The sequence below is a fragment of the Anguilla rostrata genome, chromosome 5 (assembly GCF_018555375.3).
Source record: "Anguilla rostrata isolate EN2019 chromosome 5, ASM1855537v3, whole genome shotgun sequence".
Taxonomy (NCBI): domain Eukaryota; kingdom Metazoa; phylum Chordata; class Actinopteri; order Anguilliformes; family Anguillidae; genus Anguilla; species Anguilla rostrata.
Window position 1 is genome coordinate 1,434,465 of NC_057937.1, and position 72,089 is coordinate 1,506,553.

At 46.1% G+C, this 72,089-nt stretch overlaps 1 long non-coding RNA gene and 1 pseudogene across 1 annotated transcript; both read left to right on the plus strand.

Annotated features, from left to right (window-relative positions):
- The first annotated feature begins 37,077 nt into the window (after positions 1–37,077).
- Positions 37,078–41,267, plus strand: LOC135256021 (dynein heavy chain-like; annotated as a pseudogene).
- A 21-nt stretch (positions 41,268–41,288) lies between these two features.
- Positions 41,289–52,568, plus strand: LOC135254412 (uncharacterized). The gene is made up of 5 exons (XR_010329872.1): positions 41,289–41,947; positions 43,886–43,963; positions 49,415–49,559; positions 51,998–52,046; positions 52,342–52,568. It is a non-coding gene; the product is annotated as an uncharacterized LOC135254412 (long non-coding RNA).
- The last annotated feature ends 19,521 nt before the right edge of the window (positions 52,569–72,089 follow it).

The following is a 72,089-nucleotide window of genomic DNA, read 5'->3' on the forward strand; positions in this document are numbered from 1 at the left end:
TCTTTGAAAACATCTGATTAGTCATTTAAAATTGTTGAAATACAAAGTCAAGACTGTGAATTCAATAGTAGAAATGCTAAGTAATACGTTTGAGGCCATTAAAAAAAAAAATTTTCCCTGAAAAAAAATATGCATATATTCTGTATCGTTGTATGGTCATAGGTACCCATGCTACTATAGAAAAATTTTGGCTCCTCCAAAATCTAAAAAGAACCAATGTCCTAACCTTTCTTTAAGCTGCTGAACACAGCCGTAAACTTGCCTCGACCCTCAGACTTATCGTTCTCATAACCCTAACCCTAAGTTGAGCCCTAAAACCTAATTGAAGCCATAGGAATCTTTGAAAACATCAGATTAGTCATTTAAAATTCTTGAAATACAAAGTCAAGACTGTGAATTCAATAGTAGAAATGCTAAATAATACGTTTGAGGCCATAAAAAAAAAAATTTTTCCCTGAAATAAAATATGCATATATTCTGTATCGTTGTATGGTCATAGGTACCCATGCTACTATAGAAAAATTTTGGCTCCTCCAAAATCTAAAAAGAACCAATGTCCTAACCTTTCTTTAAGCTGCTGAACACAGCCGTAAACTTGCCTCGACCCTCAGACTTATCGTTTTCATAACCCTAACCCTAAGTTGAGCCCTAAAACCTAATTGAAGCCATAGGAATCTTTGAAAACATCTGATTAGTCATTTAAAATTGTTGAAATACAAAGTCAAGACTGTGAATTCAATAGTAGAAATGCTAAATAATACGTTTGAGGCCATAAAAAAAAAAATTTTCCCTGAAAAAAAATATGCATATATTCTGTATCGTTGTATGGTCATAGGTACCCATGCTACTATAGAAAAATTTTGGCTCCTCCAAAATCTAAAAAGAACCAATGTCCTAACCTTTCTTTAAGCTGCTGAACACAGCCGTAAACTTGCCTCGACCCTCAGACTTATCGTTTTCATAACCCTAACCCTAAGTTGAGCCCTAAAACCTAATTGAACCATAGGAATCTTTGAAAACATCTGATTAGTCATTTAAAATTGTTGAAATACAAAGTCAAGACTGTGAATTCAATAGTGAAATGCAAAATAACGTTTGAGGCCATAAAAAAAATTTTCCCTGAAAAAAAATGCATATATTCTGTATCGTTTATGGTCATAGGTACCCATGCTACTATAGAAAAATTTTGGCTCCTCCAAAATCTAAAAGAACCAATGTCCTAACCTTTCTTTAAGCTGCTGAACACAGCCGTAACTTGCCTCGACCCTCAGACTTATCGTTTCATAACCCTAACCCTAAGTTGAGCCTAAACCTAATTGAAGCCATAGGAATCTTTGAAAACATCGATTAGTCATTTAAAATTTTGAAATACAAAGTAGACTGTGATTCAATAGTGAAATGCAAAAATACTTTGAGGCCATAAAAAAAAATTTCCCTGAAAAAAAATGCATATATTCTGTATCGTTGTATGTCATAGGTACCCATGCTACTATAGAAAATTTTGGCTCCTCCAAAATCTAAAAGAACCAATGTCCTAACCTTTCTTTAAGCTGCTGAACACAGCCGTAAACTTGCCTCGACCCTCAGACTTATCGTTTTCATAACCCTAACCCTAAGTTGAGCCCTAAAACCTAATTGAACCATAGGAATCTTTGGAAACATCTGATTAGTCAATTAAAATTGTTGAAATACAAAGTGAAGACTGTGAATTCAATAGTAGAAATGCAAAATAATACATTTGAGGCCATTAAAAAAAAAAAATTTCCCTGAAAAAAATATGCATATATTCTGTATCGTTTTATGGTCATAGGTACCCATGCTACTATAGAAAATTTTTGGCTCCTCCAAAATCTAAAAAGAACCAATGTCCTAACCTTTCTTTAAGCTGCTGAACACAGCCGTAAACTTGCCTCGACCCTCAGACTTATCGTTTTCATAACCCTAACCCTAAGTTGAGCCCTAAAACCTAATTGAAGCCATAGGAATCTTTGAAAACATCTGATTAGTCATTTAAAATTGTTGAAATACAAAGTAAAGACTGTGAATTCAATAGTGGAAATGCAAAATAATACGTTTGAGGCCATAAAAAAAAAAATTTCCCTGAAAAAAAATAGCATATATCTGTATCGTTTTATGGTCATAGGTACCCATGCTACTATAGAAAAATTTTGGCTCCTCCAAATTCTAAAAAGAACCAATGTCCTAACCTTTCTTTAAGCTGCTGAACACAGCCGTAAACTTGCCTCGACCCTCAGACTTATCGTTTTCATAACCCTAACCCTAAGTTGAGCCCTAAAACCTAATTGAAGCCATAGGAATCTTTGAAAACATCTGATTAGTCATTTAAAATTGTTGAAATACAAAGTAAGACTGTGATTCAATAGTAGAAATGCAAAATAATACGTTTGAGGCATAAAAAAAAAAAAATTTCCCTGAAAAAAAATATGCATATATTCTTATCGTTTATGGTCATAGGTACCCATGCTACTATAGAAAATTTTGGCTCCTCCAAAATCTAAAAAGAACCAATGTCCTAACCTTTCTTTAAGCTGCTGAACACAGCCGTAAACTTGCCTCGACCCTCAGACTTATCGTTTTCATAACCCTAACCCTAAGTTGAGCCCTAAAACCTAATTGAAAGCCATAGGAATCTTTGAAAACATCTGATTAGTCATTTAAATTGTTGAATACAAAGTAAGACTGTGAATTCATAGTAGAAATGCAAAATAATCGTTGAGGCCATAAAAAAAAAATTCCTGAAAAAAAAATGCATATATTCTTAGTTTATGGTCATAGGTACCCATGCTACTATAAAAATTTTGGCTCCTCCAAAATCAAAAAGAACCAATGTCCTAACCTTTCTTTAAGCTGCTGAACACAGCCGTAAACTTGCCTCGACCTCAGACTTATCGTTTCATAACCCTAACCCTAAGTTGAGCCCTAAAACCTAATTGAACCATAGGAATCTTTGAAAACATCTGATAGTCATTTAAAATTGTTGAAATACAAAGTAAGACTGTGAATCAATAGTAGAAATGCAATAATACTTGAGGCATAAAAAAAAATTTCCCTGAAAAAAAAAGCATATCTTGTAGTTTATGGTCATAGGTACCCATGCTACTATAGAAAATTTTGGCTCCTCCAAAATCTAAAAAGAACCAATGTCCTAACCTTCTTTAAGCTGCTGAACACAGCCGTAAACTTGCCTCGACCTCAGACTTATCGTTTTCATAACCCTAACCCTAAGTTGAGCCTAAAACCTAATTGAAACATAGGAATCTTTGAAAACATCTGATTAGTCATTTAAAATTGTTGAAATACAAAGTAAAGACTGTGAATTCAATAGTAGAAATGCAAAATAATACGTTTGAGGCAATTAAAAAAAAAAAAAATTTCCCTGAAAAAAAATATGCATATATTCTGTATCGTTGTATGGTCATAGGTACCCATGCTACTATAGAAAAATTTTGGCTCCTCCAAAATCTAAAAAGAACCAATGTCCTAACCTTTCTTTAAGCTGCTGAACACAGCCGTAAACTTGCCTCGACCCTCAGACTTATCGTTTTCATAACCCTAACCCTAAGTTGAGCCCTAAAACCTAATTGAAGCCATAGGAATCTTTGAAAACATCTGATTAGTCATTTAAAATTCTTGAAATACAAAGTCAAGACTGTGAATTCAATAGTAGAAATGCTAAATAATACGTTTGAGGCCATAAAAAAAAAAAAATTTCCCTGAAAAAAAATATGCATATATTCTGTATCGTTGTATGGTCATAGGTACCCATGCTACTATAGAAAAATTTTGGCTCCTCCAAAATCTAAAAAGAACCAATGTCCCAACCTTTCTTTAAGCTGCTGAACACAGCCGTAAACTTGCCTCGACCCTCAGACTTATCGTTTTCATAACCCTAACCCTAAGTTGAGCCCTAAAACCTAATTGAAGCCATAGGAATCTTTGAAAACATCTGATTAGTCATTTTAAATTGTTGAAATACAAAGTGAAGACTCCGCCGGCGGAGCTCGACAAGATGAAATTTACTTTCGTTTCTATTTGGATGATTAGCTCCACGTGCTGTTATCATACAGACGCAACAAAAACATTGACAGAAACCTTAGAATCGCGATTTTCCAAAGTGCCCATTGGCAAATAATATGAATTGTTTTAAATGTTCTAAATTTGATTCATTAGATCATGTATGCTTCGTTAAACTTTACTCATTACTATGTGAATTTCGCTCAGCAGGAAGTCCACCCAAATCGCATTCACATGTTAACAACATTATAATTACTCTCCATAGAAGGAGACTAAAGGAGGGGCGATGCGAGATCCATGTGAGAAATGCCAAGTCTGCGAAAGCGGGATAGAATGTCAACGTGTCACCTAATTCACTTCTTTTGAGGTGAACATTTCGTTTAATTTTGGAAAATGGTCCGTCCGGAAGCCGACACTGATGAAGAGCGGTGTCATTTCGAACAGCGAACTGATCCAGCTGAGGATCAACTTCATGCATAAGTATATTTCTTATGATCATATTGGTAAATACGTGTACTGTATTGCAACGTATCTGTGTGTTTGTAGGAATATCCAGCAATATGCGCGTTTGTAAATTCCCACACTACGAACGATTCAAACTATTGCATCTCAAAATTATAGGCTAGGCTCTCTGCGTCTGGTTGTGTTAGAAGTATCAGGTAGATTGTATGTTTTTCGATCATATTGGTAATAAATAGCCCGTGGCGTGGCTAAGATTCTAAAACTGATGTCCTCGCACAATCGATATTAGCATACTGTAAGTAAATTTGGGAAATAGCAATATAATAACCACTTAGCTAAACAGACCTAGCCTACTTCAGATTGAGGCATTGTTATTGATGCGTTGCGTGTAGTTGAGCTGGAATATCAATGTTTATTTAGTTTAGCTAATGTTGTTTCGTTGATAGCTTGCATTATTTGTAAATGTGTGCTGTATTACATTCTCTGTGTGTTTGTAGGAATCATCACTAATATGCGCGCTTGTAAATTCCCACACTACGAACGATTCTAACCATTGCTTCTCAAAATTATAGGCTACCTCTCTGTGTCTGGTTGTGTTTGTTTGGTTCTTTGTTTGTATATGATGTAACCATGTCACATTTCCTAAGTTTTGTTTTCATTAGTTAGTGGTTTGCCCCTTTTTTGTAAAGCACATTTAATTTTCACCTGTTGAACGAAATGTGCTATATAAATAAAGTTTGATTTGATGTCACATTTCCTAACAATTTTGTTTTTATCATATTTACAGAGATGCTGATCAGGAAACACGGCCTAGTTCACCACTAGCTAAGAGGCCACGCAAGCGTTGCAAGAGTACACCAGTCTCATCTCATCTTCCATGCGTATAGTTTGCTTCAATAAAGGTTCTGAAAATCAAAAGATGTCTTTGTTTCTGTCTTCTAAATGGCTCACTGAGTCTTTGTCTTAGTGGTGGGGAGGCATGCGGCCAGGTGTGAATAGCCTACTTAGCTGGCAGGTCGTCCTACCCAATGCATATTCATTACAGAAAGGCCATTTGCCCTCCCATTCTCACCTGATGTTGAAAAATAGTAGTCACAACACTCACTTTTAGCAATGTATTTTATATTTCTCATTGGATTTGCTAAAATATTTTGTCATCTTTTGATACCCAAGACCTTGATGAACACATTTCAGTGACCAAAAGTCTTATTCACAATTGTTCAGTGTGCTTTATTACAACATTCCTGTGCATGTTCAAAACTACTGTTTACAGTTTGTGTGTTTTTAGAGCAGATTACAATCCACACATGATTATGACCTACTTACTGCTGCCATATTATTGTAGCTGAGTCTGTGCTGAAAACAAAGATATGAAACACTTTGGAATCACTGTATATAAAGTTGATGAAATTTACACAAATGTCAGAGCATCGCACAATCACCAGTGTGCCTCATTTTACCCTTAGACCCCAGAGGGTTAATAATCATTACAATAAAAGACTATAATGCATATAATTCTGTATACAATACAGAAAAAAGAACTTTCAACTTTAAAAGTTAATTTAACGCATAGCAACTGAAACCAACCTCTGGGCCTATAGTATAAAGGGCCTATAGTATAAAGGTACAAAAGAATGCAAATTAAAAGGTGATTCAAGATATTGCAAACAAACTGAACATGGTCAGGCTTTTAGGGCCTATGTGTACTGTAACAAAACCGTTTTAATCGTTGTGTGCAGTGCTGCCGTATAACTTCAAGAGTCATAAATTATTGGTTAATGGTTTCTACAGTTTCAGATCATTTATATTTCCAGCTGCAATCATGCAAATCACGTCCCACTGTTCCTCCTAGTGTAGACAGTGAATAACAATGCCAAACACTTCTGATGTCATTTTAATAAATATTTCTAATCTACTCAGACATTTTTCTACTTATTTCACAACAGAAATTATTCTGGCCATTATCACTTTCACTTTGAATGTTCATTTGAAGAAGTAATGCCGGCTTTTTTTCTGCTAGCTCAAGCTAGCAGCATTTTGTTTTTGTTGTTTTTTATTGTTTCATTGCCTGAGCCTGCTGTTTTCAAAGAGGCTGTTTTTTTTTCTTTTTATGAGCGGCAACAGAAAAATATCAGACCACCGTTTCTTCCAAACCTTCTCATTCTGCAGGTGCTACAGTGAAAAGGCAGGGAAAGCTCTCTAGTGTAGACAGAGGGCTATGTTTTATAAGCTTGGGGCTTTTACCATGTAGTATGTTCTCTCCAGAGGCTAAATCATGTTATTGTAACCGGGAATCATGACCTTACTTAGCGGTGGAGTCGGGAGAAAAGCACTCTCTGGAGGATCCTCACCGCAGAACCAGCACAGAGAGGCTAGCGTGAGGCTAATATTAGCACAGAGAGGCTAGTGTGAGGCTAATATTAGCACAGAGAGGCTAGCGTGAGGCTAATATTAGCACAGAGAGGCTAGTGTGAGGCTAATATTAGCACAGAGAGGCTAGCGTGAGGCTAATATTAGCACAGAGAGGCTAGCGTGAGGCTAATATTAGCACAGAGAGGCTAATGTGAGGCTAATATTTTCCCACTAATTAGTTGTGCTCAAAACTTGTAACCACTGCACACATTATGTTTTAGAAAGCCTGACAGTTTAGACAAGGAAAACTGCACTGCATTAACACAGCCCTAGAAGAACTAGATGAAGCGATAAAAACGTTTTTTTTTTTTTTAACTGGGTAAGCAACGCAGTAAGTGGAGCTCACCACAGAAAGAAAAAGGCTGTTTACTTGAAAGCCAGCACATCTAGCGCGGAGCTCATCTGACAGAGCGTGAATGGGAGAAAATGGTCCGCAATGAAAAGTCTTTTTTATTAGGCGACCTTAGGCCTCGCGGTGTAAACACATCACACGGCAGAGCGCGTTAGCCTAGCCGCTGTGCTCTGGCTTCCTCCAGCCGCTCAGTGCCCGCGGCTGTCGGTCCTCTGGGCGTTCGCTAAATAACCGAAACCACAAGCGCAATTTCTGAGGCTAATACTCTTTTTCATGCGTAAAGCACTAATTATACGTCTCGCTGATTAGAGGTAAACAAAGCTACCCGAGAGCTGTCAACGTGTGATTTACTCTAACGCTCCTTCCGTAATAATACCCACAGAAACTTTTTCTGTGATGTATTTGGATGCCCACGGTTATACAGAGCGGTAATTTGAACGCCTGTATTAAAGGAAATTCCATTAAAAGGGCTGAAAAATCTGAATTACATCTAATAGCTGTAATTTAGCATGTATGTGTAAATGCGGCTCAATGATGGACATTTAGCATGGCTGGTATCTCTCTGAATCCATGAAAAGGCAGGTAAATCAAAAAAAGTATGATAAGTATGATGAGAAACCGTTTAAATGTGGCCACACCAAGCACACGCCACATCGCACTTCCTATCTGTGGCCACGTTCATAGATGCACAGAATTGTGGGACTTTTGGAAACAGTCCAGGGCTGAATTTCCACCCTACTGTGGGCGCCTTTTAATGAAGCGTGCCTGGTGATCCATGCTCCTCGCCTGTAACCAAAAACAACACGGGCACCCGCCCCCCAATCCCCCTCCTCCCCAACCTTCACAGGTCATAAACTCAGCACACCGAAAGGAGCCCGGCGTTACTGGGGCGGATACATCACCCCCTGCCCCCCCCCCCCCCCCGCACCGCCGTGTCCTTCTGTCCTCTCCTGGTCCACCGCCTCCCAGGGAGGGGGGGTGGGGGGAGTGGGACAGGTGTAAACTGCAATGAGTGAGGTAAACTGTGGTTGCAGGTGAGCGGACACAGAGATGTGTCGAAGGCAGGAGCATCTCCACCCCCAGCCCATGTCTGTCCACGCACACACCCCCTCCCCGCCACCCCCCCGGGAGTAGATGTCCAGCCCATGATGAATGGGCCCTGCCAGTGCCCTGTCCCCAGGTGGCCTTGAATCAATCCGCCTATCTGTTACCTGCCAGCGGCCCCGGTGATTAACGGGGACCTGCGTCACTGCAGACATCCTTATTCATTACAGGAGTCAGCTGCCACGCCATCTCTCCCTCTCTCTCTCTCTTTCTCTCTCTCTCTATCCATATCCCGCTCCCTCTCTCTCTCTCTCTCTCTCTCTCTCCATCTCCCGCTCCCTCTCTCTCTCTCCCTCTCTCTCTCTCTCTCTCTATCTCCCGCTCCCTCTCTCTCTCTCTCTCCATCTCCCTCTCTCTCTCACCCTCTCCCTCTCTCTCCCCCCGCCCGCTCGCCCGCCCGCATGCCACCCAGCACTGCGTCACCACCAACATCCTTATTCATTACAGGAGACGTCAGCCGCTACAACACTGCTCTCCCTCTCTCTCTCTCTCTCTCTCTCTCTTTCGTTCTCTCCTCTCTCTCTCCCTCTCTCACCCGCCCTCCCACCGACTCGCTCGCCCTGGCCGCCACCCTCCGCTCCCTCCTCGCCCTCCCGTGTTTCTCAGCCCTGGTGGGGGGGAGGATGAGTTGGGGGGGGGGGATCCGGCCCGTCACCAGGAAAGGGAGTGACCTTAAGTCTTCCTCAGTGTGGGGGGCATCGGAGCGCGAAAAGCGAAGGTCACTAATGAGGTGCCTGATGAGGCCTCTCTTTCAGGGACAAGCCGAAGTGCTCCACTGATGACACCATAATATCCAAACACCTTTAGGGTTTCTTTTGGGCTGTAGACTCTTCTTCACGTTGCTAAGTAACCAAAAAAATACCATTGGCTCCGAACAGATATAAGCCTCTTTTCTCACATTAAATAATATATCCTTTAGAGAAACAAACTGACACAGTGATGAAGTCATTTAGCACGCACGCACGCTTTCGCAACTGCATCTGACCGGTACGTTTGTTCTTCGCATGGTCAAATTTTCAAGAAACCTTTTTGGTTTGAAGGACATTTGTTTTTTGTTCTTCAAATTGTGAACAACTCATTCGCCCCAAACATTGAACGATTTTTTTTCAAAGCAACCTGTACTAAAGACAGACTAGGTGGCGCTGTGCTCTAAATCACCCGTTCTTTATCACCATATTTATATATTTTATATATATTTCATCATGGCGGTGGACGGAGGACGGTTTGAAAGTTTCGCTGGATGTTTTTGTCTTGCCGCAGGACCAGAGCGTCAGCGGTACGCGGGCCGCCTGCGGATAAACAAACGAGGCGCGCGAGCCAACCGAGCGCCAGCTAAAGAGCCGGGAGCCGCGGCGGGGTTGCCATGTGACCGGTTGCCATGTGACGCTCTCCTTTGATCTGTGCCCTGGAGAGACTTGGCTTGGAGGCCAGAGAGGGAAGAGCTAGCAGACCGACCCCGGCTGCTGCAGGATGGCTCTCTCTGTCACACTCTCTCTTCCTCTCTCTCTCTCTCTTTCTCCCTCTCGCTCTCTCTTTCCCTCCCTCTCTCTGCCTCTCTCTCTCTCACTCTTTCAATTTTCAATTTCAAAGTGCTTTATTGGTATGACACACATAGGTACGTGTGTTGCCAAAGCAGAGTTTATAAAGGTAACAAAGGTATCTCACTCTTTCTCTCTCTTTGTCTCTCTCTCCCTATCTATTCCTCTCTGTCACTCTCTATCTCTCTCAACTTTTCTCTCTCTGGCTCTTTGTCTCTCTCTCTCAATTCAGTTTAATTCAAAATTCTTTATTGGCATTACATTGTTCAATATATAAAAATATTACATTAAACATAAAGTACAGTACAATATGACTTGAAATGATGAACATGAAGAAGAATAGTAATGACTCTCTGTTGCATAATATCTCTCACTCACTATCTTTCGCTTTACTTTTCTTTCTTTGTCTCACTACTTTCTGTCTTGTTCTCACTCTCTTGAGTCTGACTGGCAATGGGAGGTGTTTGACATTTACCCTGCAGAAAAACTGAAAAAAAAAGGGAATCACAAAAATCATGAAGTGAGAGAGAGTTCTGATTCCCAGGTGGGGCGAAGGCATCCACAGCAGACCGGTTCAGTCCGGATTCGTCCGCGCCACCCCTGGATAAATGAGCCTAATTTCCCCCGGACAGGAAGTGTCCAGATGGTCGAGAGAAACAACGCCGTGTGCTGACTGTGGTCCCGGGTTTGATTACCAGCCCGTCCCGCCGAGCCAAGCTCAGCTCAGGTCCAGGAAGAGGATGGATGTCCAGTCCCCGAATGTCTTCCACACAGCCGGCTGCCGGGGGAAAGGGGTTCAGCGGTGACGTAGTCCTACTGCTGAATTTAAGATTCTGGAAGCCTCCGCACTACGGCCCATACTGCAAGATATTAATTAAAGAGCTTTATATGGCTGCGTACATTGTTTTGCTCATTGCCTCTACGGCCTGGTTCAGTGCCCTTTGGATAGAGCCTGCCCAGTCTAGCTCTCCCAGTCTAATGAACCTGCTCACACCAAACCACACCAGGGCAACACAGATGCCCCCCGCTCCACCCCCCACCCTTCCCCAACCCCGACCACCACACAAACCCTGCCGCCTCCCCCCCCCACCAAGTCCACAGAAACAAGGTAAGTCACATGAGGACTGAGAGGCGCAGACACAAAATTAAGAAGGTGCTTATTTACAAGTGTCTCATCCGATCCAATTAAATGATCGTTTCAGGCTAGGAAGAGTTTCCGCTTCGCAGACTCCACGCGAACGCAACGCAGCTGCCACAAGAAAATATTCATTCATTAAGCAAAATAAATAAATAAATAAATAAATAAATAAATAAATAAATAAATAAATAAACGAACGGCGGCAACACCGAGCGAGAGGAAGGAGCTTTTTTTTTTCTCGTTCCATTTTCTGGCACATTGGAGGGTACAGCCTTTGCCCTCTGATCTGCGAGGAAATAATTAAGCCCTGTGTGAGAGGTGTTGGGAGCTGACAGGGGAATATTTTTCGGGATTTATTCTTTTTCATCATCCTCTGACAGTTCACTTTTCACTTTTCAGCATCTGACTTTGGTTTGTTGGAAACGTGGGGGAAAGAAATGCAAAAGCATGCACATCCCATAATGGTCTTAGATTTTGACTAAACGCCACCGAGAAGGAACTATTCGTGTCTGAGAAAGAACTACTTATGTTTGACACACTTTTGCACTTTCGCAAAAGCCAAAGATTTGTGGCGTACACAATTCTGAACTTCTGCATCAATGCTGCAGTGAGGTGTCACGAGAAGCTGTGTGGAAGTTCTTTCCAGTAAAAGCAGGAGAAAAACTGAAAGATATCTGCAAAGAGCAGGAGTGAGTAAAAGCATAAACTGCAAGACTGTGATGTATTGTGTTCATTAACACTTTGAAGAGTAGCTTTTTTTGGAATGTGTTCTAGAACTCCCATTGCTTTCAGTGACAAGAGGTGATTGTGACATCAGCATTAGAATGTTCAGTATAAGAACATTCTAATCACGTATTTTTGTGATTTTACACCTTAAATGGTTAATTTGAAGTGAAACCAAAAACAGAAAACAAACAAACAGGTGAGGAACAGCAGGTCAGTTGACTGCAAATTTAACAAGAGCCAACAGCTTCACCTAAAACGGTTATTGGTCATAACATTTCCTTTGTTCATTTGTATTTAATTGCATATTTAATGCTTTTTTTTTTTTTTTTATGGGTGCAGCCAAAGGCAAATTTCCACAGTCATGGACAATAAAATGTGTCTAATCTAATTTAACGTAATGTAATCTAATTTTATAGATCTCTAATCCCTGACACGGAGGCCCAAGCACCCGTATGTGGAAATAAAGTTGAGCACACGTTGGCAGCTGTTGACATTCTCTGTTCCAGCGGCTCAGGATACATTTCGTCCCGTGAAAGTCGTCTGTCGTTCCGGAAGTGTCGTATTTTACGGGGCCGTAAATCAGAGAAAGGACAAAAACATCGGATGAAGAAAGAGCGGTTTAATTCAGCGGCCGCGTACGAGACGACTTCGCGTATTTACCGGGAGTGCACTTGTGCTCGGGTAAGTACATACGCTACTGCAATCCTAAAGATTAAAGTACACAGTTTACACAGTATATATATATATGACATGGAAAATGCTCAGTGCTTAACAGAATAGTGCAGGGGTACCTAATAGGTTTTAAAATATGCACATAAGTAATGTAAGCAGTACGTAAGGACCCTATCTAATTACAATGAGCAGTTAGGGCTCCCCGTATGGTGGTTATGGTATGACAGGATATACTTAGACAGTGCTCACATAGAGATATATGTAGATACACAAGCAGGGGCCCATTGCAGCATGACCCTCGTCTGTTTATGAGGCACTCAGTCCTCCTGATTTGGGCCCAGGGGGGCTAAGGCAGTAGTCTAAAGGAGATTAAATCGTCGCGGCTTTTTCATTTCCCAAACAGTTTTCAGTCCACGTTTCGTAGCGGTGTTTTTAAGTCTCTGGAGGTATCATAGAAGCAGAGACTGTGTTCAAACCAAGCCAAGGGAGTGACCAGCTAGTGACCCAGGTGAGGAACAAATTATGTGGCAGAGATCTTGTCAGTCTAACTACTGTACACTCTCATACCTCGTCCTGTGAGATTATATCCTCTGTTAACTTTTATCCTTGGATAATTGTTTCTATTTTTAAGTACACAACCCTTGATCACAACCCTTGGGCGCACATATGCTGAAAAACAAAATATAATTACACAAGAACAAAATGTTCGAGTCTTTCTGCGAGCCTGTCTGCCCCTGGAGCTGATACGATTGCGTTCATTTGTGCTGGTCTGTTATGAATATGAAACCTTTTTGTTCGACACGGGTCTCGCATTAAGACTTTCTTGTCATTCACAGAGGCTTCAAAGCGTAACGCGCGACTCCAGTCCTACACGCGTACAGAAATGCGCATAACTGGAGAACCAAGTCGCCTGTGTAAATTGAATAAATTTGAAATAATTCGGAAAGCTTGCCAGAGAAGACTTGGAAGATGAATAATAAGAATGTAGAATTGTTGTTTGAATGTTTCCAACACGGTGGCACAAATATGAATTGTTTGATTGAATGAATATGCGAGCAAGTCGCAGGCGATTAAATAAAAACGATACAGCAGCAGAACAGTGGGAGTAATTAATCCCTCAACCCGCTAGCCGGAAGGTTATTGTTCCTGCTGACATAATTACTTTTAGTAGCATAGGGGAAAACATACAAATGAGCATTCCATTGTAAAAGATTTTTTATTTATTTAATATATATATATATATATATATATATATATATTACAGCAGCTTTGCACACGCTCTTTCTCTTTCTGGAAGATGTTGAGCGAGAGTTGGCAGCAATTACACAATTATTCTAGCAGCCATTAAGACACTCTCCTTTGTCTGGTTTGGCATGCGCTGTTTCTGCACAGGCATATTAATATCCCACAGGAAGGCACGGGAGTGTTATTACCCAGAGGAGCAGTATGAGACCACATTGGAAGAGTAAACTGTAAACCAAACAAGGTGTGTGTGTGTGTGAGTGTGTGTGTGTGTGTGTGTATGCGTGAGTGTGTCCCCACCCATACTCTCAAAGGCATGTGTCCTCACTATGTAGCAAAAACCTGTGTGTGTGTGTGTGTGTGTGTAAATATATGACAAGCATAAAAAGCTCAAGACAAAGTAAATTATGTAAGTGAATTATATGAGTATTATATATGTATCCCATTGCTACTTATAATCAGCTATTCTCATTTGAGTTTTAATTCCCATTTCAATGTCTGGCTTGATAGCCAGCACATTGCTCACACAGCTTGGGGTGAGAATTCGCCAAGTGTATATTTTAGCACTACTTTTAAAACTCCTTATAACTTAAAGAGATGCATAACCAAAAACATATATTCTCTGAAATTGCTATGAACATAAATCCCAAAGTTTAATGGTCAGATGCTAGTGGAAGATATAAAAAACTATATAGCGAGGGAACAAAATTTACAAGCAAGCAATATTCATTTACAATATGGTCCAGTAATGTTCAGCGTCATATTGCTGCCAAGATTTGTCTAGTTGTAGTGCTGTACATTGTGGATAAAGTTGCCAGGGTAGTAAGTCGTCAGAGGGTTTGACATTTTATACTTTCTACCGGACTGTAAGTGTGTCATATCCCTCACTGTTATTGCTCCCAGAGATCCAGCTGGTAAAATCTACACATACTAACAGAGGGTGGGTAGGGTACCTACACAGTAAAATGTTTCAGTGTTAAGTCATGTCCACCCTCCATAACAAATTGTATTATCAAAACAGTACTTGTCAGCTACCTACCAGGTTACATTTACAGTTTTGTTTTCAAATTTGCGAGCTGTCGTTTGTCTCAGGTGCACTACAGCGTTCTCTAAAAAATCTGAATAAAAGCACAAGAGAAAAAAGAGGTAATATTAACATTGGGCTATGTGTGTGGGGACAGAAGGAGAGTGCGCAAGCACGTGTGCCCGGAGGTCAGGACACAAGCAAGGCCTTGCAAAGATCCACTCAAACACATCCCGTATTAAAAAGAGCCACATTCTTCTTCTGTGGTATGCAGCGCGGCGGGCAGAGACGCCTCACAGCTCCAGCGCGAGTAGCTCGATAGCACGATAGCACGATACCGTCTCAGAGGAAAATGGAAAGCTTTCATCACCAGGAATCCGAAAGTGCAGTCTGGAGGAAGGTCGTTAATGTGGAATAATTTAAGGAATTCCTCGGTGCGGAATTTCTTCACAGAAAGAGCTGGTGGCACTTAAAAAAGAGAGAGAGAGAGATCGGTGCGCAAAATAACTCCGCACGCCCTTCATAGCGACTGGCTGTCAGAGCACTTGCTCACATGCAGTCCAGGCCGCTCCGACATCCGCAGGTGGGACGGTGGCGTTAAAACGTACACGCCAGACGACAAAACTGAGCGTCGATACAAACCGTGGAACCGGATCATGGGAAAACGTTTACAAAAAATAAACAACAGTTGCTCCAGCAGTGAATAGTAGTTGGATTAGCAATTCATACCTTATGAATTTCAACATTTGCACAGCACTTAGTGGACCGGTGCTACTCAGCAGATAAGCCAGGCTCAATTAGTGGTCTGTGATGAATGTGTTAAATGTGCTCCAATGCTGTAAACAAGCCTTTCAGGATGGAGGGCGACCCAGCTGTGCTGAACGTTTCCAGCCCAGAAAATGTCATGGCGTCTGTGAGCCCAGAAAGTGTCATGGCGTCTGTGAGCCCAGAAAGTGTCATGGCGTCTGTGAGCCCAGAAAGTGTCATGGCGTCTGTGAGCCCAGAAAGTGTCATGGCGTCTGAGAGCCCAGAAAGTGTCATGGCGTCTGAGAGCCCAGAAAGTGTCATGGCGTCTGAGAGCCCAGAAAGTGTCATGGCCGCTGTGGTATGATGAAGCAGCCGGAGTATGCCTCCGCCACAGCCGCTGGATCTCCTGAGCGAAGCTGACAGAGGGGGCGTGGAGGTGCCTAACCTGGGCGGCACCACACGGACGTGCCTAACCTGGGGGTCCCGCGCAGAATCTTAAATCCGCTAGCGGCCTCGCAGGGGCACCTCAAGTCTGCGCTCCTCTCTCAGACCGCGCTGGCGGTGCGCTAGGCCGGAGCGGGACGGCGGACGGCGGGTCACACGGGGGGGCGGGGGGGCGGGTCACACGGGGGGGTCCAGCTTAACCGGAGCTCATACAGAGAGAAATGCTAATCAACCCCCGGGCGTTACGGACCCATTCAGGGGTCGCGAGCGTCAGACAGCGCCTGAGAGTCCAGTCCAGCGAGCGCTGCAGGGGCCGGGGAGTGTTACAGGGGGCGGGGAGCGCTGCAGGGGGCGGGGAGCGCTGCAGGGGGCGGGGAGCGTTACAGGGGGCGGGGAGCGTTACAGGGGACGGGGAGTGTTACAGGGGACGGGGAGCGCTCGGGCTGGTCATTAGGGGATAATGGGCGTGCGTGCCTCGCTTGCTCAGCAGCACAGGTGTCAAACTCCAGCCATAGTGGGGGCCCGCTGCCTGCTGGCTGTCACCAGTGGTTCACGGGAGGCGTCTGATTGGCTGAAAAAATCCGACCACGTTTTTTTTTTTTTTTTCACAAAGCCTTAATTAGCAGCTGGTTTAGACAAAACCACATACACATAATATCCTGTTTACTAACCTGAGTGACCTTTGCCACAAAGGCAGCAATAATTCACAACGTATATATTATCATGATGAAATAAAAAACGAAAAACAAATTGTCATTGGCAGAGTAGCTTCTATTCTCGTTCGGCAAAAACAGTTAGTTTGCCGTTCCAAACAACAACAGATTAATAGAAGGCTCTGGAAGGACAGAACAGAAGACTAGAAGTCCAGAGGTCACCTCACATGCTCGTTACTGCCATTTCACAGACATAATTATGCAGAGGAACTTACAACTTTTAGCATTTTATTACAAAGCCTCCATTTATACAGCTGGATATACTGTATACTGAATGCAGGTTAGCTACCTTGCTCAAGGGGACAACAGCATCCTACCCAGGATCTGAAACTGCAACCTTTAGGTTACAAGACCAGCTCCTTACCCATAATGCCACACTGCCACCCAGGCACACAGTCATCATCAGTCTCAGTCACTGGCACTCCACAGCCTTTTACAAACCCACCAATTACAACCCCCGCTTGTCAAAGACGTTATCTCTGACTAAGTACCCCTTATCAAAACGCTTTTTGTTTTTCTTTTTAAAAAAGGGTACTTCTGTCACCTTCCAACCACTGATTGATTTGTCAGAACGCACCTCCTCTCCAATCAGTGTCAAAAAAACACCCCGTTCAGACACGAGCGGAGCGTTTACGCAAACCGCCCAATCAGCACCAGCGTGGCCCGCTCAGAGAGCTCCACCGCTAAGGTCTGAGTCGCCCTCTCCAACCCAACGGAAAATAACACAAAGTTATTCAGCTCCAGCCAAGAGCCACAGGGCGCTGACTGCATTCTGAGAGGAGAGCTAAGGGAAGAGAAATCAGCACATGCAGAACAAAATAATCTGAAGGAGGGGGATGGGGACGGGGGAGAGTGAGGGGGAGGGGCAGGGAGACGGGGAAGGGAAGGGTTTTTTTTCAACCAATTGCGTATTCATATATTGTGAGCCAATAAGAGTGAGAGTAATGTCTGTTATCTAAAAATAAAAAAGAAGATGGAATAATATTTGTATAAGTTCATAGGTAGTTGAGCAACAGGCACTCCACAGAGAAATTAATTAAATCACATTAAGATACCCGTCGCACTCTGGAATCCGCAGCAGAAGACAGCAGGCCCCCTTCCAGCGAGGGCCAGAGGAGACGGTCCTGTGTTAGCGTGTCCTGCGGCTGCAGAGTGAGTTTCCCCATCGGGAGGCCATCACACAGACTATCTAATTAAGCCTTTCATTAAAACAACTTGTTGGCCATACATGTTCAGGGCCGAAGCCAGAGGGAGCGCTACGGAACCGGCAGGAAGAGAAAGCCTGAGTACATACAGGCTTCTGCTGATAGAGGGAACACACAAACACTCACACACGCGCACACACACTCACATACAGTACAGAGTCACACATACACACACGCACACACACATACACACGCACACACATGCAAATGACTAATTTATTAGTGGACAATGATAATGGCACAAACCATCAACCTACACCTGGACATAATTCAGAGGACTGCATTTCCCAGAGTGCTCCAGCATGTCAGTTCCATAATCCTCGTCCACTTCTCACAGATAACAGCGCCGTTTTTCACTCCCCCTTATGGGTAAATAACCGGTACGGAAAATAGCAGGCATGGTGCGGGCCTGTGTGCCCAAAACGCTGAGGCGGGTTAGAGCTGTCCTGGCGGGACCAGGCCTGCCAATCAATCCCGCCGCCTTCGCTCCCCGCCCTCCCAGCAGCGGCTCCGCGTATCCCAGGACAACGGGAGAAAAAAAACACCGAGCGGCTTTCCGTCCGAGGCAATCAGGGAGGAGACGGGCCGCATCCCAGAGACGGGCTCGTCTGGCCGCCGCTCAGTTTGAGCAAATTCCACGTTTTATTGCCGAAAATTAGGAGGCCCCGACGCCCCGCGCCTCCACGGCGGCTGGATACCGGCGTTCCCGGGGGTGTGACGGCGCCAGTCACGGTACAGCTGCCGCCGACGGCCGGGCTGCCGAACAGAGCCGCACCTGCGCGGCCAGACGCTCTGTGGCATTTAGATAAGAGCCCTCCCGCTCCCCTCCCGCGCCCCTCCCGCTCCCCTCCCCTCCTGCTCCTCTCCACTCATTAATTACAGGCGGAGTTATTTGCAGACCCCGGGCTTCGCGCAAACGCTCCCCGCTAACCGTTCACTCGCGAGTCGAGAGCGACATTCCTCACAGACCGTTGACATGGAGACGCAGACATGGTCCAATGGCCTTGAGTTAAAGATGAGGAGAGAGAGATGGACGTGCCTGATACGTATATTTCAGCGGAGATAATTCTCTTTCTTTTGCGTTTGTTGTGCTGTTTGTGTGTCAGCTAAACCTGAGCAGTCGTGCTGCCATCACCACAACTAGACTAAACGGTCAGCAGAAAAATTAGTTGTCCAATCTAACTTTGCATTGATGGGGGGGAAATGAATGTGTCAGCAACAAGCATTTGGGGCTTTGAGTTAAAGCCCAGAACTTTTCTTCAGCTAAAGAAAAACAACCAGCAATAAAAAAAGTACAGAATATGTTAAATCACAAACTTTGTAACATTCCTGGCCAGGGCCAAATGTTGCAAATACGCCAACAAAAGTTAGAAGAGTTTTATTTTCAAGTGATGAGTTATGATTAAAGCTAGTTAACTAAATGAACTGGTTTGATTTAATCAGCCGCAAGCTGTTTTTTTGTTTTGCTTCATTTCTGTTTTTTATCTGTGTGATGCCAGATGCCAAACTCAGTAGATGTTCTTTACTTTTCAAAGAGTGAGTAGAAGTTTCCATCTTCTCAACCTTGTGTACATTTAGAATGTGCTCATTAATTCCAACCACTGCCCTGAATGGTCCGGCTGGATGGTTTTGGTAACTGCAAACGAACGCGATCAATGTGTCTTTATTACTGCTCCATTGTTGGCTTAAGTGCCGGGACAGAAGGTAAGATTGTACCAGCGCATAAACAGGAAGAACTGTAGAGAGCAATAATGAATATTGATGTACTGATCATTAAAAGAAACTTTATGCATGCACAGTGATTTTGAATATCGACTGAGTGCTCCTGGTGCCAGTTTGATTGATTGATCGTTCGTGACAAACCTCAAACTGTAACCCAAGGACTAACACAACGTCTCCTTGTCGGTGAGAGAAGTTGCAGGAACCACAAGTGAAGAGGTTATTTAACCCTTCAAGGTGTGACAACACAAATAAGTGATTATAATGTGCTTAACGGAACATTAACGCTGATGTAGCAATCGCTGCTGGTAACTGAGAGCAATGTTCCAGAGAGTTCCAGAACACTGACTTAGAAGAAGAAAGAAAAAAACATTCCAAAAAAGCTATTGTTCAAAGGATTAATATGTTTGATATCAAGCCATGCAGTGCATAATGTGAAGAAATGTCCAGAAGGTTTTTCCTTTAATATATTTGTCAATTTTTTTTATTTACCGTTCAGAATTTGGTACAACGGCCGGCTGTGTCCCCCCAGCCCCCATATTCGCCAGCTTGCGTTACATCCATGATTTAATGGAGACGGTGGAAAGGGACCTAGTCAGGGACGGGGATATGAGCAGACCGCATCAAATGAAGCGCAGAGAGGCTGAAATCCTTCCAGGCAGGCCAGGCAGCAGAGACCGGGCGGGATGAGCCAGGCCTCCCCTATGAAGAATGCATGAGCCCGGCAGCGGGGGCCAGCGCATTTCCCACAGCGCTCGCCAGCGGTGTCCCTGTTCGCCGGCTGGGCGGTTGCTGGTAAAGCGTGACCCGCCAGGCCGCTCTATTAGATTACGCCGTGTAGCGCTCGCTGCGCACCGGTCTGGAAGCCGCGCGCAACTCACTCTGCTTCCCAGATGAAAGCTGGGCGCACGCGATCAGGGCTGAGTGATGGATGTGACGCCAGGCGTCGCGCGGACGCCGCTGCCGATCGCTCCTGGGCGCCGCTGTAATTACAGCTACCTGCTCCGGCTGCCACGGGGCCCAGAGATCAATTTTAATATTCAACAGAGGAAACGTAAAGAACCACGCTCGCCGAGATCGATCGCTACACCGCTTTTATTACGCCGTCGTAATCATCTCCTAATACCTTCTTGATGAAACATTAAAGACCAGCACTTGGCTAGCACTCTGCGGCTAATGGTTTAATTCTAAGGCCGCACGCTCGCGGTATGGAATGTTTAATGTGCTGGGGTTATGGTGCCTTTGAAAAAAAAAAAGGGAACAAATTGCCAACATGTTGAAATAAGGGCCTCTCTCAAATATGGAGAGAACCAGAGTGTATACACAAGTGTTTTTGGTCAGATCTTGTATAATACGGGGAGAGCAGGCAAATGACAGCTCCTGATTGTAATTAGCAGAAGCGTGGATGGGCAAAGATGCGTTAGTTTTTAATGATGCGCTTCGACAACCTGAAACAAAATGCCCCCGGTCAAAAGAAATCTGAACCCCGGCCAGCCTGCTAATCACCCGGCTGCAGACCTGGCTCTGCGGGTCACTCTCGAGGAACAAAGACACCTTCGGCGATTTAAAAAGGTCACCTCATTATTTATAATTACTATTATTCCAGGCGGAGCAACTTACAGGTAGCTTGCATTTCGCGGACTGTCCAATTAAATATTTTCATAAATCATCCACAGCAGACACTGCATAACCTGTCTACTGCCCACCACTTAATTTTAGACGGTGTCCAAGAGAAGCCATTTTTCCACATTACAAATAAAGGGCATGGCACCATGTGCAAACAGCTTTATTACCTGAGCCTGTTCTTTACCTGCAGCGGCTTGGCTGCGATCATTTCCATTTCTTCCAAGCAGCCGAGTGAAAGTCACATAACAGAATTATCGCGGCTTTTTTTGTTATGCATTTAGGTACAGTATGAGCTCACATAAAAGTAGCAGTCGTTCCCTTTTCATGTTAAGAGTTACACCTGGGCGTTGTGAGAAGGACTGACAGCAGGTAAACGTGCGGTTACAGATGGGCAATATATCGTGACGATAATTATCGAACGCAATAGCGGCCGTAGCCACCATATGGTGTGTTACCTATCCTTCCGTCTTTTTCTTTTTAATTACACCTGAAGCGGTTAGTACACTACCAAACTAAAGAGGTCTAGTGAAATCGTATCTCTAACCACTGTTATCTATTGGAGGTTGATAGGACAGCCAATCAGCAGCAAGGCTGTGCAGCTTCCATGTGATCATGTGATGTATTTTTGACAATCACATGGAGCTTCAAGGCCTTGCTGCTGATTGGCTGCTCATGGTCACCCAGTAGATAACAGTGGTGACGTTTTTTTTTCCCCATGTGGCCTCTACCGCATCACATCTCACAGCAACATCAATTAATGAGAAAAGGCTTAAAAGAACGGCAAGATGCCACACTGTGGCTGCGACCGGTATTGCATTCGATAAATAACGTTGCGACATATCGCCCATCCCCACGTGCAGTGGATACTTCCTGAAGCAACCTCTGAGCCTAAGAACTTTAGTTGAGGATACAACCACAACACTGTGTCGCCCAGATAAAATCCGGTAACATCCGTGGTTCCATGTTCCTGGCCATTGTAGCAACAGATTCATCCGTAGCTATTTCCCTCATACAGTAGAGTGCATGTCTGTCTGCATGCGGTGTATCAGAGAGTAAGGCCCGAAGCATACCCTACGTAAGTACGCGAACGCAGCCGCACGCAGTGTGTCAGACAGCAAGTCGCTGTGCGGGGACGGGTCTGTGGTTCACACCTGTGACTGTGACCGTCGGCCAAAAGCCCCGCTGCAGTGGACAGAGCTCCGCAGTCACAGTCATTATTTTCTGCTGAGCCGGCACATTCATAATTTTATCCGTTATGTTTTGCAAACGCAGGAATTTCTCGCCGCATCACGAGATCAAACGGTAATTATTTTAATGGGATCACTGAACACAATGCAGGGGGTGCGGAGGTGCTATTATCTGAGTGTGTATAATGTGATAATTAAATCTACGAACAGAATCTATAATCAGGAGTGAGCACAAAATATGAAGCACACAGAACCTTGTTCTTTTGGCAGGAAGGGGGCAGTTGGAGGGTGGTGGAACACTGAATTAATAATGTAATGATTAAACAATATTATTATGAATGATATTGCACGTGTCATTTACAGTACTATAATCTCTTACCAAATGCATAGGAAAATTAAACAGACGCCAAGACTATAACCGTGAGTCTTCTCCGCAGTTCATTGAAATAACTCTCCATCTTTTTCATAATCCTGTAGAAATCTTATCTGGGTATGTTAATCACACACAGACCATTCTTTAATGGTTAACTGCGAAAATAGTTCATAAAATCTAAGGGTGGATATGTAGAACTACTATGGATTTATGAAGCAAAAACTAAGCAGTGTACCCAGCGTCTCCAAATCTATCCAAAATGTCTAAATTATGCATTGCTGTAAATCACAACATATTCACGTATTTCACTGCAAATCAACAGCTTTGTCTCAAGAAACTCACTGTTCACTGCATCATTTTCAAGTGGGAATTACAAGCTTTCCATCAGTACGGTGGTCTAAAATATCCAGGGGTCCAGAAACATATCTAAAATCTCTCCAAAAATTAATAAAATGTTTTTTTGTACATTATAAAGCATATAAACGAGCCCCTTATTAAGTTTTAAAATGGAACATTGCTATCAGGTTAAAAAATAATGCAAAAATAGTGTCACACAATGCGGTACAGTACCTAAATGTGTAATAATTAACTCTTGTTTCTAGTTCTATACTTTGTACTCTAGTATGTTTTCTTGTATGGGGATGGAACGACATGAAAACAATTTTCAACCGTCCACCACGTTTTGGCAATGCTCCAACTCTCACGACATCACTGTTGTATGCTTCACAAAAACTATTACACTACTAACTAATGCTTACATTACAGTGTGAAATATCCACATTATATAATACCACTAACCTATTTAAAGACACTCAGTTTCAAAAATAACGTATATAACCGAAGTATTTTGAGCAGTAATACTTACATAGCAACGATGATATCTCCTGTTTTCAGTAGATAGAGACAGAGACAGGAAATCAATGATATAGTTCTATTCGCTCCTGTCTTACACCAGAAAACGATGTCAGCTAGGTCTATCAGCAAACATATGGCTTAGCTATGCCCAGAAGTCCTCAATAAGAATAGTATTTTCCAAGAAATTCCGAAAAATAGTTGACAACGTTTCGTTAGCAGCGTCTTTGTTTTACTGCTACTACAGAGTGAATGCGTAATCGAATGAGATGATAAGAAAATACGCTGACCTATAAAACGCTATTCCAAAAGCAAAATTAGACATGTTATACATCGTTAGAAAGCTTATACTCTCACCTCCGGAATAAATGAATTGTTAATCAAGCCAGACTGTACTGAAAAGGGCGACAAAGCCGTAAACAACACGTGTGGTATTAGGCACAGCTATTTTGGAAGATACCCAGGCATCACACATGCGCGTATATTTCACAAAGGGATTGTCCAAGACAATGTATGACCACTCAGTCTCAAAAGGGACATCTCTACGCGTAAAACCAACGGTAAGGTTGTATATTTATTCAAGATGTAGTCCCAGATATTGACTGTAGATTGACATGGTATCATCGTTTTCTCGTTTATTTCGTTATGTGAGCAGCGTTTTCACTGCTGTATTGGCATATCTTAGGGCTATTGTCGAGTTTATCTTGTTGCTATGAAGGAATACGATTTTTTAGTGGTGAAATAATATTTTTTTGAATGCCAAGATAGACAATATTGTCCATTATGTCATGGGTGGGGGGTGTAGTTGTAGATGAGACTGCAGGGAGGGAGGCGTGTTAAATGAACAACCAGAGCGACAATGGTGGCGCTGCGAAACTCCGTATTCGGCATAGTTGTAGTGTATCGCATACTTATGAAACTAAAACAACGCGTTTCTGTTTTTAACTCGTACTTCGGTTGCAGTAGCACGGAATGTCTGAGTTCAGTAATCTCGGCACGCCAGCGTGCTGACCACTAGGGGCTTTGTGATAATAGGTTAAGCTCTGTCCTCATGGGGCTCACTCCTCCTGCATCATCAGTGTGTCTGTTGTCATGTTTTCTTTTTGGGGGGTTTCAGAGCTAATTGTGCAAAATTCATTCTAAGCAGAAATGAGCCGGTTGTCTTGTTTGTCAGGTAAGAAGGTCTCAGGTAGAGACGTGCGAGACAACTGAATGAGCAGCGTGATGCCATCCGTCCCGGCGATGGCGGGACGTCGGGTACAGTGCGAGAGGGGCGCGGAGGTCAAAGCCGCATGCTCGACTGACTGAAGACGTCGCGCGTCCTCCTCTCCGTTCGTCACGGGAACGCACGCCTCGCCCGTCGGCCGATTTGTCATCCCGCGAAGCCGTCGCCGGACGTCCCGACAGCTCCCCGGGGGGCGCCGGGGCGCAGACGTCCTTCACGGCCGTAACTCCTTCCTCCCTCCGCTCCCCGAAAAAAGCTGCGGGAACGAGGACGCGCCTGTGACAGACAGGAAGCGCGAGCGGAGGAGTCACATCCTCCCACGCACGCCGTCCTCTCATCCTCCTCCATCCCGGTAATGAGGGGGAAGGGGACAGAAGGGGAGTTTTGGGACCTTTACTGCACGTCTCCATTTCTTTTGAAAGGAATTTCATTTTCGTATTTTTTGGGTGACATGATTTGGGGGGAATGCGGTGGATGTTCGGAAATCAAAGAACCGACTGCATAATGCCCCAGAAAGTGATGAAATGGCACCGTTTTCGAGCGGGAAACTGAGTTTAATGTCGTTCTTTACAGGTAAAAATCTGGAGCGAGAGAGTCACTCACTTTCATCACGATTCTCCAAAATTATTTCAGATCCCGCAAAATATCTCCAGCGCTTTTTCCCCGTGACAGTAGTCATAGCGATTCGCAGGATTGTCAGCTTAAGCAGATTCGCAAATTGGCTTTTTTGCATCTACATCACACCTCAGTCATTTTAATGCGTCTCCTGCGTGATTTCAGGATGTCCCACAGACGTGTTTTTTTCATCTCAAATAACATTTGGTTTGAAGAACGATCAGAGTGGCGCCCAAATAGCATCAGATTAGAGAAAGGGCAGCCCGAAGCCTCTGAGATGCCTCCGATCGGGACTAATCTCTCTGGCATGTATGGCTGTTTGAAAGGGCAAACACTTCCCCAAAGTGATAGAGAGGTGGTTTATTTCTCACTCAACTGTACATTTCAAATGTTTAGTCCTCTGATGATGCTACATAAAATTTATTTAGAGTGAAAATGAAAGTTGCTTTTTGTTTTAAAATACGCAACTTTAATTTTCAGCAGTCATAATTTTGTAATAATAACAGCTTTTGCGGTAGTTTTACATACTTGCAACCAAAAAAAGAAAATATTACAGATATTTGCATAGCTGAATGTTTTGGTGTTAACTCCTCCAGTCAACATGTGATCCCTATTCCCTGTTAGACTCATATAAACTCTGTTAGAGTTGACTCAACTCTGGATATGTTACTGCGTGTGTGTGTGTGTGTGTGTGTGTGTGTGGTTCACATTCAGCATACGGCATTGATTCTCCTGGACGGTCTTTCCACGCGATTTTATGCTTCGCCGCTGAAGCAGAACGGAGGCGAGAGCTTTGTCCTTAAACTTTTTCCAAATAAGAGCTCCAGCTGACCAATTAAAATGGTCTTTGACTTGTTCCCGTGGATACGGCCTATGCCCTGATAAGTGTGTGAATAAATAAGATAATAGCGGCCGTGTGAGGGAGCGTGGCGTTTGGGCCGGCCCACATCTGAGGCGAGGCCTCTTCGAAAATACATCATCGCCAATTATCAGCAGGTCCAAAAGTGAGGTGCGGTTGATATCGCCACGGCAACACAGTTTTGTGAATTTACAGTTGGTGGATTTGAGCAGAGGTAAATGAATGGCTTCTTGCGATGTGTCTCCACTCGAGTGCGCCACCTGCAGGCTGGATTCAGAGCCAGACGAGGCCGTGTTTCCATTAACATTTTCATTAAGGGCTCAGGAGGCGCGCGGGGGGGGAAGAGGTGGGGCTATAATCGGGGGAGCTGGGGGCGGGCTCCTGCTGCTAGGAGACGGCGAGGGGGTTACCCCCCGCCAGCAGACCGCTGTCCCGCGGCTCGTACGACACGCAGGGCTCTCTGCGGGTTTGCGAGCGGCTTTTTACCCCCCAGGTGATCTCATTGCTTACTTTCCCCGGGGAAATGAAGAGGCTGCACATGCTAATGCAGGTGAGGTTCTGCTAGCTTCAGTCCAAGGCCCGAAAGGGTTTGCTGCATGTAATGTGCAGTTTTTCCCCCGTTTGGTGTTATGAAAGAGATGATTTTCAATAAACCGTCACTTTCACTATGCCCGGCCCCTGGATAATGTCTGTACGCTGAGCCTTGTGTTCGTTCTCTCCAGGGAAGTACTGAGACTACATTTAGGTTGTCTTAAACGTGGCACATAAAACAAAAACATTCGGTCATCAGGGTGTGGCTCACTCAGGTCTGATTCCATCATGCTGTTAAGAGCAGAGTGCCTTTCCGTATTTTGAGTGCAGTATTCATTTCATACCTTTTTCGGGTGAACTAAAACTTTGTCGGTGGGAAATGCCGCTCTCCCTGTTATCATTCCATCGATTTAACCCTGCGGATGTAAATTTCTGCTCATGTGAACGATTCAGTTTAAAATTACAGGGGGTTGTTCGAGTTTCACAGATTCTGTCCTATAGGTCACTGTGAACCATCGACCAATTATGGGAATTATCCACTTTTCAGGTGCTCAGATCATCCTAAGGAGGCTGCCAGCCTGTGGGGATTGCTGCTAAATGTCAGAAGCCTTAGCTGGGGCTAATTGCCACCCGTGTTTAACTAGTTTAAACCAAAAGCTGTCACAGGTACCTGCCAAAGACACAGATCCTGTATCGTGTTCCATCAAGGCCCCGCCCACCTTTCACACGTCGAATGAGCCCAGCTGGAATATCTCCAAGGCGATCTCCATGGCGATCTCCACGACGATCTCCATGGCGATCTCCACGGCGATCTCCACAGCGATCTCCACGGTAGTCTCCACAGCGATCTCCACGGCGATCTCCACGGCGATCTCCACGGGAGTCTCCGCGGCGGTCTCCACGGTAGTCTCCACGCGATCTCCACAGCGATCTCCGCGGCGATCTCCATGGCGATCTCCACGGCGATCTCCACGGCGATCTCCGCGGCGATCTCCGCGGCCCTCTGAGGAGCAGCAGGTCTCTCTGAGGAGCAGCAGGTCTCTGAGGCAAAGCCGCGGCTGAGAGAGCGCTCAGCTCCGTTTAGCGTTAATCAGTGTTGGGGTCAAAGTTCGCCCGAGCGCCGCCACTCGACCCAGGGACCCCCAGCCTGTCGCTCCACCCCAGCCCAAGGGGGGGGGGGGCTGAGACCAGGGTCAGGGCCAAGAGATCTGGGGGGGTGCAGGGGGGGCAGGGGGGTGATTACAACAAATCGAAACGAGAGGTCTATTTACTCCTCCAGTCAGAGGCGACTGCACACGGTGTGAGGCGTGTCCACTGAAGAGCTGAAGGCCAGCACTTCAGAACACGGCTCCAGTAATTAGGAGCCAGCGCATCCCGTAACCTTATTCTGGAGTGCTTTCCCTGAGACTGCCGGTGTAAACGGAGTGTATTCCGCGCCTGTGTCTTGCACCACGCGTGCGTTTGACTCACACGCACATAAATTAAATGCCTAGCTCTGATGAGAGACCTGACCTTTCTCAGTGTCTCAGCAGAGCGAGCATGTGCATCACGCGCAGCTGCTTGTGAAGAATGTGTTGCCACGCTTGCCTGTGACAGCGCAGTCCTGTGCAAACATATGCATGCATTATTGTCACTTGAAATTAATTTCCAGAATACGATCCCTCTGTGCGTCCCGGTACAATCCTTTTTTTTTTTAAAGAAAATAAATCCCCTTGTCTTTTCCCCTCCTTTTTTCAGACGTCTTTAAATTCTTCAACTGCATTGCCCCCACGGATTTTTTCAGGCCCAGAACCCCTCATCAGTCAAACTCCCCCCCCCCTACGCCCCCAGAGATTGCCCTTCCATCATGCAGTCCTGCCCCCCCTGCCCGCCTCCTCCCCGCAGCCTCAGTCTATTTTCACACACATCATAGTTTCACCCACCGCTGCCCCTGTCACCCTGAGACGGGAAGGAATCTGGAAAAGCAGGCACCTTCGCCAGAGAGCCAAACGCAACATTACAGGGAAAAGGGCCAGTCCCCCCTCCCCACGGGACCAACCCCCCTTCCCGTGGGCCAGCCCCCCCCCCCCCCGTGGGGATCACAGAAACGGCCGCTGTCAGTCAGCAGCGACGCCGAGATTCAGCGTTCTGCCTAAGAGGGACTGGGGGTGAGGAACGGGGTGGGGGGATTGTCGGGGTGGGTTTGCAGGTGATTGAGGTTTGGGGGGGGTGTTGTTGTCGGGGTGGGTTGTGGGTAATTGAGGGTTGGGGGATTGTCGGGGTGGGTTTGCGGGTGATTGAGGGTTGGGGGGTTGTCCGGTGGGTTTGCGGTGATTGAGGGTTGGGTGTTGTCGGTGGGTTGGGGTGATGAGGGTTGGGGGTTGTCGGGTGGGTTTGCGGGTGATTGAGGTTGGGGGGGGTGTTGTCCCGGGTGGGTTGTGGGTAATTGAGGGTTGGGGGTGTGTTGTCGGGGTGGCGCACAAAACTGACTCAGAGCCGCAGTGAGGCGGCAGCGAAGGCCTCCCAGAACATTCAGGACGATCAGGGGCCTGATTCGCTATCACATGACTAATGAAGTCATATCCCAGTGAATGACGTCTCCAGAGTTTATACCTCTATTCAGGGACCTTCTAGACCAGTTGTACAGTCTATGAATGTCATCTGCTACGGAATAAAATACAACTGTGTTATTACGAAAAGAAATAACATCCTGAGATCCCGAGACATTAATAGATAGGGTGGGCACAACCGACCTCTCTCCAATATGAATGCAGTATTAAGTATGACAGATTCAGTGCACTGCATTCATCCACACACTAGCAATGTTCTTCTAAACCGGCTGTGCGATTAAAAGTATCCGTTTGAAGGGCCTTACTGTCCTGCGATTCGTCCTTATCTCAGTAAGCCATAAAGACTCCGTTACCTGTGGCATTAACCACCTGCCCACCACCCCCCCTCCCCCCGGGCTTCTCTCCAGCCTGCTCTCCTTTCATCTCACCCGGGGAGGTCACCGTCCTCATCCTCATCACCTGAGAACGGAGTCATAAACACGCTGAGACTCAGCCAATTACAGAGAGCGTAAAACTCCCGCGACCGTAACTCACAGAACCCGCGGGTCGTTTTGCCGAACCCAGAGACCAGGGCCTGCGTTCACTCAACGCCTCTCACTCACAAATTTACTTTTACATACAAATAAATACAAATGGTACTTTTTTTCTTTTTCCTTCACAAACAGTTCGGTAAGTAATTCTGGCAGTTGCTGAGCTCGTCTAACAGTGTTTTTGAGAAAAAGACACGTTTATGCTTTTAGCTGAGAGCTATGGGCCCATTCTGATTGAATTCGATGAACGTTTCATTCAAAATACAGTCTCCTGTAAACAGTGAAATGTGCAGGCAGAAACTTCAATATCACATTACCTGAAGCAATTGATTTACTTCTTTTTAAATAACTTTTTTTCTTGTGTAAAAAAGAAGCTTGTTTTCAGATAGTTACATTTTAAAATATATTTCCTTGTACTGTTGTACTGTGTATGTGTGTGAGAGTGTGTGTGTGTGTGTGTGTGTTTATATTAAATCTGTACAAAGACATAAAACAAATATACTATAAAGGAGCTAGGCTAGATATTAAGTATCAACATAAAAGGAGACTCATTTAAAATGTGAAGTCAATAGCAGGGTTTGGTATTACTATGTCAGAATGAGGTCGTGAAGCCTGGCTACCAAAGTGTGAAAGGGCTTCTCATTTAGCCTGCAGCCAGAGCACCCTGTACTCTGCTCCTGCTGAATGGGAAGAAGCTAAGCAGGTGTGGGCTGGGTTAGCACTTAGATGGGAGCTACTTCTGGGACTGGTACTGGTGGGCCAGTAGGAGACAGTCTCCCCCCCCCCCCCCCCAGTAAACATCATAATATGGGGACACTGTGCTGTAGGAGGTTCCATCTTTCAGATGATCCTGACTCTCTGTGGTCATTAAAGATCCCATGACACTCTTCTCAAAGAGTACGAGCTTCCCCTGGTTAAATTCCTAAGCTTGCTATATGAACGTGACACCTAAGCATCTCATGGTTTAATTGGTTAAAAATTGTTCTGTCCACCTCAGCTGATGTGGGGTGAGCGTTCAGGTGCAAAATGGCTGCCGTGCATCGCCCAGGTGGGCGCTGCACATCACTGTAAAGTGCTTTGAGTGTGAGAAAAGTACAATAGAAATGGAAGGTATTATTATTTTTTTATCATAACGTGTTAATGAGATGTGGGATTTTATGCGAGCTTCACGTGGATTTCACATGTAATCACATGGGTTTTCACATACACAGTATTGGGTTTCATATGGGAATTTACATGGACTTCACCCAATTAAACCATGAAAATGTTCTAAAACCACGTTTCCCAAGTGCAAAGCTCTTGTGTTCCACATAATGCTCATGTCATTTTATCTTGTTAAATTGCACGTGGTTCTTTTTACATGGGAATCACATGTTTTTTTTCCATAAGGTTGGAATCTTTGTGGCTGAACCTGACTCCAGATACGAGTCTGCTCTTGCTTACTGGTTATGATATCTGACACATCCCTGTTTCTGTCTCTTTCTGATCACCTTCATGAACATACCCGCTATCGTAACACCCAATCTTTACATACATACATGACAAGCGGCTCTGTGGGCAATCGAGCTTGTCACTCTGGCAGCTGTCCAATGGCGTTTGAGCGTGCTGGCTGGTTCCGCTGGGGAAACTTCAAACGTATAAAAAAAAAAAAAGGCGGCTGACTTTTCTGGAGATCCTCTCTTGAAGCCGCTGAAGCCTCACTCTCGCGCGCGGTAACCATGCCGCCCGACGCCCTTTAGGATCCTGTCACAAGCGCGTGGCAGCCAACGCGTGCATGATGGCGCCATACGCATCCCGCCTGAGACGCGCGTAATTACCGCACCGCGCATTGTGTTCGCCTGTCACCAGAAAGGAACGCCTGCGTGCTTTTCCTTCCGCGCGCGGAGAGAGGAAATGTAAATGGGGATATAAAGAGCGTGGGCACAGCGGCCTTGTTATCGTCCCTGTCTTTATTCTCCCGTGATGCTGCCCATCATTTTAATCTCCTTTCTCTGCCGTTTAAGGCGAGCATTCTGCTGCTTGACAAGCATGGCATCATTGATTAGGCAAGTGACAGCTTCCATGTAAACATAAACTGCCGCACTGTTCACTTATTACATCAAAAAAGGAGTTGGACCCAGCCCAGCGAGACCAGCGCTGTTCGGTGTTTCTTCATAACGCACAAGAACACGGCAGCAGCCTCCATACGCACAGCGTCTCAAACTTACCGCCAGCACCCAGCCAGAGAAAAAGAAACTTTTAATTAAATTCCCATTCCCTCGGTGTGTAATTTAACCGTGCGTCCAGTATAAACCACTGCACCTGCCACCTGATGCAGTTTCCTCTGTCTTGCAAAAAAAAACAATTTCGTCTCCATAGCCGACGCAGAGAATTAATTTGGACTCAGAAACGGGCCTTCACGCTAACTGTGATGTCACAGCCTGGATTTGTTTTCCGTGGGATTAGTTCAGATGTTCGGAGCTGATCACACGTTACGTTTCGCTTTGTTGTGACAAATTGTGACACGAAAGACGACTCCACCAGCGATTTTGTTGACAGCGTTATTAATGTGTTTACTGACGGGGGGCAAACTGAGCGTGCAGCACATCAATCAATACTCATCACATCTCACATCATTGCGTTTTTAATGTGCATATCGCCAGCATTGTGAGAGAGAAAAAAAATCCATGCGTTTATGACTTTTATTTTAAAATAGACTCGTGAGTGTATATCTGTGTTGCTCTCTGGGGTGAAGCCAGCAGAAGGGTATTGCAGAAGCTCTAATGGGATTGCTGGAAAAATACCAAGATATTACAGTAAATCAAACCACTTTCAGCCTTTGCAAGTAATAGATTCAAACTGTCTGCACGGATTACTGTATATGAACATGCAATGAAAGAAACAGGGAGGAGAGTTCACGTATTTATCATCTGGAGGCTTTCACTTCAAAAAGCAGCACTGGTAAATTTAATTATTTGCGAGTTGTATATCTGACCTTTCTTCATTACTTCTAATGAAACTCTCCATTGAGAATATACTACCTTTCAGTGCAAAGCTGCAGTTAATTATCACCCAGGGTCATCAGCAAAAAAAAAAAAAACTGTCAATACTTTTCCATTTCCATACAAATGTATTTACTTGTGGCAAATCATTCCTTTTTTATAGTATTTGTGAAATAACATTAAGGACAGTGCGCATTAAAAAACAGTGTGCACACTACCAAGTGGTGGGCTCTTATGGAAGTATTATAGTGAATGAAAAGGGTCTGATACATCCATCCAAACACTAATCTTTAAAAGCAAAGAAGGTTGTTGTGTATCTCAACTCAACTTTTATTTCAGTGTGAGTACTGTAGCTGAGGGGGGTCACAAATGAACATTCCAGATCGTGACTCCATTCGCTTATGTTTATAAATGCTAAATGATGTCACTTCCTGTATTTGTCTCCATGTGACGTCTTACAGAGTGTATGATATCCCAGCTGCTCCACTGACTGCTTTACGATGCCCAATCTGGAGCCACATGGGTGAACGCTCTGAATAAACGCAGCTCATAACTTCTCCTTTGGAACCGAAGTCTCAGCTCACCTTGTGCAGCGGGGTCAACATCAATCGCTCGCCTGATCAAAAGACGTCCTGGAAGCCAGCCTGCAATGCAGCTGCAGTCCCATTCTGGACCTGGGTAATTAAGCAGGCAGATATGGTACAGCGGGTTATGCCAGTGCTCATGGGATATGTATGCATTCTAATCAACTGCTAATTACAAAAAACGTATGCAGATACTGAAAATTTTTCATTTTTGCAAATACTGTAGAAATAAATATATTATTATTTGGAATTAACTTTAATGCTTCCCCCTGGATTGTGCTCACCTACAATCTGCGCAGTGAATATTTTCCACCTGAGATCCCCACATGCACGTGGCAGCTCACATAACTTTTAACTTTTCTGTTCTGTTTTTCTGAGAGAAAAGAGAGAGAGAGAGAAAAAAAAGATTCAGCTGTAAGGTGATTGTCATGTTTATGGGTAATTCCGTGCTCTTCCTGTTTCGTGATGCAGCAGTCTGGAAACGGTTTCATACGGTCGCCGCAAAGACGAAAACATCTGCGGGTCGTCTTTTCCATCATAAATATTCCGTTAGTTTGGACCCTGGGGACGGAGCGGGCCGTCTAAATCTACGCATGTAAGCGGAGTACCATCCCTGAGAGCGAGCTGTGGCCTGAGCACGCTGCCGAACGGCGCTCACCAGCAGACCTGCGCGATGGGGCCTTTCTCATCAACTCTGCAAGACGGTAAACTATAAATATGATCGCTCTCGTTTTCTCATTCTCTAACCCAGAGCGTGGCAATGTTCTCACCTGGCAGACTGGCAGCCTCGCCTCACGTGTCATTTCAGATGGAAAGAGAAACAAGCAGCCCTTTACCCCACCCCACCCCCCATGCCTTACAGTACATTACATTACATTAGAGGCATTTAGCAGACGCTCTTATCCAGAGCGACTTACACAACTTTTTACATGGCATTTTACATTGTATCCATTTATACAGCTGGATATATACTGAAGCAATGCAGGTTAAGTACCTTGCTTAAGGGTACAACGGCAGGGTCCTTACCCGGGAATCGAACCTGCGACCTTTCGGTTACAAGCCCAGTTCCTTACCCACTGTGCTACACTCCGTAACAGTGCAGTCACTATTAAGCACAGTAAATAGTGATCAACACCTTCAGTGCTACCCCCTGACAGTGCATACGTGTCATACGTGCCATATGTGTCATACGTGTCACACGTGCCATATGTGTCATACGTGTCATACGTGCCATATGTGTCATACGTGTCATACATCAGCAAGAGAAGCTTTGGAAGTCGTACGCGGGCATCGCGCGGCAGGGCGAGCCAGGAGGATTTTCAGCACAGGTGTCCGTGGGCCCAGCAGAAGGTGCATTAGTATTTATAATCATTCAGATGCTGGCACAAAAGAGATGAGGTTGAATTTTAAAATAAATCCCACTTCATTTTCTTTTTAATAAATCTCTCTCCGTTCCATCCCCTGCACGTAATGAATAGCCAGGCGCTGTTTAAGAGGCCTTTGGAAAGGTATGGCTTTGCGGAGTGGGACCCAGCTCATTATATACGCTCATATATAGTGTTTATACTGCAAGCCGCAGCTCCCAGAAGACGGCTCTATCTGAGGCATTCATATTACAGCAGCCGGTGACAAAGCTTAGCAGGAAACAATGACCGAGTATCCAGGTAAGACTCTCGTTCCAAGCGGTTCATTCTCACTGGAGCTGGGTCTTTCTGGCTGCACCAGTGCGTACTGTGAGTGGGACTGCTGATACAGTACCAAGGACTTCTCGTGGAGAAGGAGGAGGAGAAGGAGGAGGACAGGGGACCATTTCAGGACCATGGACAGAGGTGTGCCCGGACTGCAGGCTGGCACACACACCCTAGGCTGATTTAAACCCTGCTGTGGCTGATTGCCCCTGTAGGGCAGTCTCCTGTGCCCATGGAGAGAGCCTGGCATGGGTAGGTTGTGTGTTCGGCCCTTCTAATGACAGCGGTTTGGTTCTGACCAGCTTGCGATTGGGTCATTCCTTGGGCCCCCATTCTGGGTCAGTTTTATTTCGGTTTTGTTTCTTGTTGTTTTTGCAACCATCTTCGTTGTGCACTGGGCTCCATGTTTGCTGGTTCAGTTCCTCGGTGAGCTGGCGCCATTGTGCCCTTGAGTAAGGTCCTTCACACCTGCAGGGCTTCTGTGAATATCCACCTGTAAATCGATCGCATTTAAATTTAATACACGGTTCTCTGGCAAAGAGCATCTGCTAAATGCCTAAAATTGAAATTAAATTGTATCTGCAGATGTCAAATTTTAATAAAATGTCAAATTGTCGAAAGAATGACCTCGTTTCCTTGTACGTAGTCGTGTTAGGTGATGATAATACCGATGTATGAAGCATTCTTCTGATCGTGAACTCCAACAGCACCGAGTGACAAAGCTCTTAATAAAGCTTTATTCAGGGACTGCAGCCAAAAATGACCCCGACCGAGGATGGATTACATTAGAAAGGATTACAGAGCGCTACGTGATAGGACCACGCCATCAGCTGCTGCTGATTGGCTAACTGGATATGTTATGGGCCCAGAGTCTTTAATTTAACAGCCGTCATCTGGTGTGATGCACATCAAGGCCAGATAAAAAAACAGGCCGATGAGACATTTTCAGAACGCTTTTCAGAAGACATTTTGTTCAGTGTGTGAACTGCCGGGTGTTAGAATGTTTTGCTGACAGCTGTCTGACCTCGAGTCTGGGAGCTGAAGAAGAGGTGGACGCGCTCAGCCAGCTCATCGTCGCTATGGAAGCATCCGCTTAATTTGGGAACGGCTGTTTTGAAGAGGACAGAGCGGTCCTTATGCGGGAACATTCCAAGGTGACCTTTTTTCTCCCCACCAATCTCAGCGTGTCTGTTCTTGCCGGTTCGATTTGGAACGGGGTGTAACAAAATTACTATAAAATGTAGTTTTCATTTTCAGCTCTGGCCATATTTGACATTAAATTTCTCATTATAATGTGCAAGCCCCTTCACCCACTGTTCTGTGCATAACACTGGAAAAGTGAACTTGCGCTTTTTTTTTTTTGCATCGATGACAAATCCTGTGGACAGAAGCTCTGGTTTACAGACCAAGCTTTAGACTTTCTTGGAGCGATGTAACATTAGCTTCGCATTGTACAAATAAAGATGGATTTCCTACCGGAAGGCAAAAGCTGTCCGGATAATTGACAGTCACTGAGTGAGAGTCCTTTTCACATTTTTTTTTTCAAACTGTCAGCTGGCATAACTCTCTGGACTTAATGGTACCGCGTTATCTGTTGTGGGAGGGGGCAGGGAGGTTACAGTGAATATGCAAGAGGAGTTTTTCATTTTTATTTAGCCCGCGTACTCAAGATCAGAGCAGGATCTGGACATGCTGTGTGCTCATCACACCACTGGTTTACCCAGACTGTCTCTTCTAATTAGAAGAAGGCACACAGGGGCCAAATCAAAGGGTGACGGAGCTGAAGATCAGGCTTCTCGTTTTCTGAACACATCACGCGCAGCCTGTACAGCTTCAGACTGTGTGCGTGGACACAGTGGAAAGAGCGTTAGTGAGCATGTGCAGCACACTGCTGAACCTGACCGCTGCCTCGCAGCGTCTTTCTCTGAAGCTGGAGACGGAGAGATGTCAGAGGCCTTGGCGTGCCAGCCTGGGCGCTGCCAGTCTGCGTGGGCGACGTGGCACGGCAACCACAGCTCCCGGTACACCCCGTGCCACGCGAGCGGCCTGATATCCGTCTCACCGCGGAAACCATTTTCAACCGCTGAGCCTCTGTAGTTATTTCGTCATGGTAACAGAATAACAGACAGCAGGGGCCGACGCTGGACCGCGCGGTGTGCTTTTCGGGAGTCCCGCGCGGCTGAAGCGCTTTCCCACGCGACGGCGGTAATTCAGCCCCGGGCAGGGCCCCCCCACCCCCCATACCCCCCACCCCACCCCCACCCCAAAAGCCATCCGGCTGATTGCAGCCCCAAAGACTCATTTCCACCCGTTACTATAAGAGCGCATCATTAAGGAGCTCGCGCGGTGCTGTCGGCGTGTAGCCGTGAGCGGGCCGTTTGTTTCGCTGCTTTGACGCCCCCCCCCCTCCCCCACCCCCCCGTTTCCCGCTCAGAAGATTCCGCGGCGTGTGCCAGGCAGTCGGCTGGCGCTGTGACAGGTGAGAGCACCTGCGTCTGCTCCGGGTCTGAAACTTCATCTGCGTGTGGCCGGCCGGTGGCAGTGCCCTGCGATTCACCCGCGTGATGACATTACACACACGACACTGCGGAGCACAAGGAGGGACACACACACGCGTGATTACATTACACACACGACACTGCGGAGCACACGGAGGGACACACACACACGGAGGCACACACACACACGGAGGCACACACACACACGGAGGGACACACACACACGCGGAGGGACACACACGCGCGTTCTCTGTGTGTTTGGATTGGACGGCGGCTGGAGATTCGTGTTTTATTTTCAGTTTGGCGAACTCAGTCTGACCGCCAACATTACTGGCCTGCGGGTGATCTGATTTTCATCATTTCCTTGTTTTTTTTTTCTACTTAGTATCTTCGCCATTGTGTCTATATGTGTGTCTGTGTGTGTGTGTTTATGTGTGTTGGAGGCAGGAAGATATGTTGGTAAGTTCTCCAGTTTATGACATGCATGATGGATGTGCATTTTTACAAAATGGCGCATAACCATGAATTTTAACACTATTGAACACATTCATCTCTCCTTCGACAGTTTTTTTTTGACCTTGAATATTACAGATGGTGTTAGTTTTACTCCGTGTGAACAGCATCCAAAATTTCAAACCCAATTCCCAAACTGGGGTTCTGTGTGAAGCTACGCTACAGAAATAACCAATTTTCCATCCGTATGAATATACAGCGCACACATTTTTTTATATTTTAATTTAAATCGATAAATCACGAGTGAGTCTTTGGAGAGTTATGTCTGTAGTGACACCAGATGACAGGAAGTGAATACGATGTTTCCAGTCTTTATGGAGGCAGTTCCACTTTAAATTAGCCAGCCTGTCCCTCTGGGGCAGAGCACTAAACCAGCAGGGAGAGGAACTCCATGGCAGAGCAATCGCATCTACTGTACAGCCATAGATTTTTCTGTCACCAGACATATGAACTCACCGCCATTTTAAGTGTCCGCTCATGTTCCAAGTTTCTGCTTGTCTACTGTATATAAAAAAAAAAAAGAATAATCAAGTTTCGAAATGTGCAAACCCTATTTAGCATACCCTCAAAATCTTAATAATTTGGTACTCTTTGGTGCTGGCTAAAACATTAAAACTAGATCTGTCATTTAATTAATAAAACTTAATTTGAAAAAATCTAAATGTGTTAATGATAGTTTTTTTTTTAAAACAGAAAAAGGGACATTATGTTGTACAGAAATAGTGATTGGACAACTGCAAAGCGGCAGACTGCAGACAAGCCCCTTCCCCCCAAAAAGCATTCATTGTCCCTTCCCCCACCCACCCCACTCCCGGCCCACGGGCCAGTATGATGACTGCATTCCTCCGTATTGACAGATCATGGCAGGGAGCTCCAGCGCTGGAGAGCTTATTATGGGATGGCGAGCGGTGGCTGTTATCCTCGGCGGGAGAGCGGCGGGAGAGCGGCGGCAGCAGCGGCTCAGCGCAGGGCAGCTCTACGGTGGGGCGGGAGCGCCACCTGCAGTCTCACGAGCGCCTGTGGAACTATCGAGAGCGATCTGCTGCTGTCGTGCTTCCTCAGATAAAGAAGTCAGTTCCTTTCGCATCTCAAGAATGGGAAGGAGTTGGAACAGTCCTGCATGGCCTCCTCCACCTACCCCTCACTCCCTCTCACCCCCTCTCACTCCTCCTCCTCCTCCTTACTCCTCCTTCTCCCTTTCACTCCTCCTCTTCTTCCTTCCTCCTCCACCTCTGCCCTACTCCTCCTCCTTACTCCCCTTCACTCCTCCACCTCATCCTTCCTCCTGCTTTTCCTCCCTCCTCCTCCTCCTCCTCCTGTGCTGGCTGTTTCCCCTGAAAAATGCCCCAGCCCCGGCCGGGGAGCAGATGCAGTTGATGGGGTTGGAGAGGTGAGCAGGCGGTACGTGCAGCAGGGTTCTCTGCTGCACTGCAGTCCCTGCTTTTACCATTTAAAAAATGGACAGAAAGCAACAAGATTGCTGGTGTTTTTCATCCTGCCAAAAAAACATTTCTTTTCCTAGTAATTGCTTCAACAGGAACTCTTTCTCGCCAGGGGCAACGTATCCGATGCTGGAGAAACCCAGCAGCAACAAAACAAGAAAAAAAAGGTTAAATCGGGCATGTTGATGGCATGGAGGATCTGGAGTAGCTCTTAAAAAGGTTTTGACTTATTAACGAATAAGACAGCCACAAGGACAGGTGAGCATTATGAGAGAAATTCTACAAACAGCCTGCGAATGAAGAGGCACTTCCTGCTGGGTAACAAAGAAGGCTTTTCAGAGAGAAGCCCGCTCTGGTTATTCTGAATGGCTCGTGTGTTAGGCCTGTAATCCTGCTGAGTGTTTATCACACACACAGCACAATCCTTCATATCTGGGGCTGTGGGAACAGCCCGCATGGTATGTTCACCCTATAAACCGTGCGTACAGGATACATGTCTCTGAGCATGGGACACATGTCTCTGTGCATGGGATACAAGTCTCTGTGCATGGGATACAAGTCTCTGTGCATGGGATACAAGTCTCTGTGCATGGGATACAAGTCTCTGTGCATGGGATACAAGTCTCTGTGCATGGGATACAAGTCTCTGTGCATGGGAACAGTCTCTGTGCATGGGATACAAGTCTCTGTGCATGGGATACAAGTCTCTGTGCATGGGATACAAGTCTCTGTGCATGGGATACAAGTCTCTGTGCATGGGATACAAGTCTCTGTGCATGGGATACAAGTCTCTGTGCATGGGATACAAGTCTCTGTGCATGGGACACAAGTCTCTGTGCATGGGATACAAGTCTCTGTGCATGGGATACAAGTCTCTGTGCATGGGACACATGTCTCTGTGCATGGGATACAAGTCTCTGTGCATGGGATACAAGTCTCTGTGCATGGGATACAAGTCTCTGTGCATGGGATACATGTCTCTGTGCATGGGATACAAGTCTCTGTGCATGGGATACAAGTCTCTGTGCATGGGATACAAGTCTCTGTGCATGGGATACAAGTCTCTGTGCATGGGATACAAGTCTCTGTGCATGGGATACAAGTCTCTGTGCATGGGACACAAGTCTCTGTGCATGGGATACAAGTCTCTGTGCATGGGATACAAGTCTCTGTGCATGGGATACAAGTCTCTGTGCATGGGATACAAGTCTCTGTGCATGGGACACATGTCTCTGTGCATGGGATACAAGTCTCTGTGCATGGGATACAAGTCTCTGTGCATGGGACACAAGTCTCTGTGCATGGGATACAAGTCTCTGTGCAAAACGCAATCCCAGGGTCCATCCCAGACAGAAGTACATCTCGGGGAAGGATTACAGGCCTATTTTAAAGCACAATTCTTAACTTTCAAATGCACTTTACCTGTAAGTACCTTCTGCACTCATCTCTCAGACCTGCACTGTGTTTAAAAAAAATAATAATTATAAAATAAAAAAAGCGTTAACCAGTCGATGCTCGTGTGCGTGCATAAAAGAGAGCACATTAGAGGGGAGCTTCTTTTTCTCCGTTCCGATAACGAAGAGCATGAATATTCATGGCGGCGCGTAAGCGTGTTGACCTGGGAGCGGAGCGCTGTTCCTCTCCGGGACAGGAGGCCGCGTGGGCGGGCTCAGGGAGGTAACGCGGCCTGCGGCTCCTGCTGATTTATTGTTCTCTCCCAGCATGCCGAGCGCACGTTCCCCTTTCCGCTCGGCGCTATGAGTGACTGATTGCCCCCTGACGGTGAGAAATGTGTTGCCATCCGAAAACGAAATTCAAAGCAGCGGAAACGTCGCTCTCCGGAAAAAAAAAAAAAGAAAGAAAAATGTCACGCAATCAGAACTTAATTCACCTTTTGCATGAAGCTAAAAAAAACCTCAAAGAAAAGGGCGGCTGACTTCTTTAGAAGCGGACCACATTAAAGCTTCTGCTCAACCTCCTTTCCGTCCAAATTTCCAGAATTAATCCCAATAATTCCCTGGCCTTCATCGCATGTGCCATTTTCCCCTTTAAAGCAAACCCAGGTTTCTGAAGCCATACTGTAATCACGCACGTCAGACAATGATTCAGCCAAAAAAAAAAAAAAACATTTCATTGTGCCTGGAGTGGAGCGCGTCAGGCGGCCTCACCTTAAAGTTCAGCTGAGCCCAGTTTTCAATTTCGGATGTGGACAAAGAGGCCGTTGTGCACTCTGACGTCTGTCTGCTGGTGCTGGAGCCTCACAGCCCCCAACGCAGAGAGAAGCAAATTCAAAAAGTCACCGCACCTCCAGGCTGAGGTCTGTTAGCAGAACAAGGGGACACACATGGAAATTAGCAGAAGGTAAATTAATTCAGTACAGACATTAGGAATAATTTCTTTACACGGAGAGTAGTCAATGTGTAGAATAGGTCATGTAGTAGAGACTAGGCATGATGTGGTGTTAGACACTATGTAGTCTGTAGGTAATCAGATCACCAATTTAGTCAAGAAAATGGTGAGCATTGTTGGGCTGAATGGCCTGTTCTCATCATTATGCTATTTTATGTTATGTTATGCATCTGACAAATATGCAATATTATTTATTTATTTATTAAGGCATTGGATGATGATGATGATGATGATGATGATGAAGATTATGATGATGCCACTGTTATTATTATTGTTATTGTTGTTGTTGTTTGTTTCTACATGTTGTTTTCATTACATTAATCGATATTGATTTTTGTTGTTCTTTCATTCTCCATCTTGTACACAAAAATAAAACAATATGACTTGCAAATGGAAATTATAAAATGATTTGAAAAAAAAATCAATAATGATTAAATTTCAATCAAATTGCATTCATTCATGGGAATTTGATAGATGGTGCAAAGCAAGCATTGATAGACTCTTACCAGTCTTGTGTACAGACAATAGGAGTAGATAACTGGGTTGTTTTTGAATCTCTTGAACAGCTGTCTGGCTTCTCTTTTTAATGAGTCATCTTCTCTGCAGCTGCAGAAGTTTCCAAGAAGAAGATAATTTAATCTAATTTCTTGTGTTTCAGTGAATGACTTACTAATAGCTTTAAGTGTTTGTGTGTGTGTGTGTGTGTGTGTGTGTGTGTGTGTGTGTGTGTCACTGTTTTCTTTATTGCTGTTTTATTTACTGCTAAATGTCTCATTTCTGGGTTGCATGGACTGGACAGTATGTGTTAAAGACATTCCCCTTTACAGCAGTATGTGTTAAAGACATTCCCCTTTACAGCAGTATGTGTTAAAGACATTCCCCTTTACAGCAGTATGTGTTAAAGACATTCCCCTTTACAGCAGTATGTGTTAAAGATAGTCCCCTTTACAGCAGTATGTGTTAAAGACATTCCCCTTTACAGCAGTATGTGTTAAAGACATTCCCCTTTACAGCAGTATGTGTTAAAGACATTCCCCTTTACAGCAGTATGTGTTAAAGACATTCCCCTTTACAGCAGTATGTGTTAAAGACAGCTCCGTTTACAGCAGTATGTGTTAAAGACATTCCCCTTTACAGCAGTATGTGTTAAAGACAGCTCCGTTTACAGCAGTATGTGTTAAAGACATTCCCCTTTACAGCAGTATGTGTTAAAGACAGCTCCGTTTACAGCAGTATGTGTTAAAGACATTCCCCTTTACAGCAGTATGTGTTAAAGACATTCCCCTTTACAGCAGTATGTGTTAAAGATAGTCCCCTTTACAGCAGTATGTGTTAAGACATTCCCTTTACAGCAGTATGTGTTAAAGACATTCCCTTTACAGCAGTATGTGTTAAAGACATTCCCTTTACAGCAGTATGTGTTAAAGACAGCTCCGTTTACAGCAGTATGTGTTAAAGACATTCCCCTTTACAGCAGTATGTGTTAAAGACATTCCCCTTTACAGCAGTATGTGTTAAAGACATTCCCCTTTACAGCAGTATGTGTTAAAGACATTCCCCTTTACAGCAGTATGTGTTAAAGACATTCCCCTTTACAGCAGTATGTGTTAAAGACAGCTCCGTTTACAGCAGTATGTGTTAAAGACATTCCCCTTTACAGCAGTATGTGTTAAAGACATTCCCCTTTACAGCAGTATGTGTTAAAGACAGCTCCGTTTACAGCAGTATGTGTTAAAGACAGCTCTGTTTACAGCAGTATGTGTTAAAGACATTCCCCTGTACAGCAGTATGTGTTAAAGACATTCCCCTTTACAGCAGTATGTGTTAAAGACATTCCCCTTTACAGCAGTATGTGTTAAAGACAGTCTCAGATTTTTTCTCATTTTTCAGCTCACTCAAAAACAGCCTTATTCAGCCAAGCAGCCTTACTCCGCCAGACTCTGTGGAGGTGTTATATGGATGAATGAGGTGAGATTTTCACAGATATCATAAACCCAGGCTTTGAGATATCCACGAGAACGGTCTATACGTTATAATAAGAATGCACAGACAGTTCTTTGAGAGTTTGTGGTATTTAAGTTGGTCACTGTACTGTTTTGCCCACGGCCATATCATCTAAGCGATATAAGCCAGCTTTGCTAGTTTAGGTGTGCTCACTGAGGTTAAAGCTGTAAACCCACCCTACAGTCACGGAGGCAGAGATAAACAGCTGGAGCTGTATCTGTATAATGCAGGGATGTGCTTTCACTCGCATCCAATTTAGACAGTGTGCTTAATGTTCAGGTATATCACTTTTTTCAGAATATCACTATATAGATGTATAAAACAGTCTGGAAAACTGATGATGATGATGATGATGATGATGGAGTTGAGGGCTTTTAACATGAACTGAAAAAAATGATCTCTTAGCTACTGTGTAATGTAATGTAATGTACTGTTGACAAGATTACAGATGATTATATGCTCTATGTACACCAAAAAATCTAGAAAATGCACACACTCACTCATGCACACACACACGTGCACACACACACACACACCCACTCACACACGCACACACACATGCACACACTCACACATGCATACACACACGCACATGCACGCACATGCACACGCACACGCACACGCACACACACACACAGTCTTGTTCCCCCAAAGGGTTAAATGCAAGAAACATGAAAATGAAAATCAAATCTCGCACTTTTATTCAGCCGAAGCTGAAAGTCCTTCAACCCGCCGCGCTCAATAGCTCACGGGCCAGCTCCACTGCGGAAAGATGAATGTCGCTTTGGCAACTGGTCTATCGGTAAAAGCAGAGCGAAAAATAAAAAGAAAAAAAGAAAACAACGGCTTGACTTGCCCCTGACCCTTCCATCCACAGCGATCGATCTCTTAATATTTCACTCTTTCAGAAGCCCTGAGCGGCTGACTAATTACACGGGGTTTCATCAAGTGCTCGCGCAAAAGCCCGCAGCCAATAGCGGCTGACCGAGTCAGGGCGTAGAGCAGGAAGCTGAACAGCGGCGCTAGCGCCTAGCGTAGCATGCTAGGGGTGCATCTGAATTCAGCAGTGAACCCACCGCATGTCTTACTCCAGCACACCACATCTCTGCGCGCCAGAGAAGCCAGCCGTAGCAGGTATCCACTAAGTGGACTCAATCGTGGGTGATAGATTACCTCGAGCCTCATTCATTGGAGCAGGTCCTTCTACTTTTCCACACAGAGAGGAAGTCAGCACGGTCGCTGCTTTTAAATAGCACTCCAACACACAAGCCTTTGTACAGAGCTTTTAGGGTGCAGGCTTTCCGTTACCCAACGCGTTAAAAAAAGTTGTAGTTTTTTGTTTTGTTTTGTTTTGAACTGGGGGCTTATAGTGATGCAAAAAAGATGCCAGTTTTTACTCTTAATGACTTAATTAGACTAATAATTTATTTGATACGACAGCTTTGATAAAGTCAGGAGCAATAGCTTCAGGCTGAGCATGTATCCTTAAGGGAGAGGTTTGTCGATGGCTCAATATGAGTTATCATTGGTGCATACAGCCGTTTAGAAAATTAAGTTGAGATTGGCTGGATTAAAATCCTAAATACTATCCAATCATCCAAGACTAAATTGTGCACCACTGATCCATTCTGTAAAATATAGCATGCAAGACTAAAGCTCCTGTAAATGAGTAAATATCTGTACATTTCCCTTCCTGTGCTGCACATCTTCTGTTGCATTCCCAAAGCAGTAAAATCCCTCAGCATCCCCAGCGTTTGTGCTGCTCTCTGCACTATCCGTCATCCACTTTTCCTCTCCTCTGTAATTTCACTTTGCTCCACCCACTTCACTTTTTTCCCCCTCGTTCATCCACCCACACGCTCTTAGCTCTGCGGTGGAAAAATGTGCTTAGAAAAGGCCCTCATTCATCAAACCATCACAGACGTGTTCGACGTGTGTACAACCATGTCCGACAAGAAAATACACAGATTCATCAAGCTCTGAGTGTGGCCAGTTTGAGCATAGTGCATGCATAAGCTCAATTAAAAGTGCATGCATATTTTTCTTTTTCTTTTTTGAACTGCCATAATAAAATGTCTATATTCAGTGCGTATGCTCATTACGATGGTATATGTTCATTGGACCGAAATATTTTGCCCGTTCAGATGAAGAAGTATACACTCATTTTTTACTTTTAAATAACAGCCTACATGCTTTGTCAGCTTTTGAAAAAAGAGTGGAATATATCGGAAGTCCCTGAACTTTTCAAATGTGTACATTTGTATGTGTAATAACATTTTTTCAAGTGTGGTAAAAAATATACATGTGTGTGTGTGTGTGTGTGTGTATGTGCGTGTGGTAGAATAGAATAGAACAAATAGAGTAGAGTAGAATAAGCTTATGATGAAAACACACGTCAGGGTGCTCTAGCCCTCTTGCTGCTGGGTGACTAGGAGCTGCGTTGTTACAGAGATGTTGGCAGGTGGCGTTCTGACTGACAGGGACAATGATCGCTCCGTTTGAAAGGGTTTTATACCAGTTTCCGGGCCCTTTCGGATATGAGAGAGGGTTAAGTGGGTTTGCCCCCCTGCACAGACCAGCCAATTACAATTTCGCATTGTGTGATATATAGCCACTTTTTTCAAGTGCGTAGAAATCCATGTATTACAAATGGTTGTTGATTTTGCCAAATGAAAGCCAGTAGCATTCTGTCTGGTTCTTGGAGAGTCTCAAGGTGCGCAGGTTCCGCTGCTGATCGGTCCTTAAATAACTGGTTTAGATCTCAGAACCCAGCCGAGGGGAGCTAAGTGCGTAATAAACTGCTTTAATTGACCTGTTAAATACTGAGTAACAGCAAAAGGCAGCACGCTCCATAGCTCTGCTTTTCCTGTGCCAGGGATGGGTAGCGCTGACACAGAGAATGTCTTTCCCCCAGTTTAGAAACCGCACTTTCCCCCAGTTTAAAAATGGCACTCTCCCCCAGTTTAAAAATGGCACTCTCCCCCAGTTTAAAAACGGCACTCTCCCCCAGTTTAAAAACGGCACTTCTCCCCCAGTTTAGAAACCGCAATCTCCCCCAGTTTAAAAACAGCACTTTCCCCCAGTTTAAAAACTGCACTCTCCTCTAACAGTCACGCGGTAGGAATTCCTGCCGCCGCTTAGCCAGCCAGCGCTCCTGCTCAAAACGGGGGAAGATATAGGCTTGTAAAAATAGCGCGGGCCAAACACTTTGTTACATGGCAACCTGACGACTATCCACGCATCTGACCACTAACATACACGCGCACTGCAGGTGACTAATGTACACGCGCTCTACAGGTTGCTAACATACACGCGCACTGCAGGTGACTAATGTACACGCGCTCTACAGGTTGCTAACATACACGCGCACTGCAGGTGACTAATGTACACACGCTCTACAGGTTGCTAACATACACACGCACTGCAGGTTGCTAACATACACGCGCACTGCAGGTGACTAATGTACACGCGCTCTACAGGTTGCTAACATACACGCGCACTGCAGGTGACTAATGTACACACGCTCTACAGGTGACTAATGTACACGCGCTCTACAGGTTGCTAACATACACGCGCACTGCAGGTGACTAATGTACACACGCTCTACAGGTGACTAATGTACACGCGCTCTACAGGTTGCTAACATACACACGCACTGCAGGTTGCTAACATACACACGCACTGCAGGTGACTAATGTACACACGCTCTACAGGTTGCTAACATACACACGCACTGCAGGTGACTAATGTACACACGCACTACAGGTTGCTAACATACACACGCACTGCAGGTGACTAATGTACACACGCTCTACAGGTTGCTAACATACACACACACTGCAGGTGACTAATGTACACACGCTCTACAGGTGACTAATGTACACGCGCACTACAGCGACCAGAGGCTTCAAACACATTTTTTCTTTTTTCTCTTTCTTTTGTGTGTTAGCGGGGACCTGCGCACCCCACACAGCTGAGAGAATGCCCTCAATGATGCCGCCGTCCGGCTGTTAATTTGGACGACCCGCTGGAGGCGCCGCCCACGCTCCTCTGATGGTACGGTCAGACGTGTTCCCGAGGCGGCCTGCTACACGATAGCAGCGATAATAATAACGGCGGTCATAACAGCAGCACACCGGCCGCAGCAGGGCCTCCGCTCCAGAGCTGCGATTACAAGCTCTGCTCCTCGCTGGGGCTGCTTGCCCTGTTTCCCGCCTTTTTTAAAAACCCCTCGGCCATCTAGCAGCCCCCGTGTCCCTCGTGGTTCGGGGGCACCGGCCCAAACGACGACGGACTGTCGACTAAACCGTGTCGGTCTTAACCTGGGACCAGCAGTGGAATATGCGGCTCCTGAGATTAAGACCAGGGACTCATGTCCCCTACAGAACGGAATTGGCCGGTCTCGGGAGGTCAAAGGTCGGACACCAGGGGCTTTATTTCCTCTGGCACACACCTTGTGCTGGTTTCGTCTAACACCCTCCTGCAATATACCGACAGCAGTAAGAGAAACAGCAACAAACAGGTAAAGCTGCAAGTCCTGAGACATCTACCGCTTGTTAATATTCACAGCTCTCGCAGTTCACTGCAAAACTTAAAATTCAACACGAAGGTGAGTGGGCGGTGTGAGGCGCATCCGTGAATCTTACGTTTACTTCCCCATGATTTCTGGGAAATGGAACAGATTAATACCACAGAGTCCCATCGAGAGTCACAAGCTCTACAAAACTGTAATTCACCAAAAATCTTTTAAACATGAAATCTTTTAAACTCTCAAACTGCAGGCTTGGCTGGCAAATAGTTTTGTCCTTAACAAGACAATGTTCTTAAGTCCACTGATGGACGAGGGCATACCGTAGCTTTCCACAATTTATCAGAGATGCTCTGAAAGCAACTTGCAAAATACTTCAGAAACAAACTCTATAAACAAAACCAAATTTAGATGTCGGGTTTCAATGACAGAATTGATAGGCACACTTCATAACATGTTTACGTGTTCTTTAAACTTTTTGATTCTTAGTCTCAGCATTTGGAACATCTGACAGTGTTCATATCTGACTGTAATTGTGATCGTGATTGTGTCTAATTCTGTTTGATTGTGTTTGCAGTCTGTTTCAAAATGATCTAACTTCTTCAGCAAGTTCTTTAAACTTCGTAGAAGTAGGTTCACAGCAACTTCACTCCTTCAACTTTTCGATGTACCTGTCAACTTTTCTCTGTGCGTCTCCACTTTCCCACTGGTGTGATAAATTAGGCTCCTGCCGCACATTGATTAATCCGGGCCACGCAAGTTTTGCACCTGGTTATTCAAAAAAAATGAAAAAGAATAAGCAGCAGGTCGGACTCGGGCGTGTCGACACGGGGGAACCGAACGACTCTGCGAGATGACTGATGCCCTGCTGTGCCTGTCACCCCCAGATCTGCCACCCTGACTGCGCCAACCCCGTGCCAACCTCCATCAAACCCGACGGGTTACCTCGCTACCCGCGCCCAGCGCATCACCTGACACCGCCGTCCCCGCGAGGCACAGATTTAATCTGCCAAGCAATTTTCTGAAATCCACGTGAGTCAGGCAGAGACCGGGGCGGGGGGGGCGGTGGGGGGGGGGGGGGCGGTGACTGCCACGATGAAAAGTGCTTAATTGCAGCATATCAGCCCCCAATCAATAAATCTCACATCGATATTTCCCTAAGCCTTTAAAACCATTCTTTCCATTCTCAGTATTCTTCGCACAAAATATATCTGTATATTTCCATAAGCTTAGCTGTACACAGCAAATCCCCAAGTTGCCTAAGGGTTTACCTTCCTGAAATAATAATTGTTTGATGATAAACACAGTGCTGCATGTATAGACACAAAGCAAAAGTAAAAGTATAATTGCTGTACAAGGAGTTTGTAAGAAAAAGTGTTCATTTCATTTCCAAGTACAAATGCTGATTGAAAGCAGTGACTTTATAGCTCCATTTAAACATGCATCATCTAATAGGGGCCAAAGAGCCGGTATAATTTATGCAGAGTGCTGTAGAGGTCTTGCGTGTGAGCGATGGGGGCGACTATTTAAAGATAAGGAACCGCAAATCCTTCAGTGGTCACGGCACAGTGATACTGCTGACAGAAGGAAGAGCACAGGTTATCCGGAGTGCGCGAATGTAAATGGCAGTAGCCAAACCAACATGTAACACGGGCTTGTAAGATGTAGTTCCAAATATGGCGGCAGCGAACTGAAAGGTCGGCGGGCGCAGTTACAGGCTCTTCTTGTTCGCTAAATCTTTGCTTTTTCCTTTATTTTTTTCGGGGGGACAGAGTCGCCGAAGCGTGGGGCTCCTGCGCTCCTCCCAGGTGTACCCCTGTAAATTCGCTTCAGTCCCGGGGGACCGTTCAGCCGAGCGGTTTTTAATCACCTGGTACCGCGGCAGGACGGGCAGGACGGGTCCCGAGTCACATGACAAAGAGGCGTCGCGACGCTAATCAAAAACCAGATCTGATCGCGGGGTACGCAAACGCCCCCTTTCTCAAACCCGCGCCCCCACGTTCGGAACGAGGAAGGCGCACGTCAGCCGAATGCTGTTTTTGAGAAGGGCAGAAGGCATTGAGCCCGGGCCAGGGCCGCAACACACAACAGAGTCACATGTGAGGGGACAGACCTGCTCAAAATGGCGGACGGAGGGGCGCTGAGGCCAGGCGGCGGACGGGGGGGGCGCTGATGGTCACCGGCGCCGGAAGCCACGGCTCTCCAAAAACCAAGAGGATTCTGGGCACACCGGGAAGCTTGGCTGGAGCTCATTAAGAGATCCCTGCAACCAGAGAATAAGCAGTCAGGTCACCTGGTGGTTAATGCTCTTCACAACAACAGCCAGAGAATCAGGGGGCGAGGGGGGAATCACAGCTTAATTTGTTTTACCAATTTCTCTTTTCTTTTTATCAGGGAACTCCATATCTATAGAGGTAAGACGCGGGTATTTTGGCTGTTTCAACATCTTTATAAGGGAAAGTAAATTTGATTTAAAGTTTAATATGAAAAAATAACTCACGTTATGCGGTTCTGTCCACCGGGGAATTAAGACTAATTTAGTATTTTAATTTTGCTGATCAAAGACAATTTGCATCAAACAAAGGAAGCAGAAGAGGGGAAGTTATTGTAATGTATTATGCAGGAGCCACAAGCCGCAGTCCTCACCATTTATTACCTCATCAACACAGAGCAGCCCGGGGAGGCTGGCTACCGAGCCGACAGCACGCGTCTCTGTCACACCGTTATTAAAATATAGTGTTTCAGAATAAAGCAGGAAAATAAATATCAGCGGGGACTAAACCATGCAGGATCATGTTTATGCTTTGGCACAGTACAGCTGTATAGCTATAATAGCCATGAATTTGTGCAGAAGGTTTACTTCAATTGATTTTTTATTTTAGGATTGAGAACAGTCATCTATAGTCAGATATGAGGAATCCATACCGTGAGCTTCTGGCGGTCACGCCAAGGTGTGGTTTCACCTCCGACAGGTGATCACGGTGAGCCTGACCCCTGACAGATTCCTCTCGCATGGCTGTTGGGGGTGAGAGGGAATCAGTCAGGAGTCATGGGGGCTCTGTGATAGAGGAATACTAATTTCACCCAAACCAATCTCTGATTGCCACGATGACAATCCCATGCTTGTTATGATAAAGCAACCAGACGATTTGATGATAACATGCCAATATAAAAGGCTGGAGGATCTGCAAAGTTCCTATACAGGGCCTATATCCACGATTCAACAGGGATATTATTATGCTCAATGCAAGGCCCTTGCAAATTGAACTTGCGAATTGATTTTTTTTTGTTTTGTTAATACATTTATATTATTTAGACTCTACAATTGTTTCACCCAGATAAGACATTATCAGTGTCCTCCAACAAAAGGTTCAGACAAACCTATAAACTGAACATCGTGGCCACAGATGTGGAGTTCTGATTGGTGGAGGGAAGAACAGAAATCAGGAATTCTGTTCCCTTGTGCTCAGTTACAGGGGGAACGTCGATCCCACATGCAGAGACCGGGCAAAGCTACAGGTGGGAATTTGTCAGATGTTGTTATCCACAGTGATTTACTGATTTTTATTTTTTTTAAGTCACAAAGCATTTATTAAACAGCTGGATATTTACTGAAGCAATTGAGGTTAAGTACTTTGCCAGAGGCTACAATGGCAGAACCTCATCTGAGAATTGGCCCTTAAATCTTATATAACGTCAGTATAACCCCCTCTATAACCCCAGTTCCCTAGCCACTATACCACACTGCCACTCTGTCCACCCTATTTTTGGCAAACATGAGACTACTGCCATGTTTATTTCTTCTTTTTTTCAGTACTTATAGGGTGACTTCCTGCCTCCCTCTCAATGCATGCTGGGATAGGCTCCAGCACCCCCCCACGACCCTGACCAGGATGAGCGGGTAGATGGATGGATTTCCGGTTTGTGCGGTTGCTATGGAAACGCATTCTCTGTCAACACCCGACTGCTCACCGCCGATGTCACTCGATTTGAGCCCAAAGGAAATGCAGCACGGCTGCCCAATGCAAGGCACCGGCGTGCGCAGGTTTTCATTTTTACCATAAATACAACAGCCACTTAGACCAAAGTTAACGGCGAAATCACCTGCTTTAATTGATCAATTAAGTGCAGAGTGAGAATAAGATCCAGCAGACCCTGCGGCTCTCCGGGACCTGGGCTGGTCACCTTGGGTTAGCACAACCTGAATGCTTTTTGTTGGAAGTAGGCTGACCCAGCCTCATAAAACAGGGAGAAGCCCTTTCTGCTTTGAGTAAGAACAGCGAGAAGCAGTACTGTTAGCCAAAACAAATGTTGGCCGTCCGCATGAAATAACCGATTCAGAAGTACTGTATGGCTGCATACGTTCCGATGGCACAACACAGCACACGCATCACTGGCTTGTGTACTGGAACCAGAACCACTCTGATGGAGTGCGGAGGTCTCTCCCACATTAGCACTGATGCGCTGGTGCTTCATCATACTGCAGGCCTTGCAGCCGAGGCTCCAAAACAAGTGACTTGACTCCCATGGCAAAAAAAAAATAAAAAATGAGTTGACCACACAGGCTACAGTAGGACCCTGAAGCATAAATCATCGCTACAGCAAAGCAACATATGTTTGTGAAATCATGAGCCATGTGGCGCGGTAATTCTTTTCCTGCTTTTACAAGGTGTCTGGGAAAACAGGCCCTGGGGAATTCTGGGGGGGGGGAGGGGGGGGGAACTGAAATAACAAGAAGAAGAAAAAAAGAACCTTGGCTTTGCGCCACGTCTCCTGTCTGCAGCCTTGAGGAAACTGGTGCTCTGAACAGAATCGGGCTTTTATACCCAGAGGTGAGGGCCATCTTTCTTTCACTTCCTGTGCAAAATTAACACTTTTTTTCCCCCCCACAATTCTGTGAAACCGGTTTGGGCGCACGGGGAGAAGCCTTTCCGGGAACCTGCCGGAAACGGTGAACGTGAGAACGTGTGCTCTGCTGTCACAGAAAGTGAAATACCGATGAGTGCAGTGACTTATCTAAACAGAAGAGGAAAAAAATGCATGTGCAAATTTGTTCGACCTGATTTCCAAGCCTAGGAAAGCAAATTATACCGCAAGCAAATCACCATGACGACCATAAACGTCAACAGAACTGACAGGTCCGACGCAGACGCGTTTCCAGCGTGGCCTCGACAACAAGCGAGCAAAACGGGATATTAGCACACAAATCCTGAAAGAGCAGCGATCCGATCGATAAACAGCAATGGAGCTGGAGCTGTTCTGTTCCCGCAGTCCATCTGAACAATCTGCGTGCAAACAAACCACCGGCAAAACCTATTATTTATCTCCCAGATGAACAAAATGCTTTTATTATTGTTATTAATGATCAATTGTCTTGCTGTGCTTTGTTACTGGTGTGGTATTGTGATGCCTGCAGTTTGTTGAATAAAGTATCGTTTTTAATGATTTTTTTTTCCAGAATTACTCTATAGCTCATTTGAAAAAACATCTAATTGCGTTTGACATGCCAGGAGTTTCACATTTAAAAGCCTGAATTTGATTTGGCCGACTGTTCAATCCTGTGCAAAGCACTTCCTCCAGGGGAAACACAGCACGTATTCTCAAGGATAGTAAAATAGTGCTGGCAAAATAAACGCAATTCATGAAGCTGCACCTGCAGACGGAGTTAGCATGGACGCACTTTACTGTCCATCTGTCTCTCCGGATAAAACACTATTATTGAGCTGTTTTACAGTTAATGCTGTATGTTTCTCTCAGTTACAGCAGAACCCCATTACTTTGAGGTGAAAGTAACTCCAAATTTACACTCTGCAAAGTCCACAATGACCCACATACTACATTCAGCTGCATTAGGGGAAGGGGTGGGGGTGAGGGAGAGAGGCAGAGAGAGAGAGAAAGAAAAAAAAGAGAAAGAGAGAGAGACTATAGTACATTAAAAAAATACAAAGACCCCACACACACACACACACACACACACATACACGCACACATACACCAGACACACACACACACACACACATTCACCGTGCACATTTTCACCAATTCTGTTTTTAATAAAGCACCGTACAGTCATTGCTGTGTGAGCCAGGGAGCCGCTCAGGTGAGGCTTAGCTGTTCTGCAACATTAACCCCTTTGGCGTATGCGTCACGGCCCGTTTGGAGAGGAACTGAAATCTCACGTGCCTGAGAGCGGCTGAGCTCTCCCCCCTGCAGCACCGGCGAGGACGGGGACCTCATCTCTGCGGAAATAAGAACTGGAGAAGCACGCTTCTGCTCAAATAACAGTTTTATTATTGTTTTTAATTATTTCAGTCCAATGTGACCTTCAAGTAAAAACGTGAGATGAAAGGCACAGTGACTTGCATTTTTATTATCTCCCCCCCCTCCGTATTTCATTCTGATATAGCGAACTGCAGGAAGCCGCGAGCGCTGCCGCGGCAGGCAGGCAGACGCCGGGCTTCGGCCTGGATCTGCCGGCGGTGGAGAGAGGAAGTAAGGGGGCCGGGGAGGAGCGCGGAGTGATTCTGGGTTATTTATGAGCTCGTTACTCATGCCATTTGTTTCTTTGCCTGATAAAAAGGAATGTTTCAGAACCACATAAACATGAAATATCATGTCACAGTCAGCCAGTCCCTCAGTAGATTAATTAATCGAAGTGAGAGGTGTAATAAAATCCCATTATTAGACGCGGGAAAGTAGGGCAATCGAAGCGAGGGGGGGGAGGGATCTGGTGTTATTGACATGCTATTCATCTTCACTTTCTCAGCTAGTTGAACGCCAACCCCCCCTGACCCCCCCTCCCAAAAGACACACGAGTGTGTACTGAAGGAAATGGCTCAAGGAGGCCACAGATTCTATTGCCCCCATCCATAGAACCAAAAAATACAAACAAAATTAAAGCAGGCTTTCCAGGAGGAAACAGGACCCCCCCCCCCCCCCCCCCACCCACATGAGCAGCCAGTGCTGCTGTTCATTTTCAGAGCTCTGAGTGAATGTGCTGGCATTGCCCACAGCTCACTCCTGGGCTTCTTCTGGGATTATCAATCCACGGCTTTGAAAGACGGCCAAGAGCGCTTGTCACAGACCGAAACAGGAACAGAGCGGTTTCTGCGTCGCTGTTTTGGTATTCCAGCAAGGGCAGTGCAACAGAAAGGGAAATCAAGAAAATAAATAAAGAAAGGAATAAATCTGTCTCTGTTTTTACATCAAGAACATTCATTCGGAAAGCTTAATGTTCCAGCATCTGCTATTTTGACAAACCTGCTAGACGATAATTACTTTGAACTGCCTGGTTCTTTTTTTTTTTTTTTTAGAAAAATATCATCGCTTCCATTTACCGCAATTTGGAGCTGCGTGGGAAATTAGAGAAATGAGGACGCACGTTCCCCCAGCCGTGCGAAAACGTGTCCGATTTTCGGATCTTGGAGTGATGCCAGCGCTAGGCAACAGACTCTTCTGTGTTTGATATGGCCTTTATTTCCGCAGTCTATGCCAAGGCCCTGGGGTGCCACGGGAACCAAACCCCCCCCCCCCCATGACACCCCAGAACGCGGCCAAATCTACCTTAAACCACTTCCAACCAGGTAGCGCAGCGTGGGCGGCTACGCAGGAGGTTTCGGGGACCAGGCAGACCCCCACGCAGGAGGTTTCGGGACAGGCAGATCCCCAGCGCCCAAGGAGTTTGCGGACCAGTGCAGACCTCCACGCAGGAGTGTTTCGGGACCAGGCAGACCCACAACGCGGGAGGTTTCGAGCAGGCAGACCCCCACGCAGGATGGTTTCGGGGAGCAGGCAGACCCACGCGGAGGTTTCGGGACCAGGCAGACCCCCACGCAGGAGGTTTCGGGGACCAGGCAGACCCCCACGCAGGAGGTTTCGGGGACCAGGCAGACCCCCACGCAGGAGGTTTCGGGGACCAGGCAGACCCCCACGCAGGAGGTTTCGGGGACCAGGCAGACCCCCACGCAGGAGGTTTCGGGGAGCAGGCAGATCCCCACGCGCGCCCATACAAACCCGCGTAACTTTGCATAATAATAAAACCCAAGATCCCTCTGATCCTCCAATTAATTAAGCTGCTGCCCTGGGCCCTGTGTTTATAACCGAACAGATTTCTTTGCGAGTAAACGAGCGTAATTCAGTCAGTTCAACTTCAGCTTCAGTGACAGTATGTTTTACCAGTGGGTGAAAGTATCCACGCGTACTTATCTGCCGTGACCGTGTGTTTGAGTCAAACGCTGCTCATAAACGAATTCACGCTGGACTCCACAGATTTATTCACTTAAATGGGCAAAAGCAACTGGACTCGGGGCTGTTTCATTCAAGATGGACGCCGAAACTGACAGCGGGATAGAAATTCCTCTGGATGAGGCATTAAAGCTTCTTGATATGCAAGACCTGTTTTATGGCAAGACTTCATTCTCGCCATTTACAAGCCTTGTATCCAATATTCAAAACTAGAGTCGCAGAGCGCACCCGATTTCAGAATCCTGTGTTTGGCGGGGTTCGGAGGCAGTATACACAGAATTCACAGCATGATTATTGTTTTGTGATTTATGGTTGCAGAGCCGGCTCTAGGATTTCTGTGGCCCTGAACAAGAATGTGTGGGGACTAGCCGATTGCTGACCGGGGGGGTGGCGGGGGGGGGGGGGGGCGGGCGCATGGACCAGGCAACCTGCAGACACATAAATAACAATACTGCACAATTTTAATGTCCTAAAAAATCTTTAACTAGAATGGTGTGGCCCAGGGATGGGTTTGGGCCTGAACAGCTGCATAGAGTGTTTACCCCACCGGTCGATCCAGCACGGTCGGTCAAATCAAGACGCTAAACCTGTCTTAAGACCCTACTGGTGACTGCGCTTCTTTTGCTCTTGTAATGAATTGTTAAATAATGTCTGAAATCTTTTTTTTCTGAAGTCTCTTCTTTGCTCTTTCAAAGACACTGTAATTTATGGCAACCTCTCCACAGTAAGAGCGATTAAAAATGCACGTTTTCTGAATCTAGATGGAATAAATCACATTACGTGCCCGAGCTGAGGGTTGAATGTGCGTTCATTTTAACGTCATCCATCTCTAAATGAAGTGACCTCCTGCGTGAAGCATCTCTAAAGCTGCAGAACTCAACCGCAGAACTGCACGGGGTGAACGAGAAACAGAAACCGGGAAGAAAAAGAAAAACAATTTAAAAACAAAAATGAAGAATCTGAAAAAGAAAAAGAAAAATGAGAATTGGAAGAAATCCATTTTAAAAGGGGTCCACTTGACAAAGGGGTCAAGTTCGAAAAAGAAATTATTCAGAATTCTGAGAGAAATATGAGAATTCTAAACCTTTAATAAAAGCCAAACTGAAAAAAAAACTACAAACCTGAAAAAAAATAATCAAGTTGACAACTTTTGTTTATTTTTTCTGCTCCATTTTTTTATATTTCTGTGATTATTCAGAGCATACCATACAGGAGTTGTTTACATAACCAATATGTCCTGAGGGTTGATGCTTACTGGAGACAACAAATTTCTATGTAATTGTTGTTGTTTTTTTCGGTGTGAAATAATTTCAGCGGGTCGAGAGAGCATGAAGGGGCGATGATGGGCGGAGCCCCAGCGGGGGCGGGATCAGAGGGTCTGCTCATGGCGAAGGGTCTCCGAGCTCGAATCGTGTTTTTCGATTTTGATGTCGTTCCTTTAAGGACACTCTCTGTTCCAAAACTGACAGGAATTAGTTTCAGTTTCCAGCTCCACCGCAAAAATAAATAAATAAATAAGTAAAGAAATGAGCTGTGGGAGGGAAGTTGGGGTTGGCATTTTCGCTGTACAGCTCTGTGTTTTAATGGCCTGGCTGTGTGGCCCTGTAATTGGGTCCCTTTGGAAGGAGTGCAAAGACGGACGAGGGCCAGGCTATCGACAGCCACGGCGACTGAGTCTACCTGTCAGACCGCGTTTGGGCAGCTTCTTAGCTTGAAGAGTACAGCAGAGTGGACGTTTGGAGCGAAGGGATGGGCCTCAATGTTCCTCTCGGGTGCACACAGAGTCAAAGGGGGGGGGGGGTTTGTGAAGGGCGGGGGGGCCGAGGGTTACAGCGAGACAGACTCTCAGAAACCTGAGAGGAGGTACGCTCCAGACTGAATTTGGTTCATAGGCTTTGACCCAAAGCCAGTCGAAGGCAGATTCGCCAGACCATCGATGCGCGATGTCGCCAGAAGGACAACGAGACACCAGCAGGCCTGAGTACAGTACCCAGCATACAATGTGCAACGGGCTGCTGGTTTTGATCATCCTAGTGTTGTTTCCTCTTGAAAGGAACTAAGACAGATACACGTATCACATGCCATTCAACCTAAGCCCCTGACATTTAACCAAGCACTTCTTTTACACAAACACGTGTTACGAGTTCTGGGTCATTACGGGTAGCTGGAGGGGATGGCTGACTCAAGCTTTTTGTTGTCTGGAATAAACGTGGCCTCTTTCATAATTACCCAGGATGCACTGCAGCTCATCCTTACAGGTTGTGGCTGTGCTGCAGACGTAATTTATATGTCCATCTCGCCGTGAGAAGCTTCTGAGAGGGAGGAGCCAACGGAACCGCAGCCAAGAGCAGCGCTTGTTCCAAAGTCATGGAGCTCGGCAGTAATGAGTAGCTGGCTGTGCGTTTTTTAAAGGCTTTGTGGAAGCTAACTGAAAAAGGCTCATGGTGGTGTATTTAGGCTGTCTGTGCACTGTATTTAGCAGCTGGGCCCGAACACATCACCCACCAATTAGCCCCTAGGGAAAAAATAATGCTTTACCTACAACAGCACCTTAACGTTTCCCTTCCACCTCGCCCCCCTCCCGCGCTCGACCCCTACACGCTCTGACACGACTCCTCCTCCCTGCTCCGCTGCACGCAGAAAGCCAGGCCTCGCTCTTTACCGCCAAATTAGAGGGAGAGAGAGAGAGAGAAAGAAAAGTGCATGCTTTGAATTATTTATTCCACACAGGCACACACACACTCCAGTGGCTCCTTCCTCTGTCCTACCCCCCCCCCCCAAACCCCCCTGCTCAGCTCTAGTTCCCCACTAATCAGCACATAATGGTGGGTTCCGTTGGAAAGGCTGGTGTTGGGGGCGTGATTATTGGGTGGGCATGCGGGCCCCCCCCCTCGGAGTCTGTGGTAACCCCCCTCCCCCCCCAACGATTCCCTCAGCTCAATCAAGGACACCAGCTACTGTCACAACTGAGCAGCACGGCAGGGAGGAGAGATGGAGAGAGAGAGAAAGAGAGAGAGAGAGAGAAATTAGGCAGGCAGGCGCCAAGGCAGATGGACTCAAGTAGCATGCTGATGGCTACAGAACCCGCCCCTCCCTTATGTACACATACACGCACACACACAAACACACACACGCACACACCACGCACTAACACACACACACACACAAGCACACACACACATACACTCACACACACACATTAACATACACACACACACAAGCTCACGCACACACACACATCCCATACTGACACCTGCATTCCCACACACAGCACAGAGGGCTGATTGGTGAGCCGTCCATCCAAACGCTTCAGCCGCATCGCGCCCCAGCTCTGGAATACGAGAGCAGAAAAGTCTGGATTTAAATGGTCACCGAGACGCAGACACTCACACTCTGGTCTCCTGCGACTCTAAAGGCCGACTTTGTGACCTCACAGTCTCTCCCAGCCCAGCCCAGCCCAGCCCAGCTCAGACCAGCCCAGCCCAGCCCAGTACAGCCCAGCCCAGCCCAGCCCAGCGCAGCGCAGCGCAGCGCAGCGCAGCGCAGCCCAGCCCAGCCCAGCCCAGCCCAGCCCAGCCTAAACTGCAGTGACTGAAGGATGAAGGATTCTTCAGCCAATCACACGCCTCCGTCGTTCAGCCTTGGCGTGAGTGCGGTCTCGGGCGCGATAATGGCGGCCTGGTTGAAAGCGCCGTTGACCCCGGCTAAGGCCGCTCGGCGCTGGCGGTATTTAACGGCGCTCCGTAGGGGAAGGAGCCCGGAGACTGAGCGGCAGGAGAACGCGACGTCTTCCTGTTATCAGGCCTCATTTCGTCAAAAAAGAAAAAAAAAATGGCGGGATCTCGCCTGTCATTTTAGAGGATCAGCTCCCCGCTCGCTCGGGATGAAGTTTGGCGGCTCAGCCGGAGTTTCCAAAGGCCAGGGCGAAGCCCCGGGTCCCGGCGGCGAGGCGCTGACATTATTGGCAGCTTTTCGGATCTTCCCGCGCGCGCAGGTGGGCCTAAGCGGCCTCCCTGCGGAGGCCCCTGTGACTGACAGGCGAGGGCCGGGGCGAGATGACGGGTCTTTCAGAGCGCTGGAGTAAGAATGCGGGCGGGGCCGCGCTCACCGCAGCGGGAGAGAGAACCTCTGGCCTCGGCGGCGAAACTGTGCCGCCGCTGCGGACGCGTCCTTCGCCTCATAACAGCGTGAATAAAACATCGCCCGGCTTCAGGGGCAGGAAAGCCCCGTTTTCTGCTCTTTTTTAAACAATAATACAGCGATAAAGACAGCGCCGAAGCAGCCTATTAAAGTGTGATTACCACGGGGAAGCTGGCTTTCCAACTGCTGCGCGCTCGGTGAAACCATTCCACTGGAGACAGAGCCATCCGTCTCGCGGAATGAAAAATCTGGTTTGGAAAACAAAGAGGTCTAATATCATCAGCGGTTGTGCATGTCGCACGTAGTCATACAGTGAGGTGAATAGAGTGCTAGTCTTGTCTTGTTTTGAAAGCTGACCTTCTAATCACGTGCATTGATTAATGAATGATCCAATAAATTAATCCTGCTATACCAGTAGACATTTCCAAACCTGAATATGATGTCTGAGCAAATAAATAAATAAATGTTTTTTTTTTCTTTTAGGTCTGTGCTATTTCCAGAGCTGGGTTTCTGGTGTCTGTTGTTTTGTCTGTCAGGTAATCAAGGACAGGTTCCCAGAGAAGGTGAAACTTTGTCCCGCGGCCTTGGAGGAGCCAATCAGGAGCCTCCCCGTGAGAAATGGGCTGCAGCGATGGCTTTCAGAAACGAGGACTGTACGCACGGAGCTCGGGAGCTGCTCCCAGGCTCGTTAGCAGGCCAGCGTGAAGATCCTTTAATCCCGCCTACATCCGGAGGGGCTGGGGGGGGGGGGCGGAAATCAGCTCTCCCGGCCCCTCGGCTTCCCGAAAAAAACCTGCCCTTATTACCACCAGCAGAGTGCGGCACGGTCCCTAAGCACCCTGTCACCGCGCCGACGCGCCCCGTCACCTGATTAATTAACGTCATGGCAACTGTCGAGGAGGGCGAAACCTCCCTCTCCCCGTCCCCACCCCCCTTTCCCCATCACCCCCCACAATGTAAAAAAAAGTTTGCCCGAGTTGTCAGCAGGTTCACCCCTCCCCCCCCCCCGCCCCCCCATCGCCCACACCCGCGGAGCGAGCTGTTTTCCGAAACCTCGCGGGAGGAATTGGAAATAGATTTTTCACCGCAGGACCCGCCACACAAAGCCACTAGACCCCAACGGCGAGGCGGAGAGCACAGAGGGGAGAGGAAAAAAACCTGCTATCCATGTGCGTGCACTTTGCCTCTCTCCTCCGGGAGAGGGGGATTAAAGGGTGGAGGACGGAGGGAGAGAAAAGGGTGGAGGACGGAAGGAGAGAAAGGCACTTACTCACGGGAAGAGCGGGACTGGCTGCGTAGTGGAATGCGAGGGTCCGTTTTGTGAATTCACATTTCGCGGTCCCTCAGAGGAGGCCTTGGCTAAGTTTGAAAAGAGAAGAATGGGGGTAAGACATAACACTGACAACTTCAGCTGAATGGCACAAGAGTATCTCCTAGATATCCAATGTCCTCCATTTAATAAAATCCTATGGAATGGAGCAGAGTTTCTCCTTTGACTCTGGGTGCTAAAAAAGCATGCTTACGCAACACGAGTGCTGTGCACTGCTGAAATGGCTTCTCAACAGCATCCTGCAGAACAGAGGAAGGGAACTTCACCAAACTAAAATACAGCCGACTCTGTTCATCGTGCAAAGAACAACATCCATTGCGCCGCTCGTGTCGATGTGTTTGGCCACTAAGAGAGGACACTGACATGAAGTTTAGTGCCATCGTTAATTTGGATAGACCTACTTCATGCAGCTGCTGCAGTCCCACAGTCGTATCATAAGGGTGAAGATGCTCATTTTGGCCTTCTTTATGGTGAATACTGGTGACTGAAGTACTGATTTTCAAGAATACAAAGTGAAAAGATCTAGGCAGTGCATGAAAAAAAATGTTGCTTTTGCACTGCGTACTGTCCTATTGTGCTTGAATAGAGATCATTTAACATCATATTTACTGTGTGTACATTTGAATGAATTTGCTGTTTTTGCATAAAGCACAAGCTATTTTGCATTCTCATTACAAGTGTAGCCACACAGAGTTTAGAAAGCGCTTACAATTTCCAGCAGCTGGGTATTTCATAAGCGTGTATGTTATTCAATTCCACAAGGCCCATTATCATCAAAGGAGAATCCCAAATGCAGAAATCACTCTCCTCAGTTTGTCAAAATGTCTTGTTTTTTCTTGTTCAGCCACTTTGTTTCCCTGTAAATGGACAGGACAGCAGCAGGAGACACACAGCCGCCATTACAAGTCATCAGTGAGTGCAGAATAATAAAACACAAATTGGAATTGTTGTCCTGTAGTGTTTGAAAGGAATGGGCCAATCAGCTGTCCGTCTAACACGTGAAAGAATGAGAGGGCTTTAATGAATGCAGTAAAATGTGGCTCTTTACCATGACTACGGGGAAGAGGAACAGGCAGAATTAGGGTGCTACCAAAATCTAAATTGTACATTTTAAATGGCATCATCACAGTCACTTTTCCTCCTTTATTCAAATGGAACAATGCCCCAAATTGCCTCTGTTCCGTCTTAACTGCAGCACACTTTGTCCTTAAATTAGCCTTACAGATTCGAGCCAGCAGTTGTTGTTTTTTGTTTGTGATTGCCAAATTCCTCAAAGCCGCACATGTTGTGTAGAAAGCAGAAGCAAAGCGTGCCCGATTCCTTAACCCTTTAGAGGAGTCAGTGTTTTTTTTTGGAATGTTCAGAAAGGCAGTGTTCTAGAACTCCGTTGCTTTCAGTCACCAGAACGTTCTAATCACGTGTTAGTGACCTCACAACCTTAAAGGGTTGAAGCAAATGGGTGAAGCAAATGTGGTTTAAAAAAAAAAGAGGCCTTTGAGTGGAACAGATCCAAAAATGAAGTCGTTTGTTGTCACACAGTCAGCCTCAGTACAGTGCATGCTGGGAGGCTGGGCGCTACACCTTCAGATCTCTCCGGGGTTGTCAAGCGTGGCGAGGGAGACGGCGAGGCAGAGGGGAGAACGCTCGCTCTTACCGCCCGCCCGCCCGCCCGCCGGCTCGTCTGTCTGTCTGTGGCGTGGGCGGCGCCAGCTCCACAGCTCCTCCTCGTTTGTCTAGGCGAAAATCCGGGCCAAATCCCGGCTTCCTCAGATCTCCCCGCGGCGGTGTCAGCGCCCGGCACCCCGTCCCGCTCCGCTCACCTGTCACAGCCGGAGAGGTGAGACAAGGTTCATTTACCGCACCGGGCCTGCCGCACATCAAAGGGAGCGAGAGGCACCGCGGCGACGCTTACCTCACACAGCCGGGAAGCTTCCGGAACGCCTGCGCGGAATCCAAAGAGACTCCGAGTGGCAGTTGGACTGAGAAACTTTAAAATGGGACAGAAAGTCATGAAAGGAAAGCGGGGGAAAAAATAAATTTTTTTACTGCGAGTTTGAGACGCTGTGCTGGAGAACTGCAGTGCCACGGACTGCAGCTCTACAGGGCCGCACACGCTGTGGAGTGAGCTGTACCGTTACCAGTTAAACAAGAGAGGAGAAATGGAAAAGCTGGGAAAAATCTGACAGAGGAAAAACGAGAGAGTCGGAGAGAGAGAGAGAGAGAGAGAGAGAGAGAGAGAAAGAGAGAGAGAGAGAGAGAGAGTACTTCAAATCAAATTATCGTTCAAGCATGTTCTCGGTGGTTTTTATATCCGACATAAAACCTAGTAGTTCCTTTTTTTTTTTTTTTTTTTTTTTTACTACTGCAACACAAAATTGTACCAGTTACATCTCATAAAACCTTAAGATATGTCAGTGTGGCGATATGGTGCATATCTCCTGCTGCAGTGTAGCAGTACATGACACACAGAGTGCACGGGGCTGTGTTCTTCTGCTCCAGGGACCGGCACAAGCCTTGTCAGCTCTAACGGGCCTAATCCGATTACATCTCCCGCCTTTGTTCAGGATGAATATATTCGCAGACAACGGGGATTCTAATAGTTTGTTTCCATTCCACAAAGGAGCTGCGGTCTTAAAGGGACAGCGCACTCTGATGCCTGCCCTTGCGTGAGTAATACTTGTGTTGCAATGTGAGAAAAACCCTTAATGGGACAAAAGCAGACATGTTGCAAATGAAAAGCTCTACACATCATCAATGAGGATGTAAAGGAGTAGTAGTTTCCTGGGGCCACAAAGCAAAGCTTTACTCAAATAAAAAGCTGTAGTCTAGTCAGATAGATGCTGTGGCCGTCAGTTTGATACGGACAATAAGGCACTGAGACAGCAATATGTTTGATGCAAATCATATTGATATAAAATTCCCAGGAATTCCCACACCAAGAAGAACTAAAAGATGAATTTTGTTCTTCTTCTCTGGTTTCTCGAAGGAGACCTTGAATCGAGTTTTGTCAGTTTGCCAAGCAGTGTTCTTCAAATAAAAGCATTACTTGATGGAGTTGGATACTATCTGGTCTCCCACTGTTTAAAGTCAGACAGTGATACTCTTCCAAGATGCGTCACTCTCCCTTTGAGTTTAATCTGTCCACAGTCCTGCTGACTGTTTTGAAGACTTAATAAGGAAGTGGGAATAGGTGTCCATTAACAAGGCTTCTGGGAAGACCCAGAGATTTTTTTGTGGCTTGAACCAAGCCCTGGTGCACACTACCCAACAAAGAGGTGCATTTCTGTGACAATATCGCAATCCAAAATAAAAAATCTGCATCTAAGCAAATGTTAATAGTAGCTATGCAAGTCATTGAAAAGTGACTCCCCATATTTATTAAAAGGGACTACAAAGGTGTGTTGCTACAGTAGCATACAAATCTTTACTGCTCTCCTTTCTGAAAAAGGAAATCTGGAGAAATTGGCTCATTAATCCTACCTTAAAGCCTGGCCACCCTTTTAACCTCGTTTAAACAATGTTTATTTGCTTATTTAATATATAATTAACTTACGACATAGCCTCCATTTCCCCCCAGTGCAGGAGACAAATATAAAGAAGGCCCTTTTTACACGGCCACAAAGTAATAATGTCTTAAAGTCAGGAAATGTGATCTTTGGCTCGAGTCGTTGGCAGATGAAGTGGAGTTTGTCGTGGAGGGGGGAGAGACGAGAAGCTGTGAGCTCGATGGCGGAGATATGACGCTGTTTTCACACGCAGCTTTGCGTGACCTTTAAGATGAGAGGGTTTCTAAAATACCACTCATATTAACCTGGGAAAAAAAGATCACAAGTCCCTTCTTAATCAGAATATTCCAGAAGGCTGAAAAGGTTGTTTTTCATGTTTCTTATTTCCACTTTTTTTTTATTTTTCACCCCGCAGTCAAATTAATTTGAGAGTGTGAAGCAATCTGCACTTCCCTGTTAATGTTCAAGTGACCATTAGGGAAAACGCTCTTAGTCTTTTTAATGAACTGATCAACTTCAATGTGAGGGAAACTCAGAGCTTCTAAAAGAAACATTGGACAGACCCCGCAGAACAGCACACAGATCTCAAATGGGGAAAAAGGCTTTTTTTAAAAGTGCAACAACCAGATTTTAGCGTTTATTATGAGCACTTCTGACACAGAGAGAGGCTGTGCCGACAAGCTTGCATTTTGCAAATATTGCATCTCATGCGATATTTAATGCATTGTGCAGTCAGGGGCCATACATTCCTCTTAACTCTGATATGCCGGCCCGTATCCGAATGTGTGTCTGGACTTAGAGCCACACCAGACACCAGGGGCCTCATTTATCCAGATTTTATTAGGAACAAATTGTATCTTAAATAGTGGCTGAAGTACAAAATGATTAATGACTACGTAGTTATTTATTTAAAAAATCCCACTTTGACGTCGAAATGATTGCATCTCTGCGTGAAGTGGACATAAATTAATTGCCTGCTGGTTGTGTGAAGGTATTTCAAATCTAAGGGCTGTGCTGGACTTCTGCATCTCTGAAGAGAATCGTGTGCATGATTTAAGAATAGCATTTAATTGACAATAAATTTTAGGCATGAAGACCGCAAGAAACGTTGAAAAGCAACCTTTTAGAGGAAAATTGCTGTTATTAGCCCCATTCACAAGACAGGGTAATTGTAAAGCACATTCAAATTGAAGTGGTTCGTTTGAGATTTATATATCACAGGTGTGTCCAAAGCGGATACACCCCTTCATACCAAATTAAGCAACTTCTTTCGGTCTCGGTTGTCTTTATAAATCAAGCGTAAGCATAACTTGGGGAATAATCTTAAGATTCCATCTTTATAAAACAACATTTTTATAAATGAGGCCCCAAGAGTTTTCAGACGCCATCTTAGGAGATCCCTGTGTGTGCCGGCTTTTGTCCCGGCAACAAACAGCAGCTGCAACCGTCAATAATTCTTATTTAAAGACTTGTAATGGCTTGAGGGTTGCTTTACCCTCTTGAGCCACATTTATGTCACAAACGTATTTTGCATCCCACAAAGAAATGCCCACATCCACGTCCCTGGACTTTCATTCCAGCAGATTAACGAGAGCTTTCATTTTCCATAAAGTGCTACATGGCACATAATTGCTTAAGAAAAGGGGTTACTTTTTTAGAATGGATTCCATTATGGACTCACTGATGAAATTAAGTTAGTTCCTACTTACTGAAAATGTTTCCTCCGTGTCACTGAAATTAAATCAATGAGCCAAATGTGCTTTGTGCTTAAGGAATAAATTTAAGTAATAAAAAAAAAAACAACAAATTCTGAAAGAACTTAAACACCTGTTTTCAACAACTTAATAGCAAGAGATTCACTTTAATGTAAACCAGAAGTTAGGCAACTCTCAGCGATGGACAGTAGCGTGGAGCAAAATAAGCGCATGAACGACACACAAAGTATTTTTTGAAGAAAAAATAATAATTCTGCCGAATTAAACAACTGTTGTTATTTGTGGCTCCTGGCACGTCCTCTGTCGATGCGCGTGTTGGAAAACTGCTCAGAAAGCGTGAGATCGAAAGCCTGCGCGGCTTCGTGTGCGGTAACTGAGGACCTGTGAGAATAGATCTGTCTGCGATTGCTGTGAACATCAGGCTGCACAAGAGAAGAAATTACAGCAACAAAAGCTTCTGTCTGTTGGAAACCTTTTTTTTTTTTTTTTTTACATTTAAAAGGTCCCATTTATAGCAACACCTAACCTGGAGACCACAGTTCCCTTTTTCTCTCCAAAACCGCTCAGGAGACTAATTATATATTGTGTAAATTAATTTATTTAATCAGTCGGTATCCATTTTTTAAATCGGTCATTCAATGTAATCACGTGCTATAAAAATCTCCTTTAAAAATATTCGATAAATATGTTTTGGGGTTGGGATAATGAATGAGTTTTGAGTAAAAGCATGCCCACTATTATAAATGTGGTAAATTTAATCCATTGAGGTAGGTCTGACATTTTTTTGTTGTATGCAAGCCCAGTAGTTTTCGCAAAGTAAGTTTCATTCTACCACAGTCTCCTGAAATTACTTTGCAGCAAGTCATATATACTGTCGCCAGTTGAAATATGAGGATAATCATGTTAGACCCGTAGCAACATAAATTGTACATGATTAGATACCGTACAGCAAATGAAGATAAAGAGAGGGCTATGCTAGTCAACATAACAGCACCGACGCAAAATCAAGATCCACACAAACCTATAAGAATGAGACCTCCAGCTAGTTTATCTGAGCATGACAACAAGGCCCACAAGAGACATGGCTTTTAAATTCCAAGAAAATAAAAATGACATTACATTACAGGCATTTAGCGGACGCTCTTACCCAGAGCGACTTACGTTACTTACCATACAGAATTTACATTTGCATCCATTTATACAGCTGGATATATACTGAAGGAATGCAGGTTAGGTACCTTGCTCAAGGGTACAACGGCAGTGTCCTACCTGGGAATCGAACCTGTGACCTTTAGGTTACAAGACCAGGTCCTTACTACATTACACTACAACTGCTGCCCCAAACCCTCCAAAAAAACCCAAGACTTGAATCCAGTCAGTTCACACAAAGCTGCCTGATTGGTGGAGCTCCGTTACCGTGGCGATTAACGGTGTTGCTGAAAATATGGGATGCGAATGCTGGTGTCGTGTTTGTTGACGGTAAAGCGGGTCGCCGTGGAAACCCGTGGGGGCCGCTGCTTGCTGGCTCGCCGAAAAAACCGATACCCCCCCCCCCCCGTCCTCCAGCCTGTCTGCGCCCATCGCACCATTCTGGGGAGAACACTGTCAGCTTCTCTCACCGAGTGATTTTTCTCCAGGGGCCCTGCAAGCCGGTGCAGCGGTGTGGGGGGGGGGCGGGGGTCGAAAAATCACCTGCGCGGATTTCCGTAAAACACCTATAACTCACCGCCATGGATTATGACAGCGCAATCTTCCGCTCGGCAGCATGAGGAGTAACAGCCCCTCATTGGGCTCGCACACGGAGGGGCACGGGGCGCAGGAGAAAAGGAGTAACAGCCCCTCATTGGGCTCGCACACGGAGGGGCACGGGGCGCAGGAGAAAAGGAGTAACAGCCCCTCACTGGGCTCGCACACGGAGGGGCGGGGCGCAGGAGAAAAGGAGTAACAGCCCCTCGTTGGGCTCGCATACGGAGGGGCACGGGGCGCAGGAGGAAAGGAGTAACAGCCCCTCACTGGGCTCGCATACGGAGGGGCAGGGCGCAGGAGGAAAGGAGTAACAGCCCCTCACTGGGCTTGCATACGGAGGGGCGGGGTGCAGGAGAAAAGGAGTAACAGCCCCTCACTGGGCTTGCATACGGAGGGGCGGGGTGCAGGAGAAAAGCAGGTGGGGGGAGAAACGCTGGAAGTCAAGGCCGAGCGAGTATGTGTGGCGTTTTAGAATTTAGAGACGGAAGTCGAGGAGGATGTGATAATGGGGGGGATTAGAGGAAACGCTGAGGCTATGGGAGAGGGAGAGAGAGAGAGAGACAGAGAGAGAGGGAGAGAGTGAGAGAGAGACAGATAGAGACAGAGAGAGAGAGAGAGGAAGGCTACTCTGGAGGACGACCGGACCTCATTAAATCTTTATCTGGCACTCCGGAGAAGCAAGGCAGAGAGGTTAATGGCGGTGAGTATTTGCGTGGGATTAGCTTCTGGGGAAGACGGTCCCAAACGGCGTCAGGGAAGCGATGGCATTAGCCCTAGCGTCACGCCCACAGCAGCAGCTACGTGTGGCTGCAGAAGACTTGCTGGGAGATGGCAGAGTTTGTGCTCGTATTATTACAGAAGTCCGATTCAACTGCACTGTGACAGCCGCAATGTTCCAGCACATTCTCCAGTACCTGTGTCTCAGCTGTTTTGCTACAGTACCATCTGAATTTCATCAGAAGGACATACATCCAGGAAGCAGTCATGCAGCTGATATGATCTGCCACTTATTTCTCTCTGAATATCTTAAACAGGCATGTCACACATGCACAGATTAATATTAACACATTTCGCGTTCCAACTATTTACGAATCAACTTGGGGGCTGGTGACAAATTTACGGTCTGCTTTTTCTGCTGTTGCACTTAAGCCAAATTTTCAAAATGAGAAGAGATTTTCCCCAGTGTAACGGTTTGTCTTCCTTCTAGAATATTCCATGGTGCTTCTGAAGCTACCCCTGAGGCACCGACAGTTACAGTTAAGTGGCGCTGCAGCTTGTGTTTTTATTCAAAAAACAAGCGCACCACAGTCTCTCCAAATGTAGGAGTTTCGATATAAAATGCAGCCACTTCCTAACACTGGACAGTTAACTTTGACCCAACAACTTGTGTGCCTCTCACTCATAGCCAGTTCATTCTTAGCAATCTCAGTGCATTTATACGGGCTAACCCTGACCCTATGACGGCTTTATACGGGCTAACCCTAACCCTATGACGGCTAACCCTTATTCAGCCGTAATTCATTTCAGCTCTTTGCCAGTAAGATGTACGCGGCGGGCTGGCGCCCCTGTCCCGCCTCTGTGGGCACGCGTTCATAACGGCAGCCTGTCTCCGGCGAGGACGCTGATGACGGAAACGCCGTCCTCCATACCGTCATGCGCCAGGCTGCCCTGTGCTACGCCTCGCGTGAGCGCCCTGCTGCTGTTTGGGGAGGCGGAGCGAGGAAGATGAGACCGGCCTTCTTCCCGCGACGCGGCGCTCATCCGTGCCTCCGCGGATGCGCTAAGAGACTGTCTCTCCATCACTCCCCATCACTGTCACCGCCATCAGCCTGGGACCCGAGTGACAGCCGGCTGCCAGCCCCTCCCCAGCCCTCCCCAGCCCCCCCCAGCCCCCAGCCCCACTCCCCCCCCCAGGCCATGACCCGCTTCTCCCATGGCTCTCGCCCCCCTCTCGCCCCCCATCCATTTTCGCGGCCGCCCACCTCCTGACAGACATATGGAGCCCTCTGGCTCTCCCCCGCCTGCGTCCGCCACTCAGCTCTCCCTGTTACTGCGGCCTTGCGGTCAGCTGACCAGGGACTGACATAGCGGAACGATCCGGTCCCCACAAACACACACACACACATACACATGTACACACACACACACTCTCACACACACCCACTCTCACACACACACACACACACACACACACACACACACAACAATACACACACACACACACACACACATACACACTCACTCTCTCACACACACACACAGACACACACACACACACACAGATACACATACACACACACACACACACACACACACACACACACACACACATACACACTCACACACACACACACACACACACTCTCACTCTCACTCTCACACACACACAAACAGATACACACACACACACATACACACTCACTCTCTCACACACACACACACACACTCACACTCTCACACACACAGACACACACACACACACACACAGAGATACAGTGCCGAACATCGCCCGTCGCCTCTAACCCTGTGACTCGCTGTCTCGGACGGGACAGAGTAAAAATTTGCCAGTACCAGCTCCGCCAACACGGGGCCCATCCATCACCCGCGACTCCGCCGGGCTGCTCACGCGCTCCACTCCTCCTCCTCCCCCCCCCGGCCCCTCCTCTTGTCATCCCTCGTTCTTCGCCCGCCTGTGGCTCTAAACGTGTGGGCAGCGGCGATCTTCAATCAGTTCCCCCGGACGGCCCAGCTCGCCCGCCGCCTGTGGCCCGCTCGTAAACGCCAAGCGGTAAATAACGTCGCCGTGGCGTCGCCATGGCGTCGCCCGGCGGTGCGGTCGGACCGCTGCCGCATGCTGAGAGCGGAACGCGTGACATTTAAT